The sequence below is a fragment of the Melospiza melodia genome, unplaced genomic scaffold (genome assembly GCF_035770615.1).
Source record: "Melospiza melodia melodia isolate bMelMel2 unplaced genomic scaffold, bMelMel2.pri scaffold_334, whole genome shotgun sequence".
NCBI classification, from domain to species: Eukaryota; Metazoa; Chordata; class Aves; order Passeriformes; family Passerellidae; genus Melospiza; species Melospiza melodia.
The window spans coordinates 11-70,505 of record NW_026948653.1 but is presented as its reverse complement, the minus strand read 5'-3'; the positions used below and the strand labels follow the sequence as shown (position 1 = coordinate 70,505).

Here is a 70,495-nt window from a genome sequence, read left to right as displayed (position 1 = left end):
ATTTGGGTCAGGATTTGGGATTCAGGCTCAGGGATTTGGGGTCAGGATTCGGAGTCAGGATTTGGGGTTTGTGGTCACAGTTTTGGGGTTTGGATTTGGGGTCAGGATTCGGGATGAGGATTTGGCGTCAGGGATCCGGGTCAGGATTTGGGATTTGGGGTTTGGGGTCCCAGTTTGGGATTTGGGATTTGGGGTCAGGGTTTGGGATTTGGGGTTTGGGCTTTGGGGTCAGGGTTTGGGGTGACAGTTTGGGGTCCCAGTTTGGGGTTTGGGGTTTGGGGTTTGGAGTTTGGGGTCCCAGTTTGGAGTTTGGGGGTCCCAGTTTGGGGTTTGGGGTTGGGGGTCAGGGTTTGGGATTTGGGGTCCCAGTTTGGGGTCCCAGTTTGGGGTTCGGGGTCCCAGTCTGGGGTTCGGGGTCCCAGTTCGGGGTCCCAGTTTGGGGTCCCAGTTTGGGGTCCCAGTCTGGGTTCGGGGTCCCAGTTTGGGGTCCCAGTTTGGGGTCCCAGTCTGGGGTTCGGGGTCCCAGTTTGGGGTTTGGGGTCCCAGTCTGGGGTTCGGGGGTCCCAGTCTGGGGTTCGGGGTCCCAGTTTGGGGGTCCCAGTTTGGGGTTCGGGGTCCAGTCTGGGGTTCGGGGTCCCAGTTTGGGGTCCCAGTCTGGGGTTCGGGGTCCCAGTTTGGGGTCCCCAGTTTGGGTGTTTGGGGTCCCAGTTTGGGGTCCCAGTCTGGGGTTCGGGGGTCCCAGTTTGGGGTTCAGGGTCCCAGTTTGGGGTTTGGGGTCCCAGTTTGGGGTTTGGGGTCCCAGTTTGGGGTCAGGATTTGGGGTCCCAGTCTGGGGTTCGGGGTCCCAGTTTGGGGTCCCAGTTTGGGGTTCGGGGTCCCAGTTCGGGGTCAGGATTTGGGTCCCAGTTTGGGGTTCGGGGTTGGGGTCCCAGTTTGGGGTTCGGGGTCCCAGTTTGGGTCAGGATTTGGGGTCCCAGTTCGGGGTCAGGATTTGGGGTCCCAGTTTGGGGTTCGGGGTCCCCCGGTGTCCCCCCAGAGCTGGGTCGATGACAAGACGCCCTGGACCACGCGGTACGGATCCATCGCGGGCTGGCGGAGCTGGGACACGACGTGAGTGACACCGGGGACACCTGGGGACACCTGGGGACACCTGGGGACACTGCAGGGACACCTGGGGACACCTGGGGACATTGGGGACACACCTGGGGACACCTGGGGGACACCTGGGGACACCTGGGACACCGGGGACACACCTGGGGACACACCTGGGGACACACCTGGGACACTGCAGGGACACCTGGGGACACCTGGGGACAGCTGGGACACCTGGGACACGGCAGGGACACCTGGGGACACACCTGGGGACAGCTGGGGACACCTGGGGACATCTGGGGACACCTGGGGACACCTGGGGACACACCTGGGACAGCTGGGGACAGCTGGGACACTGCAGGGACACCTGGGGACACACCTGGGGACATTGGGGACAGCTGGGGACATCTGTGACACCTTGGGGACACCTGGGGACACCTGGGGACATCTGTGACACCTTGAGGACACACCAGGGACACCTGGTCGACACCTGTGTTATGTCCCCAGTGTCCCCAATGTCCCCAGTGTCCCCAAAGTCCCAAACACCCTGAACCCCCCCAAATGTCCCAATGCCCCCAGTGTCCCCAAATCCCCCAGTGTCCCCAATGCCCCCAGTGTCCCCAATCCCCCCAGTGTCCCCATCGGTGTCCCCGCCGTGTCCCAGGTGATCAAGACCCTGATCCTGCCGCGGCTGCCGGCCGAGGGCGAGCGCGTGCGGAACATTCTGGAAGGGCCGGTGGTGAGCACCATCGACCGCATCGGCGCCGACCACGTGCAGAGCCTGCTGCTGGTGAGACTGGGGACACCTTGGGACATTGGGGACACCTTGGGACATTGGGGACACGGGGTGAGCACCATCGACCGCATCGGCGCCGACCACGTGCAGAGCCTGCTGCTGGTGAGACTGGGGACACCTTGGGGACATTGGGGACACCTTGGGGACATCTTGGGGGACATTGGGGACACGGGGTGAGCACCATCGACCGCATCGGGGCCGACCACGTGCAGAGCCTGCTGCTGGTGAGATTGGGGACACCTTGGGGACACCTTGGGGACACCTTGGGGACACCTTGGGGACACCTTGGGGACATTGGGGACACCTTGGGGACATTGGGGACACGGGGTGAGCACCATCGACCGCATCGGGGCTGATCATGTACAGAGCCTGCTGCTGGTGAGACTGGGGACATTGGGACACCTTGGGGACACCTTGGGGACATTGGGGACACTGGGGACATTGGGGACATTGGGGACATTGGGGACATTGGGGACACGGGGTCAGCACCATCGACCGCATCGGGGCCGACCACGTGCAGAGCCTGCTGCTGGTGAGACTGGGGACCTTGGGACACCTCGGGGACATTGGGGACACCTTGGGGACACTGGGGACACCTGGGGACATTGGGAACATGGGGACACGGGGTGAGCACCATCGACCGCATCGGGGCCGACCACGTGCAGAGCCTGCTGCTGGTGAGACACTGGGGACACCTTGGGGACATCAGTGGGGACATTGGGGACATTGGGGACATTGGGGACACTGGGGACATTGGGGGATTGGGGACATTGGGGACACGGGGTGAGCACCATCGACCGCATTGGGGCCAACCACGTGCAGAGCCTGCTGCTGGTGAGACTGGGGACACCTTGGGGACACCTTGGGGACATTGGGGACATTGGGGACACCTTGGGGACACCTTGGGGACATTGGGGACACGGGGTGAGCACCATCGACCGCATCAGCGCTGACCACGTGCAGAGCCTGCTGCTGGTGAGACTGGGGACACCTTGGGGACACCTTGGGGACACCTTGGGGACACCTTGGGGACACCTTGGGGACACCTTGGGGACATTGGGGACATTGGGGACACCTTGGGGACATTGGGGACATTGGGGACACGGGGTGAGCACCATCGACCGCATCGGGGCTGATCATGTACAGAGCCTGCTGCTGGTGAGACTGGGGACATTGGGGACACCTGGGGACACCTTGGGGACATTGGGGACACCTTGGGGACACTGGGGACATTGGGGACACCTTGGGGACACCTTGGGGACATTGGGGACATTGGGGACACCTTGGGGACACTGGGGACATTGGGGACATTGGGGACATTGGGGACACTGGGGACACCTTGGGGACATCAGTGGGGACATTGGGGACACGGGGTGAGCACCATCGACCGCATCGGGGCCGACCACGTGCAGAGCCTGCTGCTGGTGAGACTGGGGACATTGGGGACACCTCGGGGACATTGGGGACACCTTGGGGACACTGGGGACACCTTGGGGACACCTTGGGGACATTGGGGACACTGGGGACATTGGGGACACGGGGTGAGCACCATCGACCGCATCGGGGCTGATCATGTACAGAGCCTGCTGCTGGTGAGACTGGGGACATTGGGGACATCAGGGACATTGGGGACACCTTGGGGACATTGGGGGAATTTGGGGACATTGGGGACATTGGAGACACATAAGGACAACCTGTGTCCCCAATGCTGTCCCTTTGTGTCCCCCACAGAAGCGCTGTGCCCTGGTGCTGGGATATCCCATCATGTCCCCATGTCCCCAGTGTCACTCTGCTGTCCCCAATGATGTCCCCAATGTCCCCAGTGTCACTCTGATGTCACTCTAATGTCACTCTCCTGTCCCCACAGAGCACTGCGCCCCGGTGCTGGCCGTGCGATGGTGTCCCCAATGTCACTCTGCTGTCACTCTGCTGTCACTCTGATGTCCCCAATGTCACTCTGCTGTCACTCTGCTGTCCCCAATGTCACTCTGATGTCCCCAATGTCCCTCTGTGTCCCCACAGAAGCACTGCGCCCCGGTGCTGGCCGTGCCGATGGTGTCCCTGCTGTCACTCTGATGTCACTCTGCTGTCACTCTGATGTCCCAGTGTCCCCAATGGTGTCCCCAATGTCACTTTCCTGTCCCCACAGAAGCACTGCGCCCCCTGCTGGCCGTGCCGATGGTGTCCCCAATGTCACTCTGCTGTCACTCTGATGTCCCCAATGTCACTTTCCTGTCCCCACAGAAGCACTGCGCCCCGGTGCTGGCCGTGCCGATGGTGTCCTGCTGTCCCCAGTGTCACTCTGATGTCCCCAATGTCCCTCTGTGTCCCCACAGAAGCACTGCGCCCCGGTGCTGGCCGTGCCGATGGTGTCCCTGCTGTCACTCTGCTGTCCCCAATGTCCCCAATGCTATGTCCCCAATGTCCCTCTCCTGTCCCACAGAAGCACTGCGCCCCCTGCTGGCCGTGCCGATGCTGTCCCTGCTGTCACTCTGCTGTCACTCTGCTGTCACTCTGATGTCCCCAATGTCCCTTTGTGTCCCCACAGAAGCACTGCGCCCCCTGCTGGCCGTGCCGATGGTGTCCCTGCTGTCACTCTGATGTCCCCACTGCTGTCCCCAATGTCACTCTGATGTCCCCAATGTCCCTTTGTGTCCCCACAGAAGCACTGCGCCCCGGTGCTGGCCGTGCCGATGGTGTCCCTGCTGTCACTCTGATGTCCCCAATGTCCCCAATGCTGTCCCCAATGTCCCTCTCCTGTCCCACAGAAGCACTGCGCCCCCTGCTGGCCGTGCCGATGCTGTCCCTGCTGTCACTCTGCTGTCACTCTGCTGTCACTCTGATGTCCCAATGTCCCTTTGTGTCCCCACAGAAGCACTGCGCCCCGGTGCTGGCCGTGCCGATGGTGTCCCTGCTGTCACTCTGATGTCACTCTGATGTCCCCAATGTCACTCTGCTGTCACTCTGATGTCCCCAATGCTGTCCCTCTGTGTCCCCACAGAAGCACTGCGCCCCTGCTGGCCGTGCCGATGGTGTCCCTGCTGTCACTCTGCTGTCACTCTGCTGTCACTCTGATGTCCCCAATGTCACTCTGATGTCCCCAATGTCCCTTTCCTGTCCCCACAGAAGCACTGCGCCCCGGTGCTGGCCGTGCCGATGGTGTCCCTGCTGTCACTCTGCTGTCCCCAATGTCACTCTGATGTCCCCAATGTCCCTCTCCTGTCCCCACAGAAGCACTGCGCCCCCTGCTGGCCGTTCCGATGGTGTCCCTGCTGTCACTCTGATGTCACTCTGATGTCCCCAATGTCACTCTGATGTCCCCAATGTCACTCTGCTGTCACTCTGATGTCCCCAATGTCCCTTTGTGTCCCCACAGAAGCACTGCGCCCCGGTGCTGGCCGTGCCGATGGTGTCCCTGCTGTCACTCTGCTGTCACTCTGCTGTCACTCTGATATCCCCAATGTCCCTTTGTGTCCCCACAGAAGCACTGCGCCCCTGCTGGCCGTGCCGATGGTGTCCCTGCTGTCACTCTGATGTCCCCACTGCTGTCCCCAATGTCACTCTGATGTCCCCAATGTCCCTTTGTGTCCCACAGAAGCACTGCGCCCCGGTGCTGGCCGTGCCGATGGTGTCCCTGCTGTCACTCTGCTGTCCCCAATGTCACTCTGCTGTCACTCTGATGTCCCCAATGTCACTTTCCTGTCCCCACAGAGGCACTGCGCCCCGGTGCTGGCCGTGCCGATGGTGTCCCTGCTGTCCCCAATGTCACTCTGATGTCCCCAATGTCCCTCTGTGTCCCCACAGAAGCACTGCGCCCCCTGCTGGCCGTGCCGATGGTGTCCCTGCTGTCACTCTGCTGTCACTCTGCTGTCACTCTGATGTCCCCAATGTCCCTTTGTGTCCCCACAGAAGCACTGCGCCCCGGTGCTGGCCGGTGCCAATGGTGTCCCTGCTGTCACTCTGCTGTCCCCAGTGTCACTCTGATGTCCCCAGTGTCCCTCTGTGTCCCCACAGAAGCACTGCGCCCCGGTGCTGGCCGTGCCGATGGTGTCCCTGCTGTCACTCTGCTGTCCCCACTGCTGTCCCCAATGTCACTCTGATGTCCCCAATGTCCTTTGTGTCCCCACAGAAGCACTGCGCCCCTGCTGGCCATGCAATGCTGTCCCTGCTGTCACTCTGATGTCCCAATGTCACTCTGATGTCCCCAATGCTGTCCCCAATGTCCCTTTGTGTCCCCACAGAAGCACTGCGCCCGGTGCTGGCCGTGACGATGGTGTCCCTGCTGTCACTGTGGCTGTCACTCTGATGTCCCCAATGTCCCTTTGTGTCCCACAGAAGCACTGCGCCCCTGCTGGCCGTGCCGATGGTGTCCCTGCTGTCACTCTGATGTCCCCAATGTCACTCTGATGTCCCAATGGTGTCCCCAATGTCCCTCTGTGTCCCCCACAGACAGCACTGCGCCCCGGTGCTGGCCAAGGCGCGCGCCCCCCCGACAGCCCCGAGTGTTACCGCGGCGATTTCGGGTACCTGGGGGGCTCCTCTGCTCACACGTGGTGAAGGCGAGAGCGCAGGCGGCGCTGCAGGCCCAGCAGGTCAACAGGACCACGCTGACCATCACCCAGGTGACACTTGGGGACATTGGGGACAATGGGACATTGGGGGGATTGGGGACATTGGGGGATTGGGGACATCGGGGGGATTGGGGACATGGGGGGCACAGGTGGCCCTGCAGGCCCAGCAGGTCAACAGGACCACACTGACCATCACCCAGGTGACACTTGGGACATTTGGGGACATTGGGGACATGTCCCCAGTGTCCCCCCTAATGCTGTCCTTGTGTCCCCACTGTCCCCAATGCTTCCCAATCCCCTCCACATCCCCAATGTCCCCAAACCGCATAATGTCCCCAAATGTCCCCAATCCCCCACTGTCCCCACTGTCCCCAGTGTCCCCAGTAACTGTCCCCACTGTCCCCGCAGCCGCGCCCCACGCTGACGCTGTCGCTGTGTCCCCACTGTCCCCAATAACTGTCCCCAGTGTCCCCAATGTCCCCAATGTCCCCAATGTCCCCTAACCGCTGTCCCCACTGTCCCCGCAGCCGCGCCCCCGCTGACGCTGTCCCTGTCCCCGTCCCCACTGTCCCCATAACGTCCCCAGTGTCCCCAATGTCCCCAATGTCCCAAGTCCCCAGTGTCCCCTAACACTGTCCCCTGTCCCGCAGCCGCGCCCACGCTGACGCTGTCGCAGGCCCCGCAGGCCCCACTGTCCCCACTGTCCCCAATGTCCCCAATGTCCCCACTGTCCCCACTGTCCCCAATCCCCCCACTGTCCCCACTGTCCCCACTGTCCCCAATGTCCCTAACGCTGTCCCCACTGTCCCCGCAGCCGCGCCCCACGCTGACGCTGTCGCAGGCCCGCAGGCCCCAATGTCCCCAATGTCCCCAGTGTCCCCAATGTCCCCACTGTCCCCAATGTCCCCACTGTCCCATTGTCCCCAATGTCCCCAATGTCCCCTAACGCTGTCCCCACTGTCCCCGCAGCCGCGCCCCACGCTGACGCTCGCAGGCCCCACTGTCCCCACTGTCCCCAATGTCCCAATGTCCCAATGTCCCCTAACGCTGTCCCCACTGTCCCCGCAGCCGCGGCCCACGCTGACGCTGTCGCAGGCCCCGCAGGCCCCAGTGTCCCCACTGTCCCCAATCCCCCACTGTCCCCACTGTCCCACTGTCCCCACTGTCCCCAGTGTCCCCACTGTCCCCAGTGTCCCCACTGTCCCCAATGTCCCCACTGTCCCCAATGTCCCCACTGTCCCCAATGTCCCCTAACACTGTCCCCACTGTCCCCGCAGCCGCAGCCCACGCTGACGCTGTCGCAGGCCCGCAGGCCCCAATGTCCCCAATGTCCCCAGTGTCCCCACTGTCCCCACTGTCCCCACTGTCCCCAATAACTGTCCCCACTGTCCCCGCAGCCGCGCCCCACGCTGACGCTGTCGCAGGCCCCGCAGGCCCCGGGCGCCGCCCCGCGCCCCCCCAGCATCATCAAGGTGCCCAGCGCCATCGCGCTGCCCGTGCCCGTGCCCGTGCCCACGCTGGCGCCCGGGCGCCCCGGCACCCCCACGCAGCCGTCGCCGCCGCCCCCCAAGTTCATCGTCATGTCCTCGGCCAGCAGCGCCGGCCAGCAGGTACGCTGGGGACAGTGAGGGGACAGCGAGGGGACATTGGGGACATTATGGGGATTGGGGATGTTGGGGACAGTGGGGACATTGGGGGGATGTTGGGGACATTGGAGATGCTGGGGATACTGGGGACATTGGGGACATTGGGGGGATGTTGGGGACATTGGGGATGTTCAGGACGTTGGGGGCGTTGGGGACAATGGGGACAGTGGGGGACAGTGGGGACAATGGGGACATTGGGAGGTTGGGGACATTGGGGACATTGGGGGGACACTGGGGACACCGGCACCCCACGCAGCCGGTCGCCGCCGCCCCCCAAGGTCATTGTCATGTCCTCGGCCAGCAGTGGCCGGCCAGCAGGTACACTGGGGACACTGGGGACAGTGGGACACTGGACATTGGGGACATTATGGGGAATTGGGATGTTGGGGACATGGGGACATTGGGGACACTGAGGGGACATTGGGACAGAGGCAGGGTTACAGTGAGGGGACATTGGGACACTGAGGGGACATTGGGGACAGAGGCGGGGTACAGTGAGGGGACATTGGGGACACTGAGGGGACATTGGGACAGAGGCGGGTTACAGTGAGGGGGACATTGGGGACACTGAGGGGACACTGGGGACACTGAGGGGACATTGGGGACACTGAGGGGACACTGAGGGGACACAGAGGCAGGGTTACAGTGAGGGGACATTGGGGACACTGAGGGGACATTGGGGACAGAGGCGGGGTTACAATGAGGGGACATTGGGACACTGAGGGGACACGGGGACACTGAGGGGACATTGGGACACTGAGGGGACACTGAGGGGACACAGAGGCAGGGTTACAGTGAGGGGACATTGGGGACACTGAGGGGACATTGGGGACAGAGGCGGGGTTACAATGAGGGGACATTGGGGACACTGAGGGGACACTGGGGACACTGAGGGGACATTGGGACACTGAGGGGACACAGGGACACAGAGGCAGGGTTACAGTGAGGGGACACTGGGGACACTGAGGGGACACTGGGGACAGAGGAAGGGTTACAGTGAGGGGACATTGGGGACACTGAGGGGACACTGAGGGGACATTGGGGACATTGGGGACACTGAGGGGACATTGGGGACAGAGGCAGGGTTACAGTGAGGGACATTGGGGACACTGAGGGGACACTGAGGGGACATTGGGGACATTGGGGACACTGAGGGGACATTGGGGACAGAGGCGGGGTTACAGTGAGGGGACACTGGGGACACTGGGGACACTGAGGGGACACTGGGGACATTGGGGACCCAGCACGGGGACATTGGGGACAGAGGCAGGGTTACACTGAGGGGACACAGGGGACACAGCACGGGGACACTGGGGACACTGAGGGGACATTGGGGACACAGGCAGGGTTACAATGAGGGGGCATTGGGGACATTGGGGACCCAGCACGGGGACATTGGGGACAGAGGCAGGGTTACAACGAGGGAACACTGGGACACTGCAGGGTTACAGTGAGGGGACATTGGGACACTGAGGGGACATTGGGAACACTGGGGACACTGAGGGGACACTGGGGACAGAGGAAGGGTTACAGTGAGGGGACACTGGGGACACAGCAGGGTTACACTGAGGGGACACTGGGGACACTGAGGGGACACAGGGGACACAGAGGCAGGGTTACAGTGAGGGGACATTGGGGACACTGAGGGGACATTGGGGACACTGAGGGACACCTGGGACACAGGCAGGGTTACAGTGAGGGGACACTGGGGACACTGAGGGGACACTGGGGACAGAGGCGGGGTTACAATGAGGGGACACTGGGGACACTGAGGGGACACTGGGGACAGAGGCGGGGTTACACTGAGGGGACATTGGGGACACAGCAGGGTTACAGTGAGGGGACATTGGGGACACTGAGGGGACATTGGGGACACTGAGGGGACACCTGGGACACAGGCAGGGTTACAGTGAGGGCACACTGGGGACACTGAGGGGACACTGGGGACAGAGGCGGGGTCACAGTGAGGGGACACTGGGGACAGAGGCGGGGTCACAGTGAGGGGACACTGGGGACACTGAGGGGACACTGGGGACAGAGGCGGGGTCACAGTGAGGGGACATTGGGGACACAGCAGGGTTACAGTGAGGGGACACTGAGGGGACATTGGGGACACTGAGGGGACACAGCAGGGTTACACTGAGGGGACATTGGGGACACTGAGGGGACATTGGGACACTGAGGGGACACCTGGGACACAGGCAGGGTTACAGTGAGGGCACACTGGGGACACTGAGGGGACACTGGGGACAGAGGCGGGGTCACAGTGAGGGGACACTGGGGACACTGAGGGGACACTGGGGACATTGGGGACACTGAGGGGACACTGGGGACAGAGGCGGGGTTACAATGAGGGGACATTGGGGACACAGCAGGGTTACAGTGAGGGGACACTGAGGGGACATTGGGGACACAGGGGACACAGCAGGGTTACACTGAGGGGACATTGGGGACACTGAGGGGACACAGGGGACACAGCACGGGGGACATTTCACACATTCGGTGCCACCGCGGTGCCACCCCTGCCGCCGTCCTTGTCCGCAGGTGATCACGCTGAGCACGTCGCCCGCGCCCACGGCCACGTCGCCCGTCACCAGCACCGTGCCCAGCGTGCAGCCGCTGGTCAAGCTGGTGTCCCCCGCTGTCCCCAGCAGTGCCACCGCCGCCAGCAGTGCCACCCCCGGCGGCGCCACCGCCGCCACCGGCACCGGCAGCAACGTCACCGGCGCCGTGCAGAAATACATCGTGGTGTCCCTGCCGCCCGCCGCCGCCGCCGCCGCGGGTGACGCGGCCAAGGGTGGCACCGCCGTCACCGCCAGCGCCACCAACGCCACCCCGCCGCCCGCGCCGCAGCTGTCCCCGAGTGCCACCACCACCGGCGGCTCCCCCGGTGCCACCGCCGCCGCCGCCACCAAGGGTGAGGCTGCTGGGGACAGCCCCCAAGGGGCCGGTGGCAGTGCCACCCTCAGGGCCAGCGCGGGGGACACAGGAGCCACCGGCGGGGCAGTGACGGCGGTGAGGGCACCGCGGTGGCACCCGGGGACGCCAGAGGGGCACCAAAGTGTCACCAAGGGGCACCAAAGTGTCCCAGAGGGGTCTCAGTGTCACCAAGGGGCACCAGAGGGGTTCCGGTGTCACCAAAGTGTCACCAAGGGTGTCCCCAGAGGGGTCTCAGTGTCACCAAGAGTCACCAGAGGGGTCTCAGTGTCCCCAAAGTGTCCCCAGAGTGTCCCCAGTGTCCCTAAAGTGTCCCCAAGGGGCACCAGAGGGGCACCAAAGTGTCACCAAGGGGCACCAAAGTGTCCCCAGAGGGGTCTCAGTGTCACCAAGGGGCACCAGAGGGGTTCCGGTGTCACCAAAGTGTCACCAAGGGCCACCAGAGGGGTCTCAGTGTCCCCAGAGGGGTCTCAGTGTCACCAAGGGGCACCAGAGGGGTTCCGGTGTCCCCAAAGTGTCCCCAGGGTGTCCCCAGTGTCCCTAAAGTGTCCCCAAGGGTCACCAAAGGGGTTCCAGTGTCACCAAAGTGTCACCAGGGTGTCGCCAGTGTCCCTGAAGTGTCCCCAAGGGGCACCAGAGGGGCACCAAAGTGTCACCAAGGGGCACCAGAGTGTCCCCAGAGGGGTCTCAGTGTCACCAAGGGTCACCAAAGGGGTTCCAGTGTCACAGAGTGTCCCCAGTGTCCCTAAAGTGTCCCCAAGGGTCACCAGAGGGGTTCCAGTGTCACCAAAGTGTCCCCAGCGTGTCCCCAGGGTGTCCCTAAAGTGTCCCCAAGGGCCACCAGAGGGGTCTCAGTGTCACCGAAGTGTCACCAAGGGTCACCAGAGTGTCCCCAGTGTCACCAGAGGGGCTCCAAAGTGTCACCAAAGTGTCACCAGGGTGTCCCAGTGTCACCAGAGTGTCACCAAGGGACATCAGAGGGGTCCCAGGGTCACCAGAGTGTCCCCAAAGTGTCCCCAGGGGTGGGGTCTCAGTGTCACCAAGGGGTCCCTAAAGTGTCACCAAGGGGCACCGGGGTCCCCAAAGTGTCCCTAAAATGTCCCTGGGTCCCTCCGTGGGGACAGAGGGTGTCCCCAAAAGTGTCCCCAAAATGTCCCCGGGTGTCCCCAAAATGTCCCCAAAATGTCCCCAAGTGTCCCCAAGGTGTCCCTGGGTCCCTCCGTGGGGACAGAGGGTGTCCCCAAGATGTCCCCAAAATGTCCCCCCGGTGTCCCCCCGCACGGGGGCTGTGTGGAGCTCAATAAACTCCCAGTTCATCCCAGTTAATCCCAGTAACCTCCCAGTTCATCCAGTTCATCCCAGTTCATCCCAGGGCCTCCCAGTGTTCGCACAAGCCCCGCCCTTTGCACAAGCCCCGCCCCTTCATGCACGGAACCCATTAAGCCCCGCCCATTCCCATATGTGGTCACCCAAGCCCGCCCATTCATGCATTAACCACTAAGCCCCGCCCATTCCCATATATGGCCATGTAAACCCCGCCCCCTTTATCACTGTGATCCCACAGGCCCCGCCCCTCTCCGCCAGGCCCCGCCCCTTCACGCATTTAACCAAGTAAGCCCCGCCCATTCCCATATATGGCTGTCTAAGCCCCGCCCCTTTGTTATCTTCATCGCGCAAAGCCCCGCCCCTCGCTCCAGGCCACGCCCCCTCCCCTTTCCCCCCCTTTCCCACCCCGAAATTGCCCAAAATCGCCCCAAATTCCCCCTGGGAGGGGGCGGGGCCGCCCCACTTCAAACCAGTGGCTCCCAGTGACCCCTCCCCCACTCCCAGCGACCCCTCCCCCACCTCCAGCGACCCCTCCCCCACTCCCAGCGACCCCTCCCCACTCCCAGCGACCCCTCCCCCATTCCAGTTCAAACCAGTGGCTCCCAGTAAGTCTCAACCTCCTCTCCCAGTAACCCCCCAGACCCCCTCGAGACCCCCCCAAAATCCCCTTTAAACCTCCCCAAACCCCCTCGGGACCCCCCAAAATCCCCTCAAACCCCCTCGGGACCCCCAAATCCCCTCGGGACCCCCCAAATCCCCTCGGGACCCCCAAAATCCCCCCCAAAATCCCCTTTAAACCTCCCTCAAACCCCCTCGGGACCCCAAAATCCCCTCAAACCCCCTCGGGACCCCCCAAATCCCCTCGGGACCCCCAAAATCCCCCCAAAATCCCCTTTAAACCTCCCCAAATCCCCCCCAAACCCCCTCGGGACCCCCCAAAATCCCCCCCAAACCCTCTCAGGACCCCCCAAACCCCCTCGGCACCCTCAAAATCCCCCCAAATCCCCTTTAAACCTCCCCAAATCCCCCCTAAACCTTCTCAGGACCCCCCAAAATCCCCCCCAAACCCTCTCAGGACCCCCCAAACCCCTCGGCACCCTCAAAATCCCCCCAAAATCCCCTTTAAACCTCCCCAAATCCCCCCTAAACCCTCTCAGGATCCCCCCCAAATTCCCCCATAACCCCATCAAGACCCCCCAAATCCCCTCAGACCCCCAAAATCCCCCCATAACCCCACTAAATCCCCCTTAAACCTCCCCAAATCCCCCCTAAACCCTCTCAGGACCCCCAAAATCCCTCAAACCCTCTCAAGATCCCCCCTAAACCCCCTCGGGACCCCCAAAATCCCCCCCAAACCCTCTCAACACCCCCAAATCCCCCTAAAACGTTTCAGGACCCCCCCCAAACCCCTCGGGACCCCCCAAAATCCCCTCAAATCCCCTTTAAACCTCCCCAAATCCCCCCCTAAACCCTCTCAGGACCCCCCAAACCCCCCCAAAATCCCTTTAAACCTCCCAAATCCCCCCTAAACCCCTCAAGACCCCCCCCAAATCCCCCCTAAACCCTATCAAGACCCCCTAAACCGCCCTAACCCTTCTCAGGACCCCCAAACCCCCTCAGGACCCCCAAACCCCTCAAATTCCCCTTTAAACCTCCCCAAATCCCCCCTAAACCCTCTCAGGACCCCAAAATCCCCCCTCAAACCCTCTCGGGACCCCCCAAACCCTCTCAGGACCCCCAAAATCCCCCTCAAACCCTCTCAGGACCCCCCCTAAACCCCCAAAATCCCCTTTAAACCTCCCCAAATCCCCTTAAACCCCCTCGGGACCCCCAAAATCCCCCTCAAACCCTCTCAGGACCCCCCCAAATATCCCCAAATCCCCCTAAATCCCTTTAAACCTCCCCAAATCCCCCTAAACCCCCTCAAGACCCCCCAAATCCCCCCTGAACAGTTTCAGGACCCCCCAAAATCCCCCTAAACCTCCTCGAGACCCCCCTAAGCCCCTTCAGGACCCCCCAAAATCCCCCCAAACCCCCTCGGGACCCCCCAAATCCTCTCAAATCCCCTTTAAACCTCCCCAAAATCTCCCCTAAACCCCCTCGGGACCCCAAAATCCCCTCAAACCCTCTCAGGACCCCCCCAAATATCCCCAAATCCCCCCTAAATCCCCTTTAAACCTCCCCAAATCCCCCCTAAACCCCCTCAGAACCCCAAAATCCCCCCAAACCCTCTCAAGATCCCCCTAAAGCCCTCGGGACCCCCAAAATCCCCCCATAACCCCACTAAATCCCCCTTACACCTCCCCAAATCCCCCCTAAACCCTCTCAGGACCCCCAAATCCCCCTTCAAACCCTCTCGGGACCCCCAAACCCTCTCAGGACCCCCCAAAATCCCCCTCAAACCCTCTCAGGACCCCCCCTAAACCCCCCAAAATCCCCTTTAAACCTCCCCAAATCCCCCTAAACCCCCTCGGGACCCCCAAAATCCCCCTCAAACCCTCTCAGGACCCCCCCAAATATCCCCAAATCCCCCCTAAACCCCCCAAGACCCCCCCAAATCCCCCCCAAACCCCCTCAACACCCCCCAAATCCCCCCTAAAACGTTTCAGGACCCCCCCCCCAAACCCCCTCGGGACCCCCCCAAAATCCCCTCAAATCCCCTTTAAACCTCCCCAAATCCCCCCCAAACCCCCTCGGGACCCCCCAAAATCCCCCCCAAATCCCCTTTAAACCTCCCCAAATCCCCCCTAAACCCCTCAAGACCCCCCCCAAATCCCCCCCTAAACCCTCTCAAGACCCCCCCCAAATCCCCCCTAAACCCTATCAAGACCCCCCCTAAACCGCCCTAACCCTTCTCAGGACCCCCCAAATCCCCCCTAAACCGTTTCAGGACCCCCCAAACCCCCTCAAATCCCCTTTAAACCTCCCCAAATCCCCCCCAAACCCCCTCAACACCCCCCGAAATCCCCCCTAAACCGTTTCAGGACCCCTCAAACCCCCTCGGGACCCCCAAAATCCCCCCCAAACCCTCTCGGGACCCCCCAAATCCCCCCTAAACCCCCTCAAGACCCCCCCAAATCCCCCCTAAGCCCCCTCAAGACCCCCCCAAATCTCCCCTAAACCGTTTCAGGACCCCTCAAACCCCCTCGGGACCCCCCAAAATTCCCCTCCCCAAATCCCCCCCATGGCCCTGCGGAGTTCGCCCCCCTGCGCCTCCCCTGCGGCGCCGCCTGCAGACCCTGGCCGTGCTGCAGTGGGTCTGCTCCTTCCTGCTGCTCGGTGAGCCCCAAAAACCCCCCAAAAACCCCAAAAATGGTCCCCAAAATCCCCCCAAAAGGGTCCCCAAAACCCCCCAAAAGGGTCCCCAAAACCCCCAAAAAGGGTCCCCAAAACTCCCAAAAGGGTCCCCAAAACCCCCCAAAAAGGGTCCCAAAACCCCCCAAAAATGGTCCCCAAAACCCCCCAAAAGGGTCCCCAAAATCCCCCCGCCCCCCTTGGATCCCCCACTTTGTACCCCAAAGTTCTTCAGGGCAGCCCTGAGCGATTTTCCCCGAAAATTTGGGGATTTTGGGGTTTTGGGGGGATTTTGGAGACTTTTGGGGGGAATTTGGGGAGGTTTTGAGGGATTTTGGGGAGGTTTCCGGGGATTTTGGGGAGATTTTGGGGGGATTTTGGGGGGTTTGGGGTGATTTTGGGGAGGTTTTGGGGAGATTTGGAAAGATTTGGGGAGGTTTTGGGGAGGTTTTGGGTGATTTTGGGGTGATTTTGGGGATTTTGGGGAGGTTTTGGGGGGATTTGGGGAGATTTGGGGGGAATTTTGGGGAGAATTTTGGGGGATTTGTGGGGTTTACATACGTGTAAATACACATATATGTAAGGTGTACAGCAACATTTATAAATCTGTATTTCTAACACCTTAACAGAACCCAATATCTGATAATCAATAACCAATCGATCACTATCGATCCCAGGCCAGCTGTGCACGCTGCTGTCCATGCTGATACACACACACTTAAATAAATATACATATATACATATATATATATATAATTTTTTTATATATACACATCAATATTTACATATCGGGATCTATAACCCAATAACCATCACCAATAGCTGCTAATCGATAACCAATCGATCACTATCGATCCGCAGGCCAGCTGTGCACGCTGCTGTTCGTGCTCTTACACACACCTGTATATATACCCATATATATACATACACATATATATGTACGTAGATACATATAAATAAATATATATTTAAATATATATATCTCAGTATTTCCAAATCGGGATCTTTAACCCAATAAACGATCTCCAATAGCTGCTAATCGATAACCAATCGATCACTATCGATCCGCAGGCCAGCTGTGCACGGTGCTGTCCGTGCTCATACACACACCTGTATATATACCCATATATATATATACATATATATATATCAGTATTACCAAATCGGGATCTCTAACCCAATAACGATCACCAATAGCTGCTAATCGATAACCAATCGATCACTATCGATCGCAGGCCAGCTGTGCACGCTGCTGTTTGTGCTCATACACACACCTGTATATATACCCATAATATATATATATATATATATATATATACATATCAATATTTACATATCGGGATCTCTAACCCAATAACCATCACCAATAGCTGCTAATCGATAACCAATCGATCACTATCGATCCGCAGGCCAGCTGTGCACGCTGCTGTTCGTGCTCTTACACGCATCTATATATACCCATATATATATATATATATATACATATCAATATTTACATATCGGGATCTCTAACCCAATAACGATCACCAATAGCCGCTAATCGATAACCAATCGATCACTATCGATCCGCAGGCCAGCTGTGCACGCTGCTGTTCGTGCTGATACACACACATTTACATATTTATATTTATATTTATATTTATATATACACATCAATATTTACATATTGGGATCTATAACCCAATAACGATCTCCAATAGCCGCTAATCGATAACCAATCGATCACTATCGATCCGCAGGCCAGCTGTGCATGCTGCTGTTCATGCTGATACACACACCTGTATATATACCATATATATACATACACATATATATGTACATAGATACATATAAATAAATATATATTTATATATATATCTCAGTATTTCCAAGTCGGGATCTCTAACCCAATAACGATCACCAATAGCTGCTAATCGATAACCAATTGATCACTATCGATCCGCAGGCCGGCTGTGCACGCTGCTGTTGTGCTCATACCCCCACATTTACATAAACATATTTATATTTATATTTATATATACACATCAATATTTCCATATCGGGATCTATAACCCAATAACGATCTCCAATAGCCGCTAATCGATAACCAATCGATCACTATCGATCGCAGGCCAGCTGTGCACGGTGCTGTCCGTGCTCATACACACACCTGTATATATACCCATATATATATACATATATATATATCAGTATTACCAAATCGGGATCTCTAACCCAATAACCATCACCAATAGCCGCTGATCGATACCCAATCGATCACTATCGATCCCAGGCCAGCTGTGCACGCTGCTGTTCGTGCTGGCGCTCCGCGGCCCGCTCTGGCTGCCCGCGCTGCTCTACGGGCTGTGGCTGCTGGCGGACCGCGACACGCCGCGCCGCGGGGGGCGCCCGAGCGCCTGGGTGCGCGCCTGGCCCGTCTGGAACCACTTCCGGGACTACTTCCCCATCTCGGTGATCCTCGGGGGAAAATGGCGGGCGGGGTTTGGGGGGGATTCTGAGGGGATTTTGGGGGTCTATGAGGGGATTTTGGGGGTTTGGGTTCCTGAGAGGAGTTTTGGGGGGATTCAGGGGGGTTTGGGGGTCTCTGGAGGACCGGGACACGCCTGGGTGCGCGCCTGGCCCGTCTGGAACCACTTCCGGGACTACTTCCCCATCTCGGTGATCTTCAGGGGAAAATGGCGGGAAATGGGGGTTTGGGGAAAATTCTGAGGGGATTTTGGGGGTTCCGTGGGTCCCAGTGTGGCATTTAGGGGTTTTGGGGTCTCTAAATGGAGTTTTGGGGGGAATTTTTGGGGTCCCTGGATGGGGTTTGGGGGTCTCTGGAGGACCGGGACACGCCTGGGTGCGCGCCTGGCCCGTCTGGAACCACTTCCGGGACTACTTCCCCATCTCGGTGATCCTCGGGGAAAATGGGGTTTGGGGAAAATTCTGAGGGGATTTTGGGGGTTTGGGGTTCCTGAAGGGAGTTTTAGGGGGGTTTTGGGAGGTTTTGAGGGGATTTTGGGAGGTTTTGGGGGAATTTAGGGGGGTTTGGGGGGTCTCTGGAGGACCGGGACACGCCTGGGTGCGCGCCCGGCCCGTCTGGAACCACTTCCGGGACTACTTCCCCATCTCGGTGATCCTCGGGGGAAATGGCGTTTGAGGGGAATTCTGAGGGGATTTTGGGGGTCTATGAGGGGATTTTGGGGTTTCTGGTTCCTGAGAGGAGTTTTGGGGGGATTTAGGGGGGTTTGGGGGGATTTTGGGGGGGTTTGGGGGTCTCTGGAGGACCGGGACACGCCTGGGTGCGCGCCTGGCCCGTCTGGAACCACTTCCGGGACTACTTCCCCATCTCGGTGATCCTCGGGAAAATGGGGTTTGGGGAAAATTCTGAGGGGATTTTGGGGGTTTGGGGTTCCTGAAGGGAGTTTTGGGGGGGGTTTGGGAGGTTTTGAGGGATTTTGGGAGGTTTTGGGGGAATTTAGGGGGGTTTGGGGGTCTCTGGAGGACCGGGACACGCCTGGGTGCGCGCCTGGCCCGTCTGGAACCACTTCCGGGACTACTTCCCCATCTCGGTGATCCTCGGGGGAAAATGGCGGGGGTTTGGGGGGAATTCTGAGGGGATTTTGGGGGTTTGGGGTCTCTAAATGGAGTTTTGGGGGAATTTTTGGGGTCCCTGGATGGGGTTTGGGGGGGGTCTCTGGAGGACCGGGACACGCCTGGGTGCGCGCCCGGCCCGTCTGGAACCACTTCCGGGACTACTTCCCCATCTCGGTGATCCTCGGGGAAAATGGGGTTTGGCGAAAATTCTGAGGGGATTTTGGGGGTTTGGGGTTCCTGAAGGGAGTTTTAGGGGGGTTTTGGGAGGTTTTGAGGGGATTTTGGGAGGTTTTGGGGGAATTTAGGGGGGTTTGGGGGTCTCTGGAGGACCGGGACGCGCCTGGGTGCGCGCCGGCCCGTCTGGAACCACTTCCGGGACTACTTTCCCATCTCGGTGATCCTCGGGGAAAATGGGGTTTGGGGAAAATTCTGAGGGGATTTTGGGGTTTGGGGTTCCTGAAGGGAGTTTTAGGGGGGTTTTGGGAGGTTTTGAGGCGATTTTGGGAGGTTTTGGGGAATTTAGGGGGGTTTGGGGGTCTCTGGAGGACCGGGACACGCCTGGGTGCGCGCCTGGCCCGTCTGGAACCACTTCCGGGACTACTTCCCCATCTCGGTGATCCTCGGGGAAAATGGGGTTTGGGGAAAATTCTGAGGGGATTTTGGGGGGTTTGGGGTTCCTGAAGGGAGTTTTGGGGGGGTTTTGGGAGGTTTTGAGGGGATTTTGGGAGGTTTTGGGGGGATTGAGGGGGGTTTGGGGGTCTCTGGAGGACCGGGACACGCCTGGGTGCGCGCCTGGCTCGTCTGGAACCACTTCCGGGACTACTTCCCCATCTCGGTTATCCTCAGGGGAAAATGGCGGGAAACGGGATTTTGGGGGCATTTCTGGGGCTTTCTGAGGGGATTTTGGGGGTTTCGTGGGTCCCAGTGTGGATTTTAGGGGGATTTGGGCTTCCTGAGGGGAGTTTTGGGGGGATTTTGGGAGGTTTTAGGGGGATTTAGGGGGTTTGGGGGTCTCTGGAGGACCGGGACACAAACCCCCCCCCCAAAATTCAAAATAAAACTCCCCGAGGACCCCTACATGCCGCTCTAAACCACAAAAATCCCTTAAAATCCCTAAAAATCGCCAAAAATTCTCCAAAAAATCCCCCCAAATTCCCAAGAACCTCCAAAAAAACCCCCAGAATTTCCCCAGAAAACCCTGAATAAATTAAAAAAAAAAACAAACAATTTTTGCAGCTGATCCGAACGGTGCCACTGGACCCCGGGCGCAATTACGTGTTCGGGTTCCACCCTCACGGGGTTTGGCCGCCGGAGCCTTCGGGAATTTCTGCACCGAGGCCACCGGGTTCGGGCGCCTCTTCCCGGGGCTGCAGCCGCGGCTGCTGACGCTGCCCTGCTGGTTCCGCCTGCCGCTTTTCCGGGATTACGCCATGGCCGGCGGTGAGAAAGGGCTAAATTTGCATATATTTGCATAAAGTTAGCATATATTTAAATATCCAAACAGTTCAGTTACATAGAAAATGTCCTGGGGGCTTTGGGCTGACGCTGCCCTGCCGGCGGTGAGAAAGGATTCAAATTTGCATAAATTTGCATAAATTTACATAAATTTACATATCCCAATAGTTCAGTTAAATAGAAAATGTCCTGTGGACTTTGGGTTGACGCTGCCTTGCTGATTCTGCCTGCCCCTCTTCAGAGACTATGCTATGGCCAGTGGTGAGAAAAGAGTTAAATTAAAATAAAATATAAATTAAGGAAGTTGGAAGTATAATTTTTAAATTTTTTTTATTTTACTCTCCCCAGTTTTTTGATTTTTGGGTTCCCCCATCCAGGCCTGGTTTCTTCGGAGGCCTCGAGCCTGGAGCACCTCCTGGCCGGGCCTGGGGTTTGGAATAATTCCAAATTTGAATTGAATAATTTCCAAATTTGAAATATTTCAAATTCAAAACCCAAATTCTGATTTTCTTTCCCACTAATTCTCATTTTTTCCCCCCCAAAATTCCGATTTTCCAAGCCTGGTTTCCTCAGAGGCCTTGAGCCTGGAGCACCTCCTGGCCATGCCGGGGTTCTGAATAATCCCAATTTTTTCCCCTCTAATTCCGAATTTTTTTCCCCTTTATTTCTGATTTTTTTTTCCTTTAATTCTGATTATTTTCCCTTTATTTCCGATTTTTCTCCCTTTATTTCTGAATTTTTTCCACTTTATTTCTGCATTTCCAGGCACGGTTTCCTCAGAGGCCTCAAACCTGGAGCACCTCCTGGCCAGGCCCAGGGTTCTCAATAATTCCCAATTTTTTCCCCTCTAATTCCCAATTTTTTTCCCCTTTAATTCTGATTTTTTTTCTCCTTTATTTCTGAATTTTTTCCACTTTATTTCTTTATTTCCAGGCCTGGTTTCGTCGGAGGCCTCGAGCCTGGAGCACCTCCTGGCGGGCCCCGGCGGCCTCGTGGCCGTGATCGCCCTGGGCGGGCCCCCGGAGGCGCTCGAGGCCCGGCCGGGGGCGCTGCGGCTGCAGCTGCTGCGCAGGACGGGCTTCGTCAGGATCGCCCTCAAATACGGGTGGGATTTTGGGGTGATAAATGGGGATTTTGGGGCAAAAATGGGGATTTTGGGGTGATAATCTGGGATTTTGGGGGGGGTCCCTGGAGGCGCGGCCGGGGGCGCTGCGGCTGCGGCTGCTGCGCAGGACGGGCTTCGTCAGGATCGCCCTCAAATCCGGGTGGGATTTTGGGGCAAAATCGGGATTTTGGGGGAGAAATGAGGATTTTGGTGTCTTAAATGGGGGATTTGGGGAGAGAAATGGGGAATTTGGGGTAATAATTAGGGATTTTAGGGGGTTTTGGGGTCGGTTTTGGGGTGTTAAATGGGCATTTTGCGGTCCGTGTGGGGAGGGGTTTTGGGGTGGGAAATGGAAGATTTGGAGGGATATCTCAGGGATTTTGGGGGATAAATGTGGATTTTGGGGTGACAAATGTTGATTTTGTGGCAGAAGTAATGATTTTGGGGTGGTTTAGGGGTGATAATTTGGGATTTTGGGGGGATTTGAGGGGATTTTGGGGTTCCTGGAGGCCCGGCCGGGGGCGCTGCGGCTGCTGCGCAGGACGGGCTTCGTCAGGATCGCCCTCAAATCCGGGTGGGATTTTGGGGCAAAATGGGGATTGTGGGGGAGAAATGAGGATTTTGGTGTCTTAAATGGGGATTGGGGAGAGAAATGGGGATTTTGGGGTGGTTTTGGGGTGATAATTTGGGATTTTGGGGTCGGTTTTGGGGTGGTAAATGGGCATTTTGCGGTCCGTGAGGGGAGGGGTTTTGGGGTGGGAAATGGAAGATTTGGAGGGATATCTCAGGGATTTTGGGGGATAAATGTGGATTTTGGGGTGACAAATGTTGATTTTGTGGCAGAAGTAATGATTTTGGGGTGGTTTTGGGGTGATAATTTGGGATTTTGGGGGGATTTGAGGGGATTTTGGGGGTCCCTGGAGGCCCGGCCGGGGGCGCTGCGGCTGCTGCGCAGGACGGGCTTCGTCAGGATCGCCCTCAAATCCGGGTGGGATTTTGGGGCAAAATCGGGATTGTGGGGGAGAAATGGGGATTTGGGGGTGTTAAATGGGGGATTTGGGGAAAGAAATGGGGATTTTGGGGTGGTTTTGGGGTGATAATTTGGGATTTTGGGGTCGGTTTTGGGGTGGTAAATGAGCATTTTGCGGTCCGTGAGGGGAGGGGTTTTGAGGTGGGAAATGGAAGATTTGGAGGGATATCTCAGGGATTTGAGGGGATAAATGTGGATTTTGGGTGATAAATGGAGATTTTGGAGCAGAAATCATGATTTTGGGGTGTTTTAGGGGTGATAATTTGGGATTTTGGGGGGATTTGAGGGGATTTTGGGGTTCCTGGAGGCCCGGCCGGGGGCGCTGTGGCTGCTGCGCAGGACGGGCTTCGTCAGGATCGCCCTCAAATCCGGGTGGGATTTTGGGGCAAAATCGGATTTTGGAGCAGAAATGGGGATTTTGGTGTCGTAAATGGGGGATTTGGGGAGAGAACTCGGGATTTTGGGGTGGTTTTGGGGGTGATAATTAGGGATTTTGGTGTCGGTTTTGGGGTGGTAAATGAGCATTTTGCGGTCCATGAGGGGAGGGGTTTTGAGGTGGGAAATGGAAGATTTGGAGGGATATCTCAGGGATTTTGGGGGATAAATGTGGATTTTGGGGTGACAAATGTTGATTTTGTGGCAGAAGTAATGATTTTGGGGTGGTTTAGGGGTGATAATTTGGGATTTTGGGGGGATTTGAGGGGATTTTGGGGTCCCTGGAGGCCCGGCCGGGGGCGCTGCGGCTGCTGCGCAGGACGGGCTTCGTCAGGATCGCCCTCAAATCCGGGTGGGATTTTGGGGCAAAATCGGGATTTTGGAGCAGAAATGGGGATTTTGGTGTCGTAAATGGGGGATTTGGGGAGAGAATTCGGGATTTTGGGGGTGGTTTTGGGGTGATAATTAGGGATTTTGGTGTCGGTTTTGGGGTGGTAAATGAGCATTTTGCGGTCCATGAGGGGAGGGGTTTTGAGGTGGGAAATGGAAGATTTGGAGGGATATCTCAGGGATTTTGGGGGATAAATGTGGATTTTGGGGTGACAAATGTTGATTTTGTGGCAGAAGTAATGATTTTGGGGTGGTTTTGGGGTGATAATTTGGGATTTTGGGGTCGGTTTTGGGGTGGTAAATGGGCATTTTGCGGTCCGTGAGGGGAGGGGTTTTGAGGTGGGAAATGGAAGATTTGGAGGATATATCAGGGATTTGGGGTGATAAATGTGGATTTTGGGGTGATAAATGGGGATTTTGGGGCAGAAATTGGGATTTTTGGGGTCCCTGAGGGGAATTCGGGGGATAAATTGGGATTTTGGGGGGATTTGGGGGGGTAAATGGGCATTTTGCGGTCCGTGAGGGGAGGGGTTTTAGGGGTGATAAATGGGGATTTTGGGCGGAAATGGGGCATTTTCAGGGGGATTTTTTGGGGTTCCTCTAGGGGAATGTTGGGATTATCTAAAGGGCGATTTAGAGAAGGGATTTTGGGGTTTTTCAAGTGGAATTTTCGGGAAGGGATTTGGGATTTCCAGGAGAAATTTTTGGGGTTCCAAAGTGGGACTGTAGGAAGGGATTTGGGGTCTCCAATGAGGAAATTTTGGGGTTCCTAAAGAAGGATTTTGGGTTCTTTTAAGGGGATTTTTTGGGGAAAGGATTTGGGATTTGCAATGAGGATTTTTTGGGGTCCCTCAAGGGTAATTTTCAGGAAGGGATTTGGGGTTTCCAGAGGGGATTTTGGGGCTCCCAGAGTGGGATTTGGGGTCTCCAATGTGGAATTTTTGGGGTTCCTAAAGGGAGATTTTGGGTTCTTTTAAGGGGGATTTTGGGTTTTTCAAGTGGAATTTTCAGGAAGGGATTTGGGGTTTCCAGGAGGAATTTTTGGGGTTCCAAAGTGGGACTGTAGGAAGGGATTTTGGGTCTCCAATGAGGAATTTTTGGGGTTCCTAAAGAGGGGGATTGGGTTCTTTTAAGGGGGATTTTGGGGAAGGGAATTGGGGTCCTTAAAGGGGAATTTGGGATTTTCAGAGGGGATTTTTTTGGGGTCCCTCAAGGGGAATTTTCAGGAAGGGATTTGGGATTTCCAGGAGGAATTTTTGGGGTTCCAAAGTGGGACTGTAGGAAGGGATTTGGGGTCTCCAATGAGGAATTTTTGGGGTTCCTCAAGGGGATTTTGGGGAAGGGATTTGGGATTTCCAGGAGGGATTTTTGGGGTGCCTCAAAGGGAAATTTTGGGAAGGGATTTGGGATTCCCAGAGTGGAATTTCTGGGGTTCCCAAAGGGAAATTTGGGGAAGGGATTTGGGATTTCCAGTGGGGATTTTTTGGGGTTCCTCTGGAGGAATTTTGGGATTTCTAAAGGGCGATTTAGAGAAGGGATTTTGGCGTTTTTCAAGTGGAATTTCTGGGCAGGGATTTGGGATTTCCAGGAGGAATTTTTGGGGTTCCAAAGTGGGACTGTAGGTAGGCATTTGGGGTCTCCAATGAGGAATTTTTGGGGTTCCTAAAGAGGGGGATTGGGTTCTTTTAAGGGGGATTTTTTTGGGGAAGGGATTTGGGATTTGCAATGAGGATTTTTTGGGGTCCCTCAAGGGTAATTTTCAGGAAGGGATTTGGGGTTTCCAGAGGGGATTTTGGGGCTCCCAGAGTGGGATTTGGGGTCTCCAATGTGGAATTTTTGGGGTTCCTAAAGGGAGATTTCGGGTTCTTTTAAGGGGGATTTTGGGGTTCTTAAAGTGGAATTTTCAGGAAGGGATTTGGGGTTTCCAGGAGGAATTTTTGGGGTTCCAAAGTGGGACTGTAGGAAGGGATTTTGGGTCTCCAATGAGGAATTTTTGGGGTTCCTAAAGAGGGGGATTGGGTTCTTTTAAGGGGGATTTTGGGGAAGGGAATTGGGGTCCTTAAAGGGGAATTTGGGATTTTCAGAGGGGATTTTTTGGGGTCCCTCAAGGGAATTTTCAGGAAGGGATTTGGGGTTTCCAGGAGGAATTTTTGGGTTCCAAAGTGGGACTGTAGGAAGGCATTTGGGGTCTCCAATGTGGAATTTTTGGGGTTCCTCAAGGGGGAATTTTGGGGAAGGGATTTGGGATAAATGAGGATTTTTGGGCTTCCTCCAGGGGAATTTTGGGGAAGGGATTGGGATTTCCAGGAGGGATTTTTGGGCTTCCTCAAGGGAATTTTTGGGAAGGGATTTGGGATTTCTAGGAGGGATTTTTTGGAGTTCCTCTGGAGGAATTTTGGGATTTCTAAAGGGAGATTTAGAGAAGGGATTTTGGGGTTTTTCAAGTGGAATTTCTGGGCAGGGATCCTCCCTTCCGAGTGGGATTTTGGCATTTCCAAATCGCGATTTTGGGCGTTTCCAGTGGGAATTTCGAGCTGAAATTTTGCACGAAGCCCCATGACAAGCTCCTAAATGTTTCTGACCCCCCAAATTTTCCTTTCAGCACGCCGCTGGTGCCCGTGTTCAGCTTTGGGGAGAACGAGCTGTTCCCGCAGGCGCCTCCAGGGGAAGGGATTTGGGGTTTCCAGAGGGGATTTTGGGGCTCCCAGGGTGGGATTTGGGGTCTCCAATGTGGAATTTTTGGGGTTCCTAAAGGGAGATTTTGGATTCTTTTAAGGGGGATTTTGGGGTTCTTAAAGTGGAATTTTTGGGAAGGGATTTGGGGTTTCCAGGAGGAATTTTTGGGGGTTCCAAAGTGGGACTGTAGGAAGGGATTTGGGGTCTCCAATGAGGAATTTTTGGGGTTCCTCAAGGGGATTTTGGGGAAGGGATTTGGGATTTGCAATGAGGATTTTTTGGGGTCCCTCAAAGGTAATTTTCAGGAAGGGATTTGGGGTTTCCAGAGGGGATTTTTGGGGCTCCCAGGGTGGGATTTGGGGTCTCCAATGTGGAATTTATGGGGTTCCTAAAGAGGGGGTTTGGGTTCTTTTAAGGGGGATTTTGGGGTTCTTAAAGTGGAATTTTCAGGAAGGGATTTGGGATTTCCAGGAGGAATTTTTGGGGTTCCAAAGTGGGACTGTAGGAAGGGATTTGGGGTCTCCAATGAGGAATTTTTGGGGTTCCTAAAGAGGGGGATTGGGTTCTTTTAAGGGGGATTTTGGGGAAGGGAATTGGGGTCCTTAAAGGGGAATTTGGATTTTCAGAGGGGATTTTTTGGGATTCCTCAAGGGGAATTTTCAGGAAGGGATTTGGGATTTCCAGGAGGAATTTTTGGGGTTCCAAAGTGGGATTGTAGGAAGGGATTTGGGGTCTCCAATGAGGAATTTTTGGGGTTCCTCAAGGGGATTTTGGGGAAGGGATTTGGGATTTGCAATGAGGATTTTTGGGCTTCCTCCAGGGGGAATTTTGGGGAAGGGATTTGGGATTTGCAATGAGGATTTTTGGGCTTCCTCCAGGGGGAATTTTGGGGAAGGGATTTGGGATTTCCAGGAGGGATTTTTTGGGGTTCCTCTAGGGGAATTTTAGGATTTCTAAAGGGGGATTTAGAGAAGGGATTTTGGCGTTTTTCAAGTGGAATTTCTGGGCAGGGATTTGCCATTCCGAGTGGGATTTTTGGCGTTTCCAAATCGCGATTTTGGCCGTTTCCAGTGGGAATTTCGAGCTGAAATTTTGCACGAAGCACCATGACAAGCTCCTAAATGTTTCTGACCCCCCAAATTTTCCTTTCAGCACGCCGCTGGTGCCCGTGTTCAGCTTTGGGGAGAACGAGCTGTTCCCGCAGGTGCCCAACCCGCCGGGCTCGCGGCTGCGGCGGCTGCAGGGGCGGCTGCAGCGGCTCATGGGGGTGGCGCTGCCGCTGTTCCACGCCCGCGGCGTCTTCCAGTACAGCTGGGGGCTGCTGCCCTTCCGCCGGCCCATCCACACCGTGGGTGAGAGCAAAAACAGCCCGAAATTTGGGGGGAAACAAAAAAAACCCCGTGAAAAACGGTGGAGGTTGGGCGGAGATATGGGGGAAAATTGGGGTAAAAGTCGAGAAAAAAAACGCAAAAAATTGGGGTAAAAGCATAAAAAAATTGGGGAAAAAATTGAAGTAATTGGGGGGAAAGATTGGAAAGTACAGGTAAAAAATTGCAGGAATTTGGGGAAAAAAACAAAAAAAACCCCGTGAAAAACGGTGGAGGTTGGGCGGAGATATGGGGAAAAAATCAGGGAAAATTGGGGTAAAAGTTGAGAAAAAAACCCCAAAAAATTGGGAGGAAAGATAGGAATGTACAGGGAAAAAAAATCCAGAAATTTGGGGGAAAAGGGAATTTGGGGAAAAAAAAATGAAATAAATGGTGAAAAGCACAAAAAATAGGAAAAAAAGTGAAAAAAAATTGGGGAAAAATCAGCGAATTTTGGGTAAATGTCCCCATTTTCCAGTACAGCTGGGGGCTGCTGCCCTTCCGCCGGCCCATCCACACCGTGGGTGAGAGAAAAAACAGCCCGAAATTTGGGGAGAAACAAAAAAAACCCCGTGAAAAACGGTGGAGGTTGGGCGAAGATATGGGGAAAAATTGGGGTAAAAGTTGAGAAAAAAACCCCAAAAAATTGGGAAAAGAATGTAAAGAAATTGGGGGGAAAGATGGGAAAGTACAGGGAAAAAAATCCGGGAATTTGGAAAAAAAAAACGGTGAAAAAATCTGGAAATTTGGTGAAAAAATGATAAAAAATTGGGAAAAAAACCCCAAAAATTGGGGAAAAACAAAAAAAAACCCCGTGAAAAATGGTGGAGGTTGGGCGGAGATATGGGGAAAAAATCAGGGAAAATTGGTAAAAATGTGGGGAAAAAAACTCAAAAAATTGGGAAAAAATGTAAAGAAATTGGGGGGAAAGACAGGAAAGTACAGGGAAAAAATTGCAGGAATTTGGGGAAAAAAACAAAAAAAACCCCGTGAAAAAATACGGAAATTTGGAAAAAAATTTGAGAAAAAACCCCAAAAAATTGGGGGCAAAAAGCCGAAAAAATTGGGAAAAAATGTAAAGAAATTGGGGGGAAAGATGGGAAAGTACAGGGAAAAAAATTGCAGGAATTTGGGGAAAAAAAACAAAAAAAACCCCGTGAAAAATGGTGGAGGTTGGGCGGAGATATGGGGAAAAAATCAGGGAAAATTGGGGTAAAAGTTGAGAAAAAAACCCCAAAAAATTGGGAGGAAAGATAGGAATGTACAGGGAAAAAAATCCAGAAATTTGGGGAAAAAGGGAATTTGGGAAAAAAATGAAATAAATGGTGAAAAGCACAAAAAATAGGAAAAAAAGTGAAAAAAAATTGGGGAAAAATCAGCGAATTTTGGGTAAATGTCCCCATTTTCCAGTACAGCTGGGGGCTGCTGCCCTTCCGCCGGCCCATCCACACCGTGGGTGAGAGGAAAAACAGCCCGAAATTTGGGGGGGAAACAAAAAAAACCCCGTGAAAAACGGTGGAGGTTGGGCGGAGATATGGGGGAAAAAATCAGGGAAAATTGGGGTAAAAGTCGAGAAAAAAACCCCAAAAAATTGGGAAAAGAATGTAAAGAAATTGGGGGGAAAGATGGGAAAGTACAGGGAAAAAAATCCGGGAATTTGGAAAAAAAAAACGGTGAAAAAATCTGGAAATTTGGTGAAAAAATGATAAAAAATTGGGAAAAAAACCCCAAAAATTGGGGAAAAACAAAAAAAATCCCGTGAAAAATGGTGGAGGTTGGGCGGAGATATGGGGGAAAAAATCAGGGAAAATTGGTAAAAATGTGGGGAAAAAAACTCAAAAAATTGGGAAAAAAATGTAAAGAAAGTGGGGGGAAAGATGGGAAAGTACAGGGAAAAAATTGCAGAAATTTGGGGAAAAAAACAAAAAAAACCCCGTGAAAAAATACGGAAATTTGGAAAAAAATTTGAGAAAAAACCCCAAAAAATTGGGGTCAAAAAGCCGAAAAAATTGGGAAAAAAATGTAAAGAAATTGGGGGGAAAGACAGGAAAGTTCAGGGAAAAAATTCCAGAAATTTGGGGAAAAAACAAAAAAACCCCCGTGAAAAACGGTGGAGGTTGGGCGGAGATATGGGGAAAAAATCAGGGAAAATTGGGGTAAAAGTTGAGAAAAAAACCCCAAAAAATTGGGAGGAAAGATAGGAATGTACAGGGAAAAAAAATCCAGAAATTTGGGGAAAAAGGGAATTTGGGAAAAAAATGAAATAAATGGTGAAAAGCACAAAAAATAGGAAAAAAAGTGAAAAAAAATTGGGGAAAAATCAGCGAATTTTGGGTAAATGTCCCCATTTTCCAGTACAGCTGGGGGCTGCTGCCCTTCCGCCGGCCCATCCACACCGTGGGTGAGAGGAAAAACAGCCCGAAATTTGGGGAGAAACAAAAAAACCCCCGTGAAAAACGGTGGAGGTTGGGCGGAGATATGGGGGAAAAAATCAGGGAAAATTGGGGTAAAAGTTGAGAAAAAAAACGCAAAAAATTGGGGTAAAAGCATAAAAAATTGGAGAAAAAATGTAAAGAATTGGGGGGAAAGATAGGAAAGTAGAGGGAAAAAATTGCAGGAATTTGGGGAAAAAACAAAAAAAAAACCCGTGAAAAAATAAGGAAATTTGGCGAAAAAACGGAAAAAAATCGGGAAAATTGGAAAAAAAATTGAGAAAAAAACCCCAAAAAATTGGGGTCAAAAAGTCCAAAAATTGGGAAAAAAATGTAAAGAAAGTGGGGGGAAAGATGGGAAAGTACAGGGAAAAAAATTGCAGGAATTTGGGGAAAAAAAACAAAAAAAAAACCCCGTGAAAAAATACGGAAATTTGGAAAAAAATTTGAGAAAAAACCCCAAAAAATTGGGGTCAAAAAGCCGAAAAAATTGGGAAAAAAATGTAAAGAAATTGGGGGGAAAGACAGGAAAGTTCAGGGAAAAAATTCCAGAAATTTGGGGAAAAAAACAAAAAAAACCCCGTGAAAAACGGTGGAGGTTGGGCGGAGATATGGGGGAAAAAGGGGGAAAAATTGGGGAAAAAATGCCAAAGTTCAGGGAAAATAAATCCGGGAATTTGGAAAAAAAAACTCGGTGAAAAAATCTGGAAATTTGGTGAAAAAATTGGGAAAAAAACCCAAAAAATTGGGGAAAAACAAAAAAAAACCTGTGAAAAAAAAATGGTGGAGGTTGGGCGGAGATATGGGGAAAAAATCAGGGAAAATTGGTAAAAATGTGGGGAAAAAACCCCAAAAAATTGGGAAAAAATGTAAAGAAATTGGGGGGAAAGATGGGAAAGTACAGGGAAAAAATTGCAGGAATTTGGGGAAAAAAACAAAAAAAACCCCGTGAAAAAATACGGAAATTTGGAAAAAATTTGAGAAAAAACCCAAAAAATTGGGGGCAAAAAGCCGAAAAAATTGGGAAAAAAATGTAAAGAAATTGGGGGGAAAGACAGGAAAGTTCAGGGAAAAAATTCCAGAAATTTGGGGAAAAAAACAAAAAAAAACCCCGTGAAAAACGGTGGAGGTTGGGCGGAGATATGGGGGAAAAAGGGGAAAAAATTGGGGAAAAAATTGGGGAAAAGACGCCAAAGTTCAGGAAAATAAATCCGGGAATTTGGAAAAAAAAACTCGGTGAAAAAATCTGGAAATTTGGTAAAAAATGATAAAAAATTGGGAAAAACAACCCAAAAATTGGGGAAAAACAAAAAAAACCCCGTGAAAAACGGTGGAGGTTGGGCGGAGATATGGGGAAAAAACCCCCCGTAAAAAATGGAAAAACACCCAGAAATTGGGGGCAAAGACAGCAAAGATCAGGGGAAAAATTCAAGGAATTGGGAGGAAAAGGGAATTTGGGAAAAAGCAAGGAAAAAAAAAAAAAACTCGGTGAAAAAAGATCGAAATTTGGCGAAAAAATGGGAAAAATCGGGGAAAAATCAGGGAAAAAAACCCCAAAAAATTGAGGGAAAAGACGCCAAAGTTCAGGGAAAAAATTCCAGGAATTTGGGGGAAAGGGAAATTTGGGAGAAAACAAAAATAACCCAGTGAAAAAATCTGGAAAGCTGGGGAAAAAATGAAATAATTGGGAGGAAAGACAGCAAAGTTCAGGGAAAAATTCCAGAAATTTGGGGAAAAACAAACATAACCCAGTGAAAAAAAGTGGAAATTTGGCAAATTTTAGGCGGTTTTTAATGAGATTTTTGGGTTTTTTTAGCAGGATTTTGGGGGGGGTTTAATGGGATTTTAATGGGATTTTTAATGGGATTTTAATGGGATTTTTTGGGCGTTTTGAATGGGATTTTAATGGGATTTTGGTGTATTTTTAATGGGATTTTTAATGGGATTTTAATGGGATTTTAATGGGATTTTAATGGGATTTTTGGCTGTTTTTGATGGGATTTTTAATGGGATTTTAATGGGATTTTGGGCATTTTTAATGGGATTTTAATGGGATTTTAATGGGATTTTGGGCATTTTTAATGGGATTTTAATGGGATTTTTGGCTGTTTTTAATGGGATTTTAACGGGATTTTTTGGGCTTTTCTCTGGGATTTTTTTATGGGATTTTAATGGGATTTTGATGGGATTTTTAATGGATTTTAATGGGATTTTAATGGGATTTTCGTGGGATTTTCATGGGATTTTGGGTTGTTTTTAATGGGATTTTGATGGGATTTTAATGGGATTTTGGCCATTTTAAATGGGATTTTAACAGTATTTTTGGGGCTCTTCTCTGGGATTGTTTTTGATGGGATTTTGATTGGATTTTAATGGGATTTTGATGGGATTTTAGTGGGATTTTGGTGTATTTTGATGGGATTTTTGTGCATTTTTTGCAGTGGGGGCGCCGCTGGAGCTGCCGCGGGTGCCGAACCCCTCTGAGGATCAGGTTCAGCTCTGGCACCGCCGCTACCGCGAGCGGCTGCGGGAGCTCTTCGAGGAGCACAAGGGCAAATTCGGGGTCCCCCCGAGCGCCGCCTCAGCTTCGTCTGAACCCCAAAAATGAACCCCAAACACCCCAAAAATAACCCCAAAAAAACTGCTAAAAATCCCCAAAAAACCCCCCAAAAAAACCCAAAAAAACACCCCCAAAAAAACCCCAAAAATACCCCAAAAATTTGGGTGAACCCAAAAAAAAACCCAAACAAAAAACCCCAAAAAAGCCAAAAAAAAAACCCCAAAAAACCCCCAAAATCCCCCAAAAATCTGCAAAAAAAAAAAAAAACACCCCAAAAAATGAAAAAAACCCCTAAAAATTTGGGTGAAGCCCCCCCAAAAAACCCCAAACTTTGGATGAAACCCAAAAAAACCCCCCCCAAAAAAAAACCCCAAAAAAACCCAAAAACACCCCCAAAAAAACCCCAAAATTTGGGTGAACCCCCCAAAAAGAAAAACCCAAAATTTGGGTTAACCCCCCAAAACCCCCCCCCCAAAAACCCCCAAAACCCCCCCAAAAAACCACAAAAATTACCCAAAAAAACTCCCAGAAAACCGCAAAAAAAACACCCCAAAAATTTGGGTGAACCCACCAAAAAACCCCGAAAAAAACCCCAAAAAAACCCAAAAAGCCCCAAAATTTGGGGAGCTCTTGGAGGAGCACAAGGGCAAATTCGGGGTCCCCCCCGAGCGCCGCCTCAGCTTCGTCTGAACCCCAAAAAATGAACCCCAAACACCCCAAAAATAACCCCAAAAAACCCAAAAAATTCCCCAAAAAAGCCCCCAAAAAACTGCAAAAAAATCCCCCCAAAAACCCCAAAAAACGCCCCAAAAAACCCCAAAAAATCCACCAAAAACCCCAAAAATAACCCCAAAAAACCCGAAAAATTCCCCAAAAAAGCCCCCAAAAAACCGCAAAAAAATCCCCCAAAAAAACCCCAAAAAACCGCAAAAAAATCCCCCAAAAAACCGACCCCCCCCTCAAAAAAAAAAACCCCAAAAAACCCTAAAAATTTGGGTGAACCCCCCCAAAAAAACCCCAAAATTTGGATGAAATGCAAAAAAAAACCCCCCAAAAATCCCAAAAAAACCCCAAAATTTGGGTGAAACCCAAAAAAAAAACCCCCCAAAAACCCCAAAAAAACCGCCAAAAAACTGCAAAAACCCCCAAAAATTTGGGTGAACCCAAAAAAAAACCCAAGCAAAAAGCCCCCAAAAAAGCCAAAAAAACCCCCCAAAAAAACGCAAAAAACCCCAAAAATCCCCCCAAAATCCCCAAAAATCTGCAAAAAAAAACCCCCAAAAAACCCCAAAATTTTGGGTGAACCCCCCCCCCAAAAAAACCCCAAAATTTGGATGAAACGCAAAAAAAAACCCCCCCAAAAAACCCAAAAAACCCCAAAATTTGGATGAAACCCAAAAAAAAATCCCCAAAACCCCCCAAAAAAACCCAAAAATCCCCCCAAAAATCCCCCAAAAAAACCAAAAATTGGGGTGAACCCCAAAAAAAAACCCCAAAAAAAAAACCTCAAAAAATTTGGGTGTACCCCAAAAAAAAACCCCAAAAAATGAGTTTTAATCCAGGTGTATTTTGATTTTTGGGGGAATTTTTGGGGATTTTTTGGGGAATTTTTGGGGCTGCTCAGCCCCATCTGAACCTCAGAAAATCCCCAAAAAATCCCCAAAAATTCTGTACCCCAAAAATGGATTTGAAACCAAAAAAAATGCTGGAATTAATTAAATTAATTAAATTAATCATTTAATAAATGAAACCTCCAATGAATTCTTTGATTCTTTTGTATTTTTTTCCCTAATTTTTTGGATTTTTTTCCCAATTTTTGGACTTTTTCCCAATTTTTTGGAATTTTTTTTCCCAATGTTTTTGATTTTTTTCCCTAATTTTTGGAATTTTTTTCCCAATGTTTTTGGATTTTTTCCCAATTTTTTGGAATTCTTTTTCCCAATGTTTTTTGATTTTTTTTTCCCAATTTTTTGGAATTTTTTTCCCAATGTTTTTGGATTTTTTCCCAATTTTTTGGAATTTTTTTTCCCAATGTTTTTTGATTTTTTCCCCTAATTTATGGGAATTTTTTCCCAATGTTTTTTGATTTTTTTCCCTAATTTTTTTGGATTTTTTCCCCCAATGTTTTTGGATTTTTTTCCCAATTTTTTGCATTTTTTTTCCTTTTTTTTTTTTTTTATTTTTTCCCAAATTTTTTTGGTATTTTTTCAGAATTTTTTCCCAATTTCTTTTTCCCCAAATTTTTTTTAATTTTTTTTTTTTTTCTCAATTGTTTGGGAAAAAACATTGGGATTTTTTTTTTCCAGTTTTTTTTGGAATTGTTTTCCAATTTCTTTCCGATTTCTTTGGAATTTTTTCCCCAATTTTTGGGATTTTTTTTTCCCCAATTATTTGGAATTTTTTCGGATTTTTTCCCAGATTTTTTGGGGTTTTTTCCCAATTTTTTTTCCCCAATTTTTGGAATTCCTCCCATTTTCCCTCCCCCCGGCCTCGGCCCCTCCCCCAGCCGGACTTTGGCCCTTGGGGACATTTTGGGGCCATTTTTGGCCATTTTTGGTCATTTTGGGCCATTTTGGGAATTCTCAACTCTCAGCGACCCCAAATTGCTCCAGGTGAGCCCTGGGGGGGGGGGGACCCCAAAATTTGGGGATTTTGGGGAAACTTGGGCAAATTTGGGCCAATTTTGGGGTTTTTGGGGACATTTAGGAAAATTTTGGGGCCATTTGAGCAAATTTAGGAAATTTTGGGGGACAAAATTTGGGATTTTTTGGGGCATTTTGGGAATTTTTGGGGACATTTTGGGTCCATTTCTTTACATTTTGAGGCTTTTTGGGGCCATTTTGGAAAATTTTGGGCTTTTTTGGGGGCAAATTTGGGATTTTTGGGGCCTTTTTTGGCTCCATTCCTGTGAATTTTTGGGGTGGTTTGCGGCCATTTGGTCGAATTTTGGGGTTTTTTTGGGGACATCTTGGACTTTATTAAACTTTTCGGGGACATTTAGGAAAGTTTGGGGACATTTTCGGCACATTTGGGACATTTTTGTGACATTTGGGGCCGTTTTGGGCCCATTTTTGGACATTTGGAGCCTTTTCGTTCCCGTTTGGGGACACTTTGTGACTTTTGGGGCGCTTTTAAGGCCATTTCTTGTAATTTAGGGGCCATTTGAGGCCTTTTCGGTCCCTTTTGGGGACAATTTTGGGACGATTTTGGGATAATTTTGGATAATTTTGGGACATTTCGAGCCCGTTCCCGCGCATGCGCGATCGTAGCTGGCGCCGCGCTGCCGGGGGGCGCTGTGACCGCCCGGTGCCTCATTTGCATAAACCCCGCCCCTTGTGGGCGTGGCTACATGCATGGCCATGCCAAGCGCGGGAACTTCCCGGAACCCCCCAAGGTTGTGGAAAGGAGGGGGATTTTGGGGTCTCGAGCGGATTTTTGGGGTTCTGAGAGGATTTGGGGGGTCTCGAGGAAATGCTTGGGGTTCTGAATCTTGTGGAAGGGTCTGTGAGGAGATCGGAAGGGTTCTGAGGGGTTTTGGGGATCTCTGAGGAGTTTTGGGGGTCCCGGCTCCCCCCACGTGGTCTGTGGAAAAGTCCGAGGGGGGGGTCCCTGAGCGGATTTTGAGAGTCCCCGAGGGGGGATTTGGGGGTCCTGAGGTGATTTTTGGGGTCTCGAGTGGATGTTTGGAGTCCTAAATCCTCCCGAAGGGTCTGTGAGGAGATCGGGGGTTCCCTGAGAAGTTTTGGGGTTCCGGATCCCTCCACGTGGTCTGTGGGAAAGTCCGGGGGTGTCCATGAGAGAATTTGGGGTTCCCTGAGAGGTTTTGGGGGCCCCGGATCCCCTCACGTGGTCTGTGGGAAAGTAAGTCCGAGGGGGGGTCCCTGAGGGGATTTCGGCGACCCGGGAGGGGAATTTTTGGGGGTCCCGTTGTTGAATTTGGGGGTTCCTGAGGGGATTTTTGGGGTCCCGAATCCTCCTGAGGGATCTGTGAGGAGATCGGAAGGCTTCTGAGGGGTTTTGGGGGTCCTTGAGGTGTTTTGGTGGTCCCGGCTCTCCGCGCGCGGTCTGTGGGAGAATCCATGAGGGGGTCCCTGAGGGGTTTTGGGAGTCCCGGGAGGGGAATTTTTGGGGGTCCCGCTGTTGAATTTGGGGTTCCTGAGGGGATTTTGTGGGTCCCGAATCCTCTTCAACGATCTGTGAGCAAATCGGGGGGGTCCCTGAGGCGTTTTGGGGGTCCCTGAGGAGTTTTGGGGTCCCGGCTCGCCCCGCGCGGTCTGTGGGAGAATCCATGGCGGGTCCCTGAGGGGATTTTGAGAGTCCCCGAGGTGGGCGGGGGGGGGGGGGGGGGGGAGAATTTGGAGGTCCCGAGCGAATTTTTGGGGTTCCTGAGGTGATTTTGGGGGTCTCGAGTGGATGTTTGGAGTCCTAACTCCTCCCGAAGGGTCTGTGAGGAGATCAGAAGGGTTCTGAGGGGTTTTGGGGGTCCCTGAGGAGTTTTGGGGGTCCCGGCTCCCCCGCGCGGTGTGTGGGAGAATCCATGAGGGGTCCCTGAGGGGATTTTGAGAGTCCCCGGGGGGAGAATTTGGGGGTCCCGACCGAATTTTTGGGGGTCCTGAGGAGATTTTGGGGATGTTTGGAGTCCTAAATCCTTTGGAAGGGTCTGTGAGGAGATCGGAAGGGTTCTGAGGGGTTTTGGGGCTCCCGAATCCTCCTGAGGGATCTGTGAGGAGATCGGGGGGTCCCTGAGGGGTTTTGGATCTCTGAGGAGATTTTGGGAGTCCCGGTGTTGATTTTGGGGTCCAAAGGGAATTTTGGGTGTCCCGGGGGAGATTTTGGGGTTCTGAGAAAATTTTTGGGGTCCTTGAGGGGTTTTGGGTGTCCCGAGGTTGATTGTGGGGGTCCCAGAGTTGATTTTTGGGGGACCCGAGTGGGTTTTGGAGTCCCTGAGGGGATTTTGGAGTCCCGGGGTTGATTTTGGGGATCCTGAGGGATTTTGGGGTTCCAGAGATTCATTTTTGGGGTCTTTGGGCGCATTTTGGGGTCCCTGAGCGAATTTAGGGGGTCTTGAGGGGATTTTGGGGGTCCCGGAGTTGATTTTGGGGTCCCTGAGGGGATTTTTGATGATGCCGGGTGGGATTTTTGGGGGTTCTGAGAAGATTTTGTGGGTCCCGAGGTTCATTTTGGGGGTTTTGAGCGGATTTTAGGGGTCCTGGAGTTGATTTTTGGGGTCCCGAGCGGAATTTGAGGGTCCTTGAGGCGATTTTGGGGGTCCCGAGTTGGATTTTGGGCTTCCTGAGGGGGTTTTGGGGGTCCTGAGGAGATTTTTGGGTCCCGAGTCGGATTTTGGGGTCCCTGAGGTTAATTTTGGGGGTCCTGAGGGGATTTTGGGGATTTTGAGCGGATTTTTGGGGGTCCCGGGTTGGATTTTTGGGGTCCCTGACGGGATTTTGGGGTGGGGGAGGCTCTCAAGGTCATGACGTCATCGATGACGTCACCAACGACCTTCCTACCCCTGCCCCGCCCCCTCAGGGGTCACAGGGGGTGGGGGGAGGGGCGGGGGGAGGGGCGCCCCACCCCCTGTAGACGCCCCAAAAACCCCAAAAAATTCCTCTAAAAACTTCCAAATTCTTCCAAAAGTCCTGTAAAAATGAAAAAAAAAAAAAAATTCCCAAATTTTCTTTCCCAAAAAATTCTTTTAAAAAATCCCAAATTCCCCAGAAAAAAATCCCCAAAATTCCCCGCAAAAATCCCAAGTATCCTCCAAAATTGCTCTAAAAAGTAAAAAAATTCCCCTAAAATTTCCCTAAATCCCAAATCTTCTCCAAAATTCTGGGAAATTCCCCTGGAATTCTTCCAATTTGGGGCCTCTGATTCCAAGGGTCAAAAAAATCCCAATTTTAGGTGAAATTTGTTGAATTTGGGGTGAATTTTGGGCATTTTGGAGCCCTCAGGGTGACAAAAATCCCAATTTTGGGTGATTTTGGGGCTTTTTGGGTGAATTTTGCGTCTATTTTGGTGAATTTGGGACAAATTTGTGTCTTTTTGGTGAATTTTGGATGAATTTTTGATGACTTTTGGGTGATTTTGGGGCTTTTTGGGTGAATTTGGGACAAATTTGTGGCTTTTTGGTGAATTTTGGATGAACTTTTGGTAATTTTTGGGGTGATTTTGGGTATTTTTGGGGCTTTTGGGGTGATTTTTTGTTGATTTTGAGGCTTTTTTGTGAATTTTGGGTGATTTTGGGTGGATTTCGGCCATTTTGGGGCTCCCAAGGGTGCCAGAAATCGGAATTTTGGGGGAATTTTGGGTGAATTTGATGAATTTTGGTGATTTTGGGGCATTTTAGGGTCTCTCAGGTTCACAAAAATCCCAATTTTGGTGAATTTGTGCAATTTTGGGGCTTTTTTGTTGATTTTTTGGTGCATTTGGGGATTTTGGCGTCACTTTTGGGTCTTCCAGGCTCACAAAATTCCCAATTTTGCTCAAATTTTGGGGAAATTTGAACTTGTTTGCCACCATTTTAGAAAAGTGGGCGTGGCCTCGTCAAGCCCCGCCCCAAGCCCCGCCCCCAATCAGGCCCCGCCCCCTCAGGCCCCGCCCCCCGCCCCTCCCCCCTTTAAAAGCCCCCGCGGGGCCATTTTGGGGCAGAATCGGCGAAAGCCGCGGAGGTGCCGGTGGGGGGGGGAGGGGCGGAATTTTTGGTTTTTTTTTAATGTTTTTTGGGATTTTTTGGGGTTTTTTTGGGATTTTTTGGGGAGATTTTGGGTTTGTTTTTTTTTTTGGATGTTTGGGGGGAATTTTGGGGAATTTTTGGGGGAGATTTTGCGGGAATTTGGGGTTTAAGGGGGGAATTTCGGGGAAATTTTGGGGATTTCATGGGGAATTTTTGGGATTTTTTTCGGATTTTTTTTGTTTTGGATTTTTTTCGGATTTTTGGGGATTTTTTGGGGATTTTTTGGGGAATTTTGGGGGGAACTTTTGGAGGATTTTTTGGGATGTTTTTCGGATGTTTTTTTGGATTTTTGGGGATTTTTTGGGGGGAATTAGGGGGAGAAATGTGAAGGAATTTTGGGGAGTTTTTGGGGGAATTTTTGGGATTTTTCTGGGGAAGTTTTGGACTTTTATGACAAAAATTTTGGGCTATTTTGGGTTCATTTTTGGGATTTTTTGGGTTCATTTTTGGGCTATTTTGGGATCATTAATTGGGATTTTTTGAGTTAATTTTTGGGATATTTTGGGTTCATTTTTGGGATATTTTGGGATCATTAATTGGGATATTTTGGGTTCATTAATTGGGATTTTTGGGATCATTTATTGGGCTCTTTTGGATCATTTTTGGGATTTTTGGGTTCATTTTTGGGATTTTTTGGGTTCATTTTTGGGCTATTTTGGGTTCATTTTTGGGCTATTTTGGGATCATTAATTGGGATTTTTGGGGATCATTAATTGGGATTTTTTGACTTAATTTTGGCATATTTTGGGAGAATTTTGGGGATTTTTTGGGATCATTAATTGGAATTTTTTGGGTTCATTTTTGGGATATTTTCGGTCATTTTTGGGATATTCTGGGATCATTTATTGGGCTATTTTGGGTAGCTATTTTGGGTCCATTTTTGGGCTATTTTTTGTTCATTTTTGGGCTGTTTTGGGTTGATTTTTGCCGTTTTTGTGTCGGTTCCAGATGCAGCTGCTGCGCTTCTTCGTGCTCCCGCAGAGCCTGGGGAGGTCCCCCAAATTCCCCAAATTTTGGGATTTTTGGGGCAAATTTCCCCAAAATTCTGGATTTTTTCCTTCAAATTTGGGGATTTTTATTGGGAAAATTCCCCCAAAATTTGGGATTTTTATGGGGAAATTTTGGGACTTTTTATGGTAAAATCCCCCTAAATTTGGGATTTTTATGGGAAAATTTTCTGGATTTTTAGGGAAAAACTTGGGATTTTTACTGCAAAATTTGGGATTTTTGTGGCAGAAATTTCGGAATTTTTCTGGGGAAATTTTGGAATTTTTCTGGCGGAATTCCCCGCAAAATTTGGGATTTTTATGGCAAAATTTGGGATTTTTATGGGAAATTTTGGGACTTTTTCTGGCAAAATTCCCCCCAAATTTGGGATTTTTTGGGGGAATTTTTGAGACATTTATGACAAAAATGTAGGGATATTTTGGGTTGATTTTGGGGCTGTTTTTTGTTAATTTTTCTCCTTTTTTGCCCGTTGCAGATGCAGCTGCTGCGCTTCTTCGTGCTGCCGCAGAGCCCGGGGGGGGTCCCCGATCTCGGGGTGCCCTCGGGTTTGGGGTCCCCCCTGACGGCGGCCAAGGAGGTGGAGCCGGGGGTGACCGGGGTGTCCTGCGAGCTCTGCTACTACCTGGGATGGGCAGGTGAGAATTGGGGGGAAAAATGGGGATTTTGGGCAAAAATTGGGCAAAAATTCTGAATTTTTTGGGTAAATTTTGGGGTTTTTTGGGGATTTTTTGGCCAGTTTTTGGTGAATTTTTGGGGGTGACTGGGGTGTCCTGCAAGCTCTGCTACTACCTGGGATGGGCAGGTGAGTTTGGGCTGAAAAACACAAAATTTGGGCAAAAATTGGGCAAAAATTCTGAATTTTTGGGGTAAATTTTGGGGTTTTTTGGGGATTTTTTTTTTGAATTTTTGGTGAATTTTTGGGGGTTTCTGGAAGGTTTTGGGGGTGACCGGGGTGTCCTGCGAGCTCTGCTACTGCCTGGGATGGGCAGGTGAGAATTGGGCTGAAAAATGGGGATTTTGGGCAAAAATTGGGTGAAATTTGGGCAAAAATTCTGAATTTTTGGGGTCAATTTTGGGGTTTTTTGGGGATTTTTTGGCGAATTTTTGGGGGGGACCGGGGTGTCCTGCGAGCTCTGCTACTGCCTGGGATGGGCAGGTGAGTTTGGGGGGAAAAACACAAAATTTGGGCAAAAATTGGGCAAAAATTCTGAATTTTTGGGGTAAATTTTGGGGTTTTTTGGGGATTTTTTTTTGAATTTTCGGTGAATTTTTGGGGGTTTCTGGAAGGTTTTGGGGGTGACCGGGGTGTCCTGCGAGCTCTGCTACTGCCTGGGATGGGCAGGTGAGTTTGGGCTGAAAAACACCAAATTTGGGCAAAAATTGGGTGAAATTTGGGCAAAAAATGGGCAAAAATTCTGAATTTTTGGGGTAAATTTTGGGGTTTTTGGTGAATTTTTGGCAAGTTTTCGGTGAATTTTTGGAGTTTTTTGGCCATTTTGAGGGGATTCACAGAGGTCTGCGCTCACCTGGGATGGGCAGGTGAGTTTGGGCTGAAAAACACAAAATTTGGGCAAAAATTGGGCAAAAATTCTGAATTTTTGGGGTCAATTTTGGGGTTTTTGGTGAATTTTTGGGGATTTTTTTGTGAATTTTTGTGGATTTTTGTGGATTTTTGGGGATATTTTGAAGGGCTCTAAGAGCTCTGAGCTCACCTTGTTTGGGCAGGTGAGATTGGGGTGAAAAACCCCAAATTTGGGCAAAAATTCTAATGGGATTTTTGTGATTTTAATGGGATTTAAATGGGATTTTTAATGGGATTTTTATGGGATTTTAATGGGATTTTTAATGGGATTTTTGCCATTTTAGTGGGATTTTTAATGGGATTTTTGCCATTTTAATGGGATTTAAATGGGATTTTAATGGGATTTTTATGGTTTTTTTATGGGATTTTTATGGGATTTCAATGGGATTTTTAATGGGATTTTTATGGGATTTTTAATGGGATTTTTAATGGGATTTTAATGGGATTTTTGCCATTTTAATGGGATTTTAATGGGATTTTTATGGGATTTTTATGGAATTTTTATGGGATTTTTATGGAATTTTTATGGATTTAAATGGGATTTCAATGGGATTTCAATGGGATTTTTGCCATTTTAATGGGATTTTAATGGCATTTTAATGGCATTTTTAATGGCTTTTTTGCCATTTTAATGGGATTTCTTTGGATTTTTTTGCCATTTTAATGGGATTTTTAATGGGATTTTTATGGGATTTTTTGCCATTTTAATGGGATTTTTGTGGGATTTTGTGCCATTTTAATGCAATTTTAATGGGATTTTCTGTTTTTTTATGGGATATTTTTGGGATATTTTTGGTTCCAGGTGATTCCCCCCCAAACCCAGCTGAGCTCCAGAGCCTGCACTGGATTTTGGGGATTTTAATGGGATTTTTATGGGATTTTTTGCCATTTTAATGGGATTTTTATGGGATTTTTATGGGATTTTAATGGGATTTTAATGGGATTTTAATGCGATTTTAATGGATTTTAATGGGATTTTAATGGGATTTTTATGGGATTTTAATGGGATTTTTATGTGATTTTTATGGGATTTTAATGCAATTTTAATGCAATTTTAATGCAATTTTAATGCAATTTAATGGGATTTTTGCCATTTTTATGAGATTTTTTGCCATTTTAATGGGATTTTTGTGGGATTTTTGTGGGATTTTAATGGGATTTTCATGGATTTTCATGGGATTTTAATGGGATTTTTATGGGATTTTTATGGATTTCAATGGGATTTTTAATGGGATTTTTATGGGGTTTTTAATAGGATTTTTAATGGGGTTTTTAATGGGATTTTTATGGGATTTTAATGGGATTTTCATGGGATTTTCATGCGATTTTAATGGGATTTTAATGGATTTTAATGGGATTTTTGCCATTTTAATGGGATTTTTATGGGATAATTTTGGTTTTCGGTTCCAGGTGATTCCCCCCCAAACCCATCTGAGCTGCAGATCCTGCGCTGGATTTTGGGGATTTTAATGGGATTTTAATGGGATTTTTATGAGATTTTTTGCCATTTTAATGGGATTTTTTGCCATTTTAATGGGATTTTAATGGGATTTTTGCAGGATTTTTATGGGATAATTTTGGTTTTTGGTTCCAGGTGATTCCCCCCAAACCCCGAGGAGCTGCAGATCCTGCGCTGGATTTTGGGGATTTTTATGGGATTTTAATGGGATTTTAATGGGATTTTTATGAGATTTTTTGCCATTTTAATGGGATTTTAATGGGATTTTCTGTTTTTTTACGTGATATTTTTGTTTTTCGGTTCCAGGTGATTCCCCCCCGAGCCCCTCTGAGCTGCAGATCCTGCGCTGGATTTTGGGGTCCCCCCTGGCCCAGGGTGGGGACGTGGCCCAGAGGAGCTTCCTGAGCCCCCAGGGCCCCCACGTGCTGCTGGAGATCGGGCCCAGGTGGGGAAATTTGGGGAAAATTTTGAAATTTTGGGAAATTTGGCGATTTTTAGGAACCATTTGGCAAAATTTTGGGGGATTATGGGGAAATTTTAGCGGATTTGGGGGGGTTTTGGGGATTTTTTGGGGATTTTTTGGGAATTTTGGGGGGATTTTTGGGGACATTTTTGGGGACATTTTTGGGGACATTTTTGGGGACATTTTTTGGGTGGATTTGCGGGGAATTGGGGAGATTTTGGGGGGAATTTTGAGGGGATTGGGGGAGATTTTAGGGGGAGCTTTTCCTATTTGGAGAGAATTTGGGGGGATTTTAGGGGGATTTTTGGGGGGATTTTTGGGGGGATTTGGGGAAATTTTTGGCCCTCAGGGCCCCCACGTGCTGCTGGAGATCGGGCCCAGGTGGGGAAATTTGGGGAAATTTTGGGAAATTTGGGGAAAATTTTGAAATTTTGGGAAATTTGGGGATTTTTGGGAACCATTTGGCAAAAATTGTGGGGAATTTTGGGGGATTCTTTGGGATTTTTGGAGGGTTTTTGGGGGCAATTTTTGGAATTTTTGGTGGGGATTATTTGGGATTTTTTGGGGGATTGTTTGGGATTTGTTGAGGGTTTTTTTTGGGAAATTTTGGAATTTTTGGTGGGGATTATTTGGGATTTTTTTTGGAATTTGGGGATTTGGAGGGAATTTGGGGCAGTTTTTGGAAATCCGGGGCATTTTTGGGGCTTTCTCGGGGATTTTTTTGTGTTTCTTGGGGAGGTTTTGAGAATATTTTTGGATTTTTTGGGGATTTTGGGAAGGATTTTGGGTGGAGTTTTGGGGATTCTTTGGGATTTTTTGGGGATTTTGGGGGAAATTTGAAGGAATTTTGGCCCCTGGAGCTTCCTGAGCCCCCAGGGCCCCCACGTGCTGCTGGAGATCGGGCCCAGGTGGGGAAATTTGGGGGAAATTTTGGGAAATTTTGGAATTTTGGGAAATTTTGGGGGGTTTCAGGGGATTTTTGGGGGGTTTTTTGGGGGTTATTTTGCATTTTTTGGGGATTTTTTTGAAATTTATTTGGATTTTTTGGGGATTCTTTTGGATTTTTGGGGGATTTTTTTCAGATTTTTTTTATTATTTTTTGGAGGGATTTTTTGGGAAATTTTGGGGGGTCTTAGGGGGGATTTTAGGGGATTTGGGGGATTTTTGGGGGGATTATTTGGGATTTGTTTTTGGAGGGATTTTTTTGGAAGTTTTTTATTTTTTGAAGGTTTTTTGGGGCAATTATTTGGGATTTTGGAGGATTTGAATGATTTCTTGGGATTTTATTGGGGAGGAATTTTGGGGTTTTTGAGGGGATTTTTGGGAGGGTTTGGGGCAATTTTTCAGAAATTTGAGGGGATTTTTTGGGAGAATTTTGGGAAATTTTGGGGGAGTCTCGGGGGGATTTTTTGGGATTTTTTTTGAAATTTATTTGGATTTTTTGGGGGATTATTTGGGATTTTTTGGGGGGATTTTGAGGGATTTTTGGGGGGTTATTTGGAATTTCTGGGGGGGATTTTTTGGGGATTATTTGGAATTTCTGGGGGGGATTTTTTGGGGATTATTTGGAATTTTTGGGGGGATTTTTCAGGAATTTGGGGGTATTTTGAGTTGGGTTTTTTTTTTTTTTTTTGGATTTTGGGGGATTTTTTTGAAGATTTTGGGGATTTTTTCCGGATTTTTTCAGGGATTGTTGGGGGGAATTTGGGGATGTTTTTGGGGGGATTTTCGGGCATTTTTGAGGTGTTTTTTTTAAGATTTTTGGGGGAGATTTTTCTGGGAATGTGCAGCTAATTAAGGGCAATTAATTAATGCTAATTAACAAATTGTGTTAATTACGGCAGGCTGGGGGTGTGCACACCCCTGTCCACCCACGCTGTGTCACAGATTTGGGATTTTTAGACCATTTTTGGTGGAATTTTATGGGAATTTCGGGATTTTGGTGCTAATTAAGGATAATTAATTGGCACTAATTAATTAATTAGGGTTAATTAACCCCAGGCTTGGAGCTGTGCTGCTGTTTGGGTGGAATTTGGGGGATTTTTGGGCCATTTTTAGTGGGATTTTGATGGGAATTTTGGGATTTTTGGCTAATTAAGGACAATTAATTAGTGTTAATTAACAGATTGCGTTAATTACGGCAGGCTGGGGGTGTGCACACCCCTGTCCACCCACGCCGTGTCCCTGTGCTCAGATTGGGGATTTCTGGGGCATTTTTGGTGGGATTTTGATGGGAATTTTGGGATTTTTTGCTAATTAAGGACAATTAATTAGTGCTAATTAATGAATTGTGTTAATTACGGCAGGCTGGGGGTGTGCACCCCCCTGTCCACCAACGCCGTGTCCCTGTGCCACGCGGCCGGGCTGAGCCGGGTGCGGCGCCTGGAGAGATCCCGCAGGATCCTGCTGCAGGTGGGGACAGGAGCGCCCAAAAATCCCCAAAAATTCCCAAAAAAATTCCCAAAAATTCCCCCAAAAATCCCCAAAAATTCCCCCCAAAAATTCCCCCAAAAATCCCCAAAAATTCACCCCAAAATTCCCCCAAATTTCCTCAAAGTGTCACCAAAAATCCCCAAAAAATTCCCCCAAAAATTCCCCCAAAAATCCCCAAAAATTCCCCAAAAATTCCCCCCAAAATTCCCCCAAAAATCTCCCCAAAAATCCCCCCAAAATTCCTCCAAATTTCCTCAAAGTTTCACCACAAATCCCCAAAAATTCCCCCAAAAATTCCCCCAAAAATTCCCCCAAAAATTCCCGCAAATTTCCTCAAAGTTTCCTCAAAAATGCCAAAACATTCCCCCAAAAATTCTCCCAGATTACTCAAAATTTCCCCAAAAATCCCCCCAAAAGTCCCAAAAATTCCCCCAAAAATTCCCCCCAAAATTCCCAAAATTTAAAAAAAATCTCCCCCCCAAAAAAATTAAATTCCCCCCAAATTCTCAACGTCCCCAAGGTGTCCCCAATGTCCCCAAGGTGTCCCCAAAGTGTCCCCCAATGTCCCCAAATGTCCCCAATGTCCCCAAGGTGTCCCCATTGTCCCCCAATGTCCCCAATGTCCCCAAGGTGTCCCCAAAGTGTCCCCCAATGTCCCCAATGTCCCCGATGTCCCCAATGTCCCCAATGTCCCCCAATGTCCCCCCAATGTCCCCAATGTCCCCAATGTCCCCCAATGTCCCCAATGTCCCCCAATGTCCCCCAATGTCCCCCAATGTCCCCAATGTCCCCCAATGTCCCCCCAATGTCCCCCCAATGTCCCCAATGTCCCCAATGTCCCCAATGTCCCCCCAATGTCCCCCAATGTCCCCCCAATGTCCCCCCAATGTCCCCAATGTCCCCGATGTCCCCAATGTCCCCAATGTCCCCCAATGTCCCCCCAATGTCCCCAATGTCCCCAATGTCCCCAGTGTCCCCAATGTCCCCAAAGCATTCACAATGTCCCCAATCCCATTCATGTCCCCCCGCTGTCCCCAGGGTCCCCCAATGTCCCCAATGTCCCCAAATCCCCCAAAACCTCCCCAGTGTCCCCAATGTCCCCCCAGTGTCCCCAATGTCCCCAATGTCCCCCCAGTGTCCCCCCAATGTCCCCAATGTCCCCAATGTCCCCCAATGTCCCCAGTGTCCCCCCAATGTCCCCAATGCCCCCAAACATTCACGATGTCCCCAATCCCATTCATGTCCCCCCACTGTCCCCGGTGTCCCCAAATCCCCCAAAACCTCCCCAGTGTCCCCAATGTCCCCCAATGTCCCCCAATGTCCCCAATGTCCCCCAATGTCCCCAATGTCCCCCCAGTGTCCCCAATGTCCCCAAATCCCCCAAAACCTCCCCAGTGTCCCCAATGTCCCCAATGTCCCCAATGTCCCCAATGTCCCCAAAGTGTCCCCCAATGTCCCCAAATGTCCCCAATGTCCCCAAATCCCCCAAAACCTCCCCAGTGTCCCCAATGTCCCCCCAGTGTTCCCAATGTCCCCAATGTCCCCAATGTCCCCAATGTCCCCATTGTCCCCAATGTCCCCCCAGTGTCCCCAATGTCCCCCCAGTGTCCCCCCAATGTCCCCCAATGTTCCCAATGTCCCCCAATGTCCCCCAATGTCCCAAAAGTCCCCCCAATGTCCCCCAATGTCCCCAATGTCCCCAAAGTCCCCCCAATGTCCCCAGTGTCCCCAATGTCCCCAATGTCCCCCCAATGTCCCCAGTGTCCCCAATGTCCCCAATGTCCCCCCAATGTCCCCAGTGTCCCCAAAGTCCCCCCACTGTCCCCAATGTCCCCCCAATGTCCCCCCAGTGTCCCCAATGCCGCCAAACATTCACGATGTCCCCAATCCCATTCATGTCCCCCCACTGTCCCCAGGGTCCCCCAATGTCCCCAATGTCCCCAAATCCCCCAAAACCTCCCCACTGTCCCCAATGTCCCCAATGTCCCCCCAATGTCCCCCCAATGTTCCCAATGTCCCCCAATGTCCCCCCAAAGTCCCCCCAGTGTCCCCAATGTCGCCAAACATTCACAATGTCCCCAATCCCATTCATGTCCCCCAAATGCCCCAAAACCTCCCCAGAGTCCCCAGTGTCCCCAGTTTCCACATTGTCCCCAATGTCCCCAAAACGTTCTCAATGTCCCCAATCCCTGTGATGTCCCCAGTGTCCCCAATGTCCCCAAAGTCCCCAAAACGTCCTCAGTGTCCCCATTGTCCCCATGGTCCCCAATGTCCCATAACTCCATTCATGTCCCCAACGTCCCCAAATCCCCCAAAATCTCTCCAGTGTCCCCAATGTCCCCAATCCCCTCAATGTCCCTGTTGTCCCCAATGTCCCCAACGTCCCCAGTTCCCACATTGTCCCCATGGTCCCCAATGTCCCTAACTCCATTAGTGTCCCCAATGTCCCGCAATGTCCCCAAAGTCCCCCAATGTCCCCAAGTCCCCCAAAACCTCCCCAATGTCCCCAATGTCCCCAATGTCCCCAATCCCCTCAGTGTCCCCGTTGTCCCCATGGTCTCCAATGTCCCCAATGTCCCCAACATTCCCAACATTCCCAATGTCCCCAGTGTCCCCCATTCCCACATTGTCCCCATGGTCCCCAATGTCCCCAACATCCCCAATGTCCCTGACTCCATTGGTGTCCCCAATTCCCACACTGTCCCCAGTGTCCTCAATGTCCCCAATCCCTCTGATGTCCCCAATGCCTGCAAACCCCCCCGGTGTCCCCAGTGTCCCCAATGTCCCCCCAATATCCTCAAATATCCCCAGTCCCCGCAATGTCCCCAAAGTCCCCAATGTCCACAGTGTCTCCAATGTCCCCAATGTCCCCCCAATGTCCCCAATGTCCCCCAATGTCCCCGTTGTCCCCATAAACTCCAATGTCTCCAACATTCTCAGTGTCCCTGACTCCATTAACGTCCCCCATGTCCCCAATTCCAACATTGTCCCCAGTGTCCCCAATGTCCCCGAAACGTTCTCAATGTCCCCAATGTCCCCAGTTCCCTCAGTGTCCCTGTTGTCCCCATTGTCCCCATGGTCCCCAATGTCCCCAATGTCCCCGACTCCATTGGTGTCCCCAATGTCCCCAATTCCCACACTGTCCCCAATGTCCCCAAAGCATTCACGATGTCCCCAATCCCATTCATGTCCCCCCACTGTCCCCGGTGTCCCCAAATCTCCCCAATCCCCCCCAAAGTCCCCAATCCCACAATGTTCCCAATGTCCCCAAAACCTCCCCAGTGTCCCCAATGTCCCCAATCCCCTCAGTGTCCCCGTTGTCCCCATGGTCTCCAATGTCCCCAGTGTCCCCAATCCCTCAATGTCCCCAATGTCCCCAACGTCCCCAAAACGTTCTCAATGTCCCCAATCCCTGTGATGTCCCCAGTGTCCCCAGTGTCCCCAATGTCCCCAATCCTCTCAGTGTCCCCATGGTCTCCAATGTCCCCAAAGTCCCCGTTGTCCCCTTTTCCCAGTGCCACCAATCCAGTGTCCCCAATTCCCACACTGTCCCCAATGTCCCCAAAGCATTCACAATGTCCCCAATCCCATTCATGTCCCCCCACTGTCCCCGGTGTCCCCAAATCTCCCAAGTCCTCCCAGTGTCCCAAATGTCCCCCCAAAGTCCCCAGTCCCTCAATGTCCCCAATGTCCTCATGGTCTCCAATGTCCCCAACATTCTCAGTGTCCCTAAGTCCATTAATGTCCCCAATGTCCCCAATGTCCCCAAAGCATTCACAATGTCCCCAGTCCCATTCATGTCCCCCCACTGTCCCCGGTGTCCCCAAATCTCCCCAGTCCTCCCAGTGTCCCAAATGTCCCCAATCCTCCCAATGTCCCCCCAAATGTCCCCAAATGCCCCAAAACCTCCCCAGTGTCCCCAATGTCCCCAATCCCCCCAATGTCACCAATCCCCCCAATGTCACCAATCCCCGTGATGTCCTCAATGTCCCCAATGTCCCCAATGTCCCCAATGTCCCCCAAAACATTCTCAATGTCCTCAATCCCTGTGATGTCCCCAGTGTCCCCCATTGTCCCCATGGTCCCCAATGTCCCCAACGTCCCCAATGTCCCCAATGTCTCCCAAAAGTCCCCAATGTCCCCAACCCCTCAATGTCCCCAATGTCCCCAATGTCCCCAATGTCCCTGACTCCATTCATGTCCCCAATGTCCCCAATGTCTGCAAACCCTCCCAATGTCCCCAATGTCCCCAAAGTCCCCAATGTCCCCATGGTCGCCAATGTCCCCACTGTCCCCCGCGTGTCCCCAGCTGTCGTCCCCAGTGTCCCCGTCCGTCCGTGTCCGTCTGTCCCGTGCGCTGCGTGATCCGGTGACGGAGCAGCCGTAGCCCCGTGGCCCCAGAGTGTCCCCAGAGTGTCCCCAAATTGTCCCAAAAATATCCCCAAAAACCCGAAAAAAATCAGGAAAAATTCCCCCAAAAACCTCAAAAGAATCTCAAAGTCCCCAAAATATCTCCAAAAAATTCCCAAGAAATCCTAAAAAAAAACCCCAAAAAATCACGAAAAATTGCCAAAAAATCAGAAGAAAATCCTAGGTAACGTCTGAGAAAATATTGAAAAAATCACTCAAAAAATCTGAAAAAAATCAGGAAAAGAGTCGGAAAAAATGCAGAAAAAAATCGGGAAAAAATGCCGAAAAAAATCAGAAAAAAATCGGAAAAAATCAGAAAAAAATTAGAAAAAATCAGAAAAAAAAGCAGAAAAAAATCAGAAAAAATCGGAAAAAAAATCAGAAAAAAATGGGAATCAATCGCATTCACGTCCCCAAACGTCCCCCGCGTGTCCCCAGCTGTCGTCCCCGGCGTCCCCCGAGGCGCGCGTCCGTCTGTCCCGCGCGCTGCGTGACCCGGTGACGGAGCAGCTGTACCCGGAGCCCCTGCGCACCTTCGACGTGCCCGCGGCGCCCGTGCCCGTCACCACCATCGACGTCCTGGCACGGGGACAGAGCGCGCTCAGGGAGGCGGACGCCGAGCTGGGTGAGGGACAGCAATGGGGACATCAATGGGGCCAGCAATGGGGACATCAATGGGGCCAGCAATGGGGACAGTGGGGGCATCAATGGGGACAGCAATGGGGACATCAATGGGGACAGTGGGGACAGCAATGGGGACAGCAATGGGGACAGTGGGGGCATCAGTGGGGACATCAATGGGGACATCAATGGGGACATCAATGGGGACATCAATGGGGACATTGGGGACAGCAATGGGGACAGCAATGGGGACAGCAATGGGGACATCAATGGGGACATCAATGAGGACAGTGGGGACAGCAATGGGGACAGTGGGGACAGTGGGGACATCAATGGGAACAGAGCGCGCTGAGGGAGGCGGACACCGAGCTGGGTGAGGGACATCAATGGGGACATCAATGGGGACAGTGGGGACATCAATGGGGACATCAATGGGGACATTAATGGGGACATTGGGGACATCAATGGGGACATCAATGGGGACAGAGAGCGCTGAGGGAGGCGGACACCGAGCTGGGTGAGGGATTGGGGACAGTGGGGGCATCAATGGGGACAGTGGGGACAGCAATGGGGACATCAATGGGGACAGCAATGGGGACATTGGGGACATCAATGGGGACAGTGGGGACAGCAATGGGGACAGAGAGCGTTCAGGGAGACGGACGCCGAGCTGGGTGAGGGACAGCAATGGGGACAGTGGGGACATCAATGGGGACATCAATGGGGACAGCAATGGGGACATTGGGGACATTAATGGGGACATCAATGGGGACAGAGCGCGCTCAGGGAGGCGGACGCCGAGCTGGGTGAGGGACATCAGTGGGGACATCAATGGGGACATCAATGGGGACATCAATGGGAACATTGGGGACATCAATGGGGACAATGGGGACATCAATGGGGACATCAATGGGGACAGAGCGCGCTCAGGGAGGTGGACACCGAGCTGGGTGAGGGACATCAATGGGGACATCAATGGGGACATCAATGGGGACATTGGGGACATCAATGGGGACATCAATGGGGACATCAATGGGGACAGCAATGGGGACAGTGGGGACATCAATGGGGACATCAATGGGGACATCAATGGGGACAGCAATGGGGACAGTGGGGACATCAATGGGGACATTAATGGGGACATCAATGGGGACAGAGCGCGCTCAGGGAGGCGGACGCCGAGCTGGGTGAGGGACATCAGTGGGGACATCAATGGGGACATCAATGGGGACATCAATGGGAACATTGGGGACATCAATGGGGACAATGGGGACATCAATGGGGACATCAATGGGGACAGAGCGCGCTCAGGGAGGTGGACACCGAGCTGGGTGAGGGACATCAATGGGGACATCAATGGGGACATCAATGGGGACATTGGGGACATCAATGGGGACATCAATGGGGACATCAATGGGGACAGCAATGGGGACAGTGGGGACATCAATGGGGACATCAATGGGGACATCAATGGGGGCATCAATGGGGACATCAATGGGGACATCAATGGGGACATCAATGGGGACATCAATGGGGACAGCAATGGGGACATCAATGGGGACAGAGAGCGCTGAGGGAGGCGGACACCGAGCTGGGTGAGGGACATCAATGGGGACATTGGGGACATCAATGGGGACATCAATGAGGACAGTGGGGACAGCAATGGGGACATTGGGGACATCAATGGGGACATTAATGGGGACAGAGCGCGCTCAGGGAGACGGACACCGAGCTGGGTGAGGGACAGCAATGGGGACATCAATGGGGACATCAATGGGGACAGTGGGGACATCAATGGGGACATCAATGGGGACATCAATGGGGACATCAATGGGGACATTAATGGGGACATTAATGAGGACATTTGGGACATCAATGAGGACATTGGGGACATCAATGGGGACATCAATGGGGACAGAGAGCGCTGAGGGAGGCGGACAGCGAGCTGGGTGAGGGACAGGGGGACATCAATGGGGACATCAATGGGGACATTGGGGACATCAATGGGGACATTGGGGACATCAATGGGGACAGAGAGCGCTGAGGGAGGCGAACACAGCTGGGTGAGGGACGGGGGGACATCAATGGGGACAGTGGGGACATTGGGAGGATTGGGGGAATTGGGGACATTGGGGACAATAATGGGGACACTGGGGGATTGGGGACATTGGGGACATCAATGGGGACATTGGGGACAGTGGGGACAGTGGGGACAGAGAGCCCTGAGGGAGGTGGACAGCGAGCTGGGTGAGGGACATTGGGGACATTAACGGGGACATTGGGGACATTGGGAGGATTGGGGACATTTGGGACATTGGGGACATTGAGGACATTGGGGACATTGGGGGCAATAATGGGGTTGGGGACATTGGGGACAGAGAGCGCTGAGGGAGGCGGACACAGGGTGAGATTGGGGACATTGGGGACAGTGGGGACATCAACGGGGAATGGGCACAGTGGGGACATTGGGGACAATGGGGACATTAATGGGGACATCAACGGGGATTGGGGGGACAATGGGGACATTGGGGACAATGGGGACATTGGGGGGATTGGGGGGATTTGGGACATTGGGGCCATAATGGGGACATTGGGGACATTTGGGGACATTGCGGGGATTGGGGACATTGGGGACATTGGGGACACTGAGGGGACATTTGGGGACATTGGGGACATTTGGGGACATTGGGGACAGTGAGGGGACAGAGGAGGGATTGGGAGCGAGTGAGGACATCGGGAATTTTTCAGGATTTTTTTTTTAATTTTTGGGGGAATTTTTAGGGAAACATTTGGGGAACTTCTACGGAACTTTGGGGAAAAATTTTGTTGGAATTTTTTGGGAATGTTGCAGAAATTTTGGGGGGTTTTTTGGAGGCATTTTGGGGGAATTTTAAGGGATATTTTTGTGATTCCTTTGAGAATATTTTGGCAATGTGCAGGAAATTTTGGAGGAATTCTTTAGGGATTTGTGGGGAATTTTGTGGGGAATTTTTGGCCAGAAAACTTTTGGAATCTTTTGGGCATTTCTGGGGACTTTTTTTTTTGAGCATTTAAAAACTTTTAGGTGATTTTTGGGGATTTTTTGGGGATTTTTTTGGGGGGGAGTTTTTGGTAATTTTGGGGATTTTTTTTGAGAATTGAAAAAATATTTTTGGGCTATGTTTTGGAAATTTTCTGGGAATATTTTTTTTATTTTGGGGGGGATTTTTTTTTTTTTTTTTATATTTTTGGGAATTTGGGGGGATTTTTTGGGGGGAATATTTTCGGGAACATTTTTAGGAAAGTTTTGGAGAATTTTTAGCTTTTTTTTTTTTTTGTCAATGTTTTGGGGACTTTCTGGAGTAATTTTTGGGAACTTTTTGGGGCATTTTTTTTTTTCTTTAGTTTGGGGGATTTTTGGGAACTTTTTTTTGATTTTTTGGTGATTTTTTTTTTCCCCTTTCTCCAGGCCTGGCCTTCGACTCGTGGGACCTGGAGTTCTACACTCAGCTCTTCCAGAAGGCCGGGAGGAACCCGACCTCCGTGGAGCTCTTTGACCTGGCCCAGAGCAACAGGTGAGCCCAAAAAACACCCCAAAAACACAGAAAAACTGCAAAATCCCAGAAAAACATCAAAATGCTACAAAATCCCAGAGAAATCCTGCAAAAATCCCACAAAAATCCCACAAAAATCCCACAAAAATCCATAAAATCACTGAAATTCCCATCCCTGGAGCTCTGTGAGCTGGCCCAGAGCAAGAGGTGAGCCCAAAAAACACCCCAAAAACACAGAAAAACTGCAAAATCCCCAAAAAAATAAAAATGCTACAAAATCCCAGAGAAATCCTGCAAAAATCCCACAAAAATCCATAAAAATCCATAAAATCACTGAAATTTTCATCCCTGGAGCTCTTTGACCTGGCCCAGAGCAACAGGTGAGCCCAAAAACTCCACAAAAACACAGAAAAACTGCAAAATCCCCAAAAAAATAAAAATGCTACAAAATCCCAGAGAAATCCTGCAAAAATCCCACAAAAATCCCACAAAAATCGATAAAATCACTGAAATTTTCATTCCTGGAGCTCTGTGAGCTGGCCCAGAGCAAGAGGTGAGCCCAAAAAACACCAAAATCCCCCAAAAAATAAAAATCCTACAAAATCCTAGAGAAATCCTGCAAAAATCCCACAAAAATCCATAAAATCACTGAAATTTTCATCCCTGGAGCTCTGTGAGCTGGCCCAGAGCAACAGGTGAGCCCAAAAAACATCCCAAAAACACAGAAAAACTGCAAAATCCCAGAAAAACATCAAAATGCTACAAAATCCCAGAGAAATCCTGCAAAAATCCCACAAAAATCCCACAAAAATCTCATAAAAATCCAATTAAAATCCATAAAATCACTGAAATTCCTATTCCTGGAGCTCTGTGAGCTGGCCCAGAGCAAGAGGTGAGCCCAAAAAACACCCCAAAAACACAGAAAAACTGCAAAATCCCAGAAAAACATCAAAATGCTACAAAATCCCAGAGAAATCCCGCAAAAATCCCACAAAAATCTCATAAAAATCCAATTAAAATCCATAAAATCACTGAAATTCCCATTCCTGGAGCTCTGTGAGCTGGCCCAGAGCAAGAGGTGAGCCCAAAAACTCCAAAAACACGGAAAAACTGCAAAATCCCAGAAAAACATCAACATGCTGCAAAATCCCAGAGAAATCCTGCAAAAATCCCACAAAAATCCATAAAAATCCATAAAATCACTGAAATTTTCATCCCTGGAGCTCTGTGAGCTGGCCCAGAGCAACAGGTGAGCCCAAAAAACACCAAAACCCCCCAAAAAATAAAAATCTTACAAAATCCTAGAGAAATCCTGCAAAAATCCCACAAAAATCCCACAAAAACCCATAAAATCACTGAAATTCCCATTTCTGGAGCTCTGTGAGCTGGCCCAGAGCAACAGGTGAGCCCAAAAACTCCACAAAAACACAGAAAAACTGCAAAATCCCAGAAAAACATCAAAATGCTGCAAAATCCCAGAGAAATCCTGCAAAAATCCCACAAAAATCCATAAAAAACCACCAAAATCCCCCCAAAAAACCATCAAAATGCTACAAAATCCCAGAGATATCCTGCAAAAATCCCACAAAAATCCATAAAAATCCATAAAATCACTGAAATTTTCATCCCTGGAGCTCTGTGAGCTGGCCCAGAGCAACAGGTGAGCCCAGAACACCCCAAAAACACCAAAATCCCCCAAAGTTGGAGAAAATCCCAGAAAAATAAAAAAGAAATCCAAAAAATCCCAAACTGGTCGCACCGATGACGTCATACCTGTGAAACCGGTGACGTCACCTCTTTCCCACAGCAAGCGCAGCCGCCATTGGTTCTTCCGTGGTCACGTGACCATCGATGACCGCCCAGTGGGCGGGTCCTTGTGATGACATCACACCGATGACGTCACAATGGTGACGTCGCAGTGATGACATCATATCTTTCCCCCGTGGCGAGTGGTTGCCATTGGTTCTTCCCCAGTCACGTGACCATCGACGGCCGCCCCTGTGGGCGTGTCCCTGTGATGACGTCACACTGATGACGTCACTCCTGTCCCCACAGCAAGCGCGGCCGCCATTGGTTTTTCCGGGGTCACGTGACCGTGGATGACTCACCTGTGGGCGTGTCCCTGTGATGACATCACACTGATGACGTCACTCAGATGATGTCATACCTTTCCCCCCCCCCCGCAGCGAGCACAGCTGCCATTGGTTCTTCCGGGGTCATGTGACTATCAATGACTCACCTGTGGGCGGGTCTCTGTGATGACGTCACACCGATGACATCACGCTGATGACGTCACTCTTATCCCCACAGCAAGCACAGCCGCCATTGGTTCTTCCGGGGTCACGTGACCGTGGACGGGCGGCCCGTGGGCGTGTCCCTGTGATGACGTCACACCAATGATGTCACTCTGATGATGTCATTCCTGTCCCCACAGCGAGCACAGCCGCCATTGGTTCTTCCGGGGTCACGTGACCGTGGACGGGCGGCCGGTGGGCGTGTCCCTGTTCCGCTCCCTGATGGACACCCAGAGCTCCTCCCACCCCAACAACGTCATCAAGTTCTGCGACAACAGCAGGTGTGACGTCATCGGGACACCCGGGACACACCTGGGACACACCTGGGGACAGCTGGGGCACACAAACACACCTGGGACACACCTGGGGACACACCTGGGACACACCTGGGGACACACCTGGGACACACCTGGGGACACCTGGGGACATTGGGGACATCAGGGACACAGCTGGGGACAGCTGGGGGTGCACCTGGGACATGGGGACACACCTGGGACACACCTGGGGACAGCTGGGGACACCTGGGGACACACCTGGGGACAGCTGGGGACACACCTGGGGACACCTGGGGACACACCTGGGGACATTGGGGACACACCTGGGGACACCTGGGGACACCTGGGACACACCTGGGACACACTTGGGGACATCATAGACACAGCTGGGGACAGCTGGGGCATCCCTGGGGACACACCTGGACACACCTGGGGACACCTGGGACACACAAACACACCTGGGACACACCTGGGCACACCTGGGGACACCTGGGAACCTGGGGACACCTGACACACACCTGGACACACCTGGGACACACCTGGGGACACACCTGGGGACACACCTGGGGACACACCAGAGATACTTGACACACATCTGGGCACACCTGGGGACACCTGGGACACACCTGGGGACACACCTGGGGACACACCTGGGGACATGAGGACACACCCGGGACACACCTGACCCTGTCCCCTCCCCCCAGTGCCATCCACGGGGTCCCAGGCTGGGATTTTGGGGTGAATTTTGTTGATTTTGGGGTGAATGTTGGGATTTTTTCGGTGTTATTTTTTTGGGGTTTTTTGGGAGGTGATTTGGGGTGAATTTTTGGGGTTTTTGGGGTGAATTTTGTTGATTCTGGGGTGAATTTTGGGGTGAATTTTGGGATTTCTTGGGGTTTTTTTGGGGGTGAATTTTGGGGTGAATTTTGTTGATTTTGGGGTGAATGTTGGGATTTTTTCGGTGTTATTTTTGGGGTTCTTTTGGGAGGTTATTTGGGGTGAATTTTGGGGGTTTTTTTGGGGGGTAAATTTTGTTGATTCTGGGGTGAATTTTAGGGTGAATTTTGGGATTTCTTGGGGTTTTTTTGGGGTGAATTTTGTTGATTCGGGGGTGAATTTTGGGATTTTTTGGGGTTTTTTTGGGGGTGAATTTTGGGGTGAATTTTGTTGATTTTGGGGTGAATGTTGGGATTTTTTCGGTGTTATTTTTTGGGTTTTTCGGGAGGTTTTTTGGGGTGAATTTTTTGGGTTTTTTGGGTGAATTTGAGGAGGAATTTTGTTGATTTTGGGGTGAATTTTGGGGGTTTTTTTCTGGGGTAGGCTTTTTGGATTTTTGGGCACATTTTGGGTTGAATTTTGCCGATTTTGGTGCCTTTCTGGGCAGTGCCATCCGCGGCGTCCCAGGGTGGGATTTTGGGGTGAATTTTGTGGATTTTGGGGTGAATTTCGGGAATTTTTTGGGAGTTATTTGGGGTCAATTTTTGGGGTGAATTTTTTGGGATTTTGGTGCATTTTGGGTCGAATTTTGCCGATTTTGTTCTGTTTCCGGGCAGTGCCATCCGCGGGGTCCCAGGGTGGGATTTTGGGGTGAATTTTGGGGTGAATTTGGGGTATTTTTTGGGGAGTTATTTGGGGTGAATTTTTGTGGTGCATTTTGGGTTGAATTTTGCCGATTTTGGTGCCTTTCCGGGCAGTGCTATCTGCGGTGTCCCAGGGTGGGATTTTGGGGTGAATTTTGTGGATTTTGGGTGAATTTGGGGAATTTTTTGGGGAATTTTTTGGGGTGAATTTTTGGGGTGAATTTTTTGGGATATTGGTGAATTTTGGGTTGAATTTTGCCGATTTTGTTCCGTTTCCGGGCAGTGCCATCCGCGGGGTCCCAGGGTGGGATTTTGGGGTGAATTTTGGGGTGAATTTGGGGAATTTTTTGGGGAGTTATTTGGGGTGAATTTTTGGGGTGAATTTTTTGGGATTTTAGTGAGTTTTGGGTCGAATTTTGCCGATTTTGGTGCCTTTCCCCCAGCGCCATCCGCGGCGTCCCAGGGTGGGATTTTGGGGTGAATTTTGGGGTGAATTTGGGGAATTTTTTGGGGAGTTATTTGGGGTGAATTTTTGGGGTGAATTTTTCGGGATTTTGGGTGCATTTTGGGTTGAATTTTGCCGATTTTGGTGCCTTTCCCCCAGCGCCATCCGCGGCGTCCCAGGGTGGATTTTGGGGTGAATTTTGGGGTGATTTTGGGGAATTTTTTGGGAGTTATTTGGGGTGAATTTTTGGGGTGAATTTTTCGGGATTTTGGGTGCATTTTGGGTTGAATTTTGCCGATTTTGGTGCCTTTCCCCCAGCGCCATCCGCGGCGTCCCCGTGGCCGCGCTGTGGCCGCAGAACCCGGCCGGGCCCGGCCCCTACGAGAGGAGAACGAGCGTCCGGCACGTGACCTTCACCGCCGAGACACACAACTTCCCCACCGGTCAGTCTGGGGTCACAGGTCATCCTTGGGGTCATCTGGGGTCACTGGTCAGTGGTCAGTGGTCAATGGGAATGGTTAATGGTCAGTGGGAATGGTCAATGGTCAGTGGTCAATGGTCAGTGGTCAATGGTCAGTGGTCAGTGGTCAGTGGTCAATGGTCAGTGGTCAGTGGTCAATGGTCAATGGTCAATGGTCAATGGTCAATGGTCAATGGTCAGTGGTCAGTGGTCAGTGGTCAGTGGTCAATGGTCAGTGGTCAGTGGTCAATGGTCAATGGTCAGTGGTCAATGGTCAGTGGTCAATGGTCAATGGTCAGTGGTCAGTGGTCAATGGTCAGTGGTCAGTGGTCAATGGTCAGTGGTCAGTGGTCAATGGTCAGTGGTCAATGGTCAGTGGTCAATGGTCAATGGTCAGTGGTCAATGGTCAATGGTCAATGGTCAGTGGTCAATGGTCAATGGTCAATGGTCAGTGGTCAATGGTCAGTGGTCAGTGGTCAATGGTCAGTGGTCAGTGGTCAGTGGTCAGTGGTCAGTGGTCAGTGGTCAATGGTCAGTGGTCAATGGTCAGTGGTCAGTGGTCAGTGGTCAGTGGTCAATGGTCAGTGGTCAGTGGTCAGTGGTCAGTGGTCAATGGTCAATGGTCAGTGGTCAATGGTCAGTGGTCAGTGGTCAGTGGGAATGGTCAATGGTCAATGGTCAATGGTCAGTGGTCAGTGGTCAATGGTCAGTGGTCAGTGGTCAGTGGTCAGTGGTCAGTGGTCAGTGGTCAATGGTCAGTGGGAATGGTCAATGGTCAATGGTCAGTGGTCAATGGTCAGTGGTCAGTGGTCAATGGTCAATGGTCAATGGTCAGTGGTCAGTGGTCAGTGGTCAGTGGTCAATGGTCAATGGTCAATGGTCAATGGTCAATGGTCAATGGTCAATGGTCAGTGGTCAATGGTCAGTGGTCAATGGTCAGTGGTCAGTGGTCAATGGTCAATGGTCAATGGTCAGTGGTCAATGGTCAGTGGTCAGTGGTCAGTGGTCAATGGTCAGTGGTCAATGGTCAGTGGTCAATGGTCAGTGGTCAGTGGTCAATGGTCAGTGGTCAATGGTCAATGGTCAATGGTCAATGGTCAGTGGTCAGTGGTCAGTGGTCAATGGTCAATGGTCAGTGGTCAGTGGTCAGTGGTCAGTGGTCAGTGGTCAGTGGTCAGTGGTCAATGGTCAGTGGTCAGTGGTCAGTGGTCAATGGTCAGTGGTCAGTGGTCAGTGGTCAATGGTCAATGGTCAATGGTCAGTGGTCAGTGGTCAGTGGGAATGGTTAATGGTCAATGGTCAGTGGTCAATGGTCAGTGGTCAGTGGTCAGTGGTCAGTGGTCAGTGGTCAGTGGTCAATGGTCAGTGGTCAATGGTCAATGGGAATGGTCAGTGGTCAGTGGTCAGTGGTCAGTGGTCAATGGTCAGTGGTCAATGGTCAGTGGTCAGTGGTCAATGGTCAGTGGTCAGTGGTCAATGGTCAGTGGTCAATGGTCAATGGTCAATGGTCAATGGTCAGTGGTCAATGGTCAGTGGTCAGTGGTCAGTGGTCAGTGGTCAGTGGTCAATGGTCAGTGGTCAGTGGTCAGTGGTCAGTGGTCAGTGGTCAGTGGTCAATGGTCAATGGTCAATGGTCAGTGGTCAGTGGTCAATGGTCAGTGGTCAGTGGTCAGTGGTCAGTGGTCAATGGTCAATGGTCAGTGGTCAGTGGTCAGTGGTCAATGGTCAGTGGTCAATGGTCAGTGGTCAATGGTCAATGGTCAATGGTCAATGGTCAGTGGTCAGTGGTCAGTGGTCAGTGGTCAATGGTCAGTGGTCAGTGGTCAATGGTCAGTGGTCAGTGGTCAGTGGTCAATGGTCAATGGGAATGGTCAGTGGTCAGTGGTCAGTGGTCAGTGGTCAATGGTCAATGGTCAATGGTCAGTGGTCAGTGGTCAGTGGTCAGTGGTCAGTGGTCAGTGGTCAGTGGTCAATGGTCAATGGTCAGTGGTCAGTGGTCAGTGGTCAATGGTCAGTGGTCAATGGTCAGTGGTCAATGGTCAGTGGTCAGTGGTCAATGGTCAATGGTCAGTGGTCAGTGGTCAATGGTCAGTGGTCAGTGGTCAGTGGTCAATGGTCAGTGGTCAGTGGTCAGTGGTCAATGGTCAGTGGTCAATGGTCAGTGGTCAATGGTCAGTGGTCAGTGGTCAATGGTCAGTGGTCAGTGGTCAGTGGTCAATGGTCAGTGGTCAATGGTCAGTGGTCAATGGTCAGTGGTCAGTGGTCAATGGTCAATGGTCAATGGTCAGTGGGAATGGTCAATGGTCAGTGGTCAGTGGTCAATGGTCAATGGTCAATGGTCAGTGGTCAGTGGTCAGTGGTCAGTGGTCAATGGTCAATGGTCAGTGGTCAGTGGTCAGTGGTCAATGGTCAGTGGTCAGTGTTCAGTGGTCAATGGTCAATGGTCAGTGGTCAATGGTCAATGGTCAGTGGTCAATGGTCAGTGGTCAGTGGTCAGTGGTCAATGGTCAGTGGTCAGTGGTCAATGGTCAGTGGTCAGTGGTCAGTGGTCAGTGGTCAGTGGTCAGTGGTCAATGGTCAATGGTCAGTGGTCAATGGTCAGTGGTCAGTGGTCAGTGGTCAGTGGTCAGTGGTCAGTGGTCAGTGGTCAGTGGTCAATGGTCAGTGGTCAATGGTCAATGGTCAGTGGTCAGTGGTCAATGGTCAGTGGTCAGTGGTCAGTGGTCAGTGGTCAATGGTCAGTGGTCAATGGTCAATGGTCAATGGTCAATGGTCAGTGGTCAATGGTCAATGGTCAGTGGTCAGTGGTCAGTGGTCAATGGTCAATGGTCAGTGGTCAGTGGGAATGGTCAATGGTCAATGGTCAGTGGTCAGTGGTCAATGGTCAGTGGTCAGTGGTCAGTGGTCAGTGGTCAGTGGTCAATGGTCAGTGGTCAATGGTCAATGGTCAGTGGTCAGTGGTCAATGGTCAGTGGTCAGTGGGAATGGTCAGTGGTCAGTGGTCAATGGTCAATGGTCAGTGGGAATGGTCAGTGGTCAGTGGTCAATGGTCAGTGGTCAGTGGTCAATGGTCAGTGGTCAGTGGGAATGGTCAGTGGTCAATGGTCAATGGTCAGTGGTCAGTGGTCAATGGTCAGTGGTCAGTGGTCAATGGTCAGTGGTCAATGGTCAGTGGTCAATGGTCAGTGGTCAGTGGTCAATGGTCAGTGGTCAGTGGTCAATGGTCAGTGGTCAATGGTCAATGGTCAGTGGTCAATGGTGAGTGGTCAGTGGGAATGGTCAGTGGTCAGTGGTCAGTGGTCAATGGTCAGTGGTCAGTGGTCAATGGTCAATGGTCAATGGTCAGTGGTCAGTGGTCAGTGGTCAGTGGTCAGTGGTCAATGGTCAGTGGTCAGTGGTCAATGGTCAGTGGTCAGTGGTCAGTGGTCAATGGTCAATGGTCAGTGCTCAGTGGTCAATGGTCAGTGGTCAATGGTCAATGGTCAGTGGTCAGTGGTCAGTGGTCAATGGTCAGTGGAATGGTCAGTGGTCAATGGTCAGTGGTCAGTGGTCAGTGGTCAGTGGTCAATGGTCAGTGGTCAATGGTCAGTGGTCAGTGGTCAATGGTCAGTGGTCAGTGGTCAGTGGTCAATGGTCAGTGGTCAGTGGTCAATGGTCAGTGGTCAATGGTCAATGGTCAGTGGTCAGTGGTCAGTGGTCAGTGGTCAATGGTCAGTGGTCAGTGGTCAATGGTCAGTGGTCAGTGGTCAGTGGTCAATGGTCAGTGGTCAGTGGTCAATGGTCAGTGGTCAGTGGTCAATGGTCAGTGGTCAGTGGTCAATGGTCAGTGGTCAATGGTCAGTGGTCAGTGGTCAGTGGTCAGTGGTCAGTGGTCAGTGGTCAATGGTCAGTGGTCAGTGGTCAATGGTCAATGGTCAGTGGTCAGTGGTCACTGGTCAATGGTCAGTGGGAATGGTCAGTGGTCAGTGGTCAGTGGTCAATGGTCAGTGGTCAATGGTCAGTGGTCAATGGTCAATGGTCAATGGTCAGTGGTCAGTGGTCAATGGTCAGTGGTCAATGGTCAGTGGTCAATGGTCAGTGGTCAGTGGTCAATGGTCAGTGGTCAATGGTCAGTGGTCAATGGTCAGTGGTCAGTGGTCAATGGTCAGTGGTCAGTGGTCAGTGGTCAATGGTCAGTGGTCAGTGGTCAGTGGTCAATGGTCAGTGGTCAGTGGTCAATGGTCAGTGGTCAGTGGTCAGTGGTCAATGGTCAGTGGTCAGTGGTCAATGGTCAGTGGTCAATGGTCAGTGGTCAATGGTCAGTGGTCAGTGGTCAATGGTCAGTGGTCAGTGGTCAGTGGTCAGTGGTCAGTGGTCAATGGTCAGTGGTCAATGGTCAGTGGTCAATGGTCAGTGGTCAATGGTCAATGGTCAGTGGTCAATGGTCAGTGGTCAGTGGTCAATGGTCAGTGGGAATGGTCAGTGGTCAGTGGTCAATGGTCAATGGTCAATGGTCAATGGTCAGTGGTCAATGGTCAATTGTCAGTGGTCAGTGGTCAGTGGTCAGTGGTCAGTGGTCAGTGGTCAGTGGTCAATGGTCAATGGTCAGTGGTCAATGGTCAATGGTCAGTGGTCAGTGGTCAATGGTCAATGGTCAATGGTCAGTGGTCAGTGGTCAATGGTCAGTGGTCAATGGTCAGTGGTCAGTGGTCAGTGGTCAGTGGTCAGTGGTCAATGGTCAGTGGTCAATGGTCAGTGGTCAGTGGTCAGTGGTCAGTGGTCAATGGTCAATGGTCAGTGGTCAATGGTCAGTGGTCAGTGGTCAGTGGTCAGTGGTCAGTGGTCAGTGGTCAATGGTCAGTGGTCAGTGGTCAATGGTCAGTGGTCAGTGGTCAGTGGTCAGTGGTCAGTGGTCAGTGGTCAGTGGTCAGTGGTCAATGGTCAGTGGTCAGTGGTCAGTGGTCAGTGGTCAGTGGTCAGTGGTCAGTGGTCAATGGTCAATGGTCAGTGGTCAGTGGTCAATGGTCAGTGGTCAGTGGTCAGTGGTCAGTGGTCAATGGTCAATGGTCAGTGGTCAGTGGTCAATGGTCAGTGGTCAGTGGTCAGTGGTCAGTGGTCAATGGTCAGTGGTCAGTGGTCAGTGGTCAGTGGTCAGTGGTCAGTGGTCAGTGGTCAGTGGTCAGTGGGAATGGTCAGTGGTCAGTGGTCAATGGTCAGTGGTCAGTGGTCAATGGTCAGTGGTCAGTGGTCAATGGTCAGTGGTCAATGGTCAATGGTCAATGGTCAGTGGTCAGTGGTCAATGGTCAGTGGTCAATGGTCAATGGTCAGTGGTCAGTGGTCAATGGTCAGTGGTCAGTGGTCAATGGTCAGTGGTCAGTGGTCAATGGTCAGTGGTCAGTGGTCATTGGGTCACTCAGGGGTCACTCAGGGGTCAGAGGTCACTCGGGGTCACTCAGGGGTCACTCAGGGCTCAGACCCGCAGCGTCCCCACCGGTCACTCTGGGGTCAAAGGTCAGTGCACAGTGGGCGTGGCCATGCAAGGTTGTTGTGGCCATCCACGGTGGGCGTGTCCAGCCAAAGTGGGCGTGTCCATGCAGAGTGGGCGTGGCCATCCATGGTGGGCGTGTCCATACAGAGTGGGCGTGGCCATCCATGGTGGGCGTGTCCCTGCAGAGTGGGCGTGGCCAGCTGTGCCTCGCTTGTCTCACCTGTTTTTTGTTGTTTTTTGTTGTTTTTTGTTGGTTTTTTGTTGTTTTTTTTTGTTGTTTTTTGTTGTTTTTTCTTTTTTTTTTCGTCGTTTTTTGCTGCTTTTCACTGCTTTTTGCTGTTTCTCGTTGTTTTTTTTTTTTTGTTTTTTCCCTGTTTTTCGCTGATTTTTGCCCTTTTTTCTGCATTTCCCAGCCGTGGCGTTTTGTGGTGTTTTGCCTTTTTTTTGCTGATTTTTGCTGGTTTTGTCTTTTTTTTTGAGTGGTTTTTATTGTTTTCTTTTGTTGTTTTCTCATTGTTTTTTTTTTTTTCTTTTTTGTTTTAATTCTTTTTTTGTTGGTTTAGTTTTTTTTTTCTCTTGATTTTTTGTTGGTTTTTTTTGCTTTTTGCTGCTTTCTGTTGGGTTTTTTTTTTACTTTTGTTTGGGGTTTTTTCGTGTTTTTTTTGGTGTTTCTTTGTCGATTTTTTGCCATTTTTTGTTGTTTCTCCGCCTTTCTGCAGCCGTGGCATTTTGTGGTGTTTTGTCTTTTTTTTTGTTGCTTTTCTCTGCTTTCTGTTGGTTTTTTTTTTTTTTTTTTTTGCTTTTGTCTGGTTTTTTTCGTGTTTTTTTTGGTGTTTCTTTTTCGATTTTTTTGTCATTTTTTGTGTTATTTCTCTGCCTTTCTGCATCCGTGGCGTTTTGTGGTGTTTTGTCTTTTTTTTTTGTTGCTTTTCGCTGCTTTCTGTTGGGGTTTTTTTTTGCTTTTGTTGGTTTTTTTGGTGCTTCTTTGTTGATTTTTTGGTCATTTTTTGTGTTGTTTCTCCGCCTTCCCGCAGCCGTAGCGTTTTGTGGCATTTTATTTTTTGTTTTAATTGTTTTTTTGTTGGTTTTGCTGGTTTTTTTTTTTTTCCCTTACTATTTTGTTGTTTTTTGTTGCTTTTTGCTGCTTTCTGTTGGGGTTTTTTATTTTTTGCTTTTGTTCGGTTGTTTTTCATGTATTTTTTAGTGTTTCTTTGTTGATTTTTTGGTCATTTTTTGTGTCGTTTCTCCGTGTGCAGCCGTGGCATTTTGTGCTGTTTTCTCTTTCTTTTTGTTGCTTTTTGCTGCTTTCTGTTGGTTTTTTTTTTTTGCTTTTGTTTGGTTTTTTTTCATGTATTTTTTGGTGTTTCTTTGTTGATTTTTTTTGCCATTTTTTGTGTTGTTTCTCTGCAGCCATGGCATTTTGTGGTGTTTTGTCTTTTTTTTTGTTGCTTTTTGCTGCTTTCTGTTGGGGTTTTTTTTTTTTTTGCTTTTGTTCGGTTTTTTTTCATGTATTTTTTGGTGTTTCTTTGTTGATATTTTGGTCATTTTTTGTGTCGTTTCTCCGTGTGCAGCCGTGGCGTTTTGTTGTGTTTTCTCTTTCTTTTTGTTGCTTTTTGCTGCTTTCTGTTGGTTTTTTTTTTTTTTGCTTTTCTTTGGTTTTTTTTCATGTATTTTTTGGTGTTTCTTTGTCGATTCTTTGGTCATTTTTTGTGTCGTTTCTCCGTGTGCAGCCGTGGCCCCGTTCAGCGGCGCCACCACCGGCACCGGGGGCCGGATCCGGGACGTGCAGAGCACGGGGAGGGGAGCGCACGTGATCGCGGGCACGGCGGGCTACTGCTTCGGGAACCTGCTCATACCCGGTGAGAGACGGCTGAAATATCCTAAAATGTCCCAAAATCAAAAAAAATCCCGACAAAATCGGGTTCTGCACCCCCAAAAACCCCAAAATCCACCCCAGAAACCCCAAAATCCACCCCCAAAATCCACCCCAAAAACCCCAAAATCCACCCCCAAAATCCACCCCAAAAACCCCAAAATCCACCCCCAAAATCCACCCCCAAAAACCCCGGTGCTGCTTCGGGAACCTGCTCATACCCGGTGAGAGACGCCTGAAATATCCCGGAATGTCCCAAAATCAAAAAAAAATCCCAACAAAATCGGGTTCGGCACCCCCAAAAACCCCAAAATCCACCCCAGAAACCCCAAAATCCACCCCAAAAACCCCAAAATCCACCCCCAAAATCCACCCCAAAAACCCCGGTGCTGCTTCGGGAACCTGCTCATACCCGGTGAGAGACGCCTGAGATATCCTGAAACGTCCCAAAATCAAAAACAATCCCAACAAAATCGGGTTCAGCACCCCCAAAAACCCCAAAATCCACCCCAGAAACCCCTAAAAACCAAAAAATCCCAACCCAAAAACCCCAAAATCCACCCCAGAAACACCAAAAAATCCCAAAATCTCACCCAAGAACCCCAAAATCCCACTCAGAAATCCCAAAATCCCACCAGGAACCCCAAAAACCCCAAAATCCCACCCAGAAACCCCTAAAAACCAAAAAATCCCAACCCAAAAACCCCAAAATCCACCCTAGAAACACCAAAAACCCCAAAATCTCACCCAAGAACCCCAAAATCCCACTCAGAAATCCCAAAATCCCACCCAGGAACCCCAAAAACCCCAAAATCTTACCCAGAAACCCCTAAAAACCAAAAAATCCCAACCCAAAAACCCCAAAATCCACCCCAGAAACACCAAAAAATCTCAAATCCTCCCCAAAACCCCGGTGCTGCTTCAGGAACCTGCTCGTACCCGCTGAGAGACGCGGGAAAGCACAAAAACCACCCAAAATTGGGGCTCTGCACCCCCAAAACCACCAAAATCCACCCCAGAAACCCCAAAAAACCAAAAAATCCCAACCCAAAAACCCCAAAACCCACCCCAGAAACCCCAAAATCTGCCCCAAAAACCCCAAAATCCACCCCAAAATCCCCAGTGCTGCTTCGGGAACCTGCTCATACCCGGTGAGAGACGCCTGAGATATCCTGAAACGTCCCAAAATCAAAAAAAAATCCCAACAAAATCGGGTTCAGCACCCCCAAAATCCACCCCAGAAACCGCTAAAAACCAAAACATCCCAACCCAAAAACCCCAAAATCCACCCCAGAAACACCAAAAACCCCAAAATCTCACCCAAGAACCCCAAAATCCCACTCAGAAATCCCAAAATCCCACCAGGAACCCCAAAAACCCCAAAATCCCACCCAGAAACCCCTAAAAACCAAAAAACCCCAACCCAAAAACCCCAAAATCCACCCCAGAAACACCAAAAACCCCAAAATCCACCCCAAAACCCCGGTGCTGCTTCGAGAACCTGCTCGTACCCGGTGAGAGACGCGGAAAAGCACAAAAACCACCCAAAATTGGGGCTCTGCACCCCCAAAAACACCAAAATCCACCCCAGAAACCCCAAAAACCCCAAAATCCACCCCAGAAACCCCAAAAATCCCCAAAATCCACCCCAAAATCCCAAAATCCACCCCCAAAAACCCCGGTGCTGCTTCGGGAACCTGCTCGTACCTGGTGGGAGACGGCTGAAATATCCTGAAACGTCCCAAAATCAAAAACAATCCCAACAAAATCGGGTTCATCAGCCCCAAAAACCCCAAAATCCACCCCAAAAACCCCAAAATCCACCCCAAAATCCCCGGTGCTGCTTCGGGAACCTGCTCGTACCTGGTGGGAGACGGCTGAAGTATCCTGAAACGTCCCAAAATCAAAAACAATCCCAACAAAATCGGGTTCAGCACCCCCAAAAACCCCAAAATCCACCCCAGAAACCCCTAAAAACCAAAAAACCCCAACCCAAAAACCCCAAAATCCACCCCAGAAACACCAAAAACCCCAAAATCTCACCCAAGAACCCCAAAATCCCACTCAGAAATCCCAAAATCCCACCAGGAACCCCAAAAACCCCAAAATCCACCCCAGAAACCCCTAAAAACCCAAAAAACCCCAACCCAAAAACCCCAAAATCCACCCCAGAAACACCAAAAACCCCAAAATCTCACCCAAGAACCCCAAAATCCCATCCAGAAATCCCAAAATCCCACCAGGAACCCCAAAAACCCCAAAATCCCACCCAGAAACCCCTAAAAACCAAAAAATCCCAACCCAAAAACCCCAAAATCCACCCCAGAAACACCAAAAAATCTCAAATCCGCCCCAAAACCCCGGTGCTGCTTCGGGAACCTGCTCGTACCCGGTGAGAGACGTCTGAAATATCCTGAAACGTCCCAAAATCAAAAACAATCCCAACAAAATCGGGTTCTGCACCCCCAAAAACCCCAAAATCCACCCCAGAAACCTCCAAAATCCACCCAGGAACCCCAAAAACCCCAAAATCCACCCCAACATCCCCAGTGCTGCTTTGGGAACCTGCTCATACCCGGTGAGAGACGCCTGAAATATCCTGAAACGTCCCAAAATCAAAAACAATCCCAACAAAATCGGGTTCAGCACCCCCAAAAACCCCAAAATCCACCCCAGAAACCCCTAAAAACCAAAAAATCCCAACCCAAAAACCCCAAAATCCACCCCAGAAACCCCAAAAACCCCAAAATCTCACCCAAGAACCCAAAATCCCACTCAGAAATCCCAAAATCCCACCCAGGAACCCCAAAAACCCCAAAATCCCACCCAGAAACCCCTAAAAACCAAAAAATCCCAACCCAAAAACCCCAAAATCCACCCCAGAAACACCAAAAAATCTCAAATCCGCCCCAAAACCCCGGTGCTGCTTCGGGAACCTGCTCGTACCCGGTGAGAGACGCGGGAAAGCACAAAAACCACCCAAAATTGGGGCTCTGCACCCCCAAAAACCCCAAAATCCACCCCAGAAACCCCAAAACCCCCAAAATCCACCCCAGAAACCCCAAAATCCCACCCTGAAAACCTCCAAAATCCACCCCAAAAAACCCAAAATCTCCCACCCCAAAATCCCACCCAGAAACCCCAAAAATCCCCAAAATCCACCCCA

The 70,495-nt window shown here is 50.5% G+C and overlaps 3 protein-coding genes across 3 annotated transcripts; all 3 read left to right on the top strand.

Annotated features, from left to right (window-relative positions):
* Nucleotides 1–1,036: 1,036 nt before the first annotated feature.
* TAF6 (TATA-box binding protein associated factor 6) lies at nucleotides 1,037–12,368 on the top strand (the record flags this gene model as incomplete). The annotated part of the gene is given in 8 exon segments (XM_063182890.1): nucleotides 1,037–1,082; nucleotides 1,085–1,110; nucleotides 1,757–1,882; nucleotides 5,798–5,822; nucleotides 6,342–6,419; nucleotides 6,422–6,510; nucleotides 7,857–8,069; nucleotides 10,650–12,368. Coding segments are annotated over 8 exon segments (2,091 nt in total), but the record flags the coding sequence as incomplete, so codon positions are not given.
* A 194-nt stretch (nucleotides 12,369–12,562) lies between these two features.
* LOC134434214 (2-acylglycerol O-acyltransferase 2-B-like) lies at nucleotides 12,563–32,945 on the top strand. Its single transcript, XM_063182889.1, is given in 8 exon segments — nucleotides 12,563–12,570; nucleotides 15,499–15,647; nucleotides 17,935–18,113; nucleotides 20,478–20,538; nucleotides 20,541–20,681; nucleotides 21,630–21,801; nucleotides 27,485–27,684; nucleotides 32,573–32,945. Coding segments are annotated over 8 exon segments (1,077 nt in total). The 3' UTR covers nucleotides 32,740–32,945.
* A 3,084-nt stretch (nucleotides 32,946–36,029) lies between these two features.
* LOC134434213 (phosphoribosylformylglycinamidine synthase-like) lies at nucleotides 36,030–67,315 on the top strand (the record flags this gene model as incomplete). Its single annotated transcript, XM_063182888.1, has 9 exons — nucleotides 36,030–36,085; nucleotides 40,908–41,067; nucleotides 43,780–43,918; nucleotides 46,243–46,348; nucleotides 51,218–51,404; nucleotides 54,849–54,954; nucleotides 57,368–57,508; nucleotides 59,846–59,970; nucleotides 67,187–67,315. Coding segments are annotated over exons 1-9 (1,138 nt in total), but the record flags the coding sequence as incomplete, so codon positions are not given.
* Nucleotides 67,316–70,495: the final 3,180 nt, after the last annotated feature.